General features: G+C 40.4%; 2 protein-coding genes across 3 annotated transcripts; one reads left to right on the top strand and one right to left on the bottom strand.

Moving 5' to 3' along the window:
* Positions 1-36265: 36265 nt before the first annotated feature.
* SHLD2 (shieldin complex subunit 2) lies at positions 36266-39182 on the bottom strand. The gene has a single exon (XM_053469115.1). The coding sequence runs from the start codon at positions 39166-39168 to the stop codon at positions 36907-36909; it is 2262 nt and encodes a 753-aa protein (XP_053325090.1). The 5' UTR covers positions 39169-39182; the 3' UTR covers positions 36266-36906.
* Positions 39183-39355: 173 nt separating this feature from the next.
* On the top strand, positions 39356-64694 carry IFT56 (intraflagellar transport 56). 2 transcript variants are annotated; one of them, XM_053469066.1, is made up of 19 exons: positions 39356-39542; positions 40307-40444; positions 40973-41065; positions 42083-42197; positions 43198-43247; positions 45499-45644; positions 45731-45902; positions 46312-46386; positions 46534-46636; positions 47564-47619; positions 49399-49452; positions 50254-50317; positions 51176-51264; positions 57722-57805; positions 58067-58136; positions 59119-59225; positions 61210-61343; positions 64351-64500; positions 64533-64694. In XM_053469066.1, exons 1-18 carry the CDS (start codon positions 39540-39542, stop codon positions 64460-64462), a joined length of 1665 nt encoding a protein of 554 aa, XP_053325041.1. In that variant the 5' UTR covers positions 39356-39539; the 3' UTR covers positions 64463-64500; positions 64533-64694. The 2 variants fall into 2 exon arrangements, with proteins under 2 accessions (XP_053325041.1, XP_053325040.1); XM_053469065.1 differs by having other exon boundaries at positions 39357-39542; positions 64351-64694.
* Positions 64695-72089: the final 7395 nt, after the last annotated feature.

Genomic DNA, 72089 nt, shown 5'->3' with positions numbered 1-72089 from the left:
CCTGATTTCAAGAATAAAGACTGTGTTCTCCTCCCTATTGCTTTAGAATGTAACAAGGTTAAGATTTCTACCGAGGTGATGCTGGATTCGGGAGCTGCTGGTTCATTTATTGATCTTACCTTCGCTCGCACTCACCAGATTCCTTTGTGCAAGATTTTTCCGCCTATTGCTATCACGGCCATTGATGGCCAACCTCTTCACCCGTCGTTCATCACTCAACAAACTACTCCGTTGCTGCTTTCGGTGGGATTACTGCATCAAGAAACCTTGAATTTTCATGTCATCTTGTCTCCTCGATGTCCAGTGATTTTGGGTCTTCTGTGGTTAAGGTCTCATAATCCCTCCATTAATTGGCAGTCTGGGGACATTATTGCTTGGGGTTCGTCTTGCTCTAATCACTGCCTCTCCTATGTGATAGCTCATACCAACTCCATCTCTGCAATTTCTACGTCTGCTTTACCTTGTGCTTATCAAGCATTTAAAGACTTTTTGACAAGAGACAAGCGGAGGTTCTTCCTCCTCACCGCCCGTATGACTGCCCTATAGACATTCTTCCGGGTACTATACCTCCTAGAGGACGCACATATCCTCTGTCATTACCAGAATCTAAAGCATTGGAAGAATATATTAAAGATAACCTCAGGAGGGGGTTCATTCAGAAATCCAACTCACCGGGGGGAGCAGGATTCTTCTTTATTGCAAAAAAAGATGGAGGCCTGATCCGTATTCGGTGAGTTGGATTTCTGAGTGGAGGCATTTATTATAGGGTGCCAGGAACCCCCTCACCATTTGGACCGACCATAAAAATTTAGAATATCTCAGCACAGCTAAAAGACTGAACCCTCGGCAAGCTAGATGATCTTTATTCCTCTCTAGATTCCAGTTCATAATATCTTACCGGCCGGGTTCCAAGAATATTAAAGCGGATGCTCTTTCTCGCCAGTTTATTAATGACTCTGATATTAAGCCTTCTCTGGAACCTATGATTGTGCCCTCTCAAATTGTGGCATCCGTTACCACTCAGCTATCCTCGCCTATGGTATCTCGAATTCTCAAAGCCCAAGAAAGAGCCCTTGTTCACAGTAAATGGCCTATGGACACTTTGTTTGTTCCCGTGTCTGAACGGGATAATGTTTTAATCTGGGCGCACGCATCTAAATCCTCTGGACATCCTTGCGCTCGTCGTACTCAGGAGTTAATAAGACGACGTTTTTGGTGGCCTACTTTGGTGGAGGATTGTAAGGATTTTGTTGCTTCGTGTATTCCCTGTGCCACTGCCAAGAGTCTTCATTCTAAACCTGCAGGTTTGCTTCAGCCTCTGCCAGTCCCTTCTCGCCCTTGGCCTAATCTAGCTATGGATTTCATTGTAGAACTCCCCGTGTCTGAAGGGAACACCGTGATTTTGGTTATTACCGATCGTTTCTCGAAAATGGCTCATTTCATTCCCCTTCTCAAGTTACCCTCGGCTCCTCAACTAGTTCCCATTTTCGTTAAAGAAATAATTCGGCTTCATGGTCTTCCGCAACAAATTGTCTCCGATAGGGGTGTTCAATTCACTGCTATGTTTTGGAAAACATTCTGTAAGTCCCTTAATATCTCTCTGGCTTTTTTCTCAGCATATCACCCGCAAACTAATGGGATTTCGGGAAGGACCAATCAATCTCTTGAACAATTCCTCCGAGTATTCATTAATGATCATCAAGATAACTGGACACACTCTCGAGAGAAATGCTAAGCAGTTTAAATAGTAATATCACCCTAGAGGAGATCCAGAACGGGATAAGAGAGCTAAAACAAAACAAATCTCCAGGGCCAGATGGGTTTGACGCAAGTTTCTATAAAATTTTCATAGAGGAAATTTCACCTTATTTACTAAGAGTATTTAACGAATGTATAGAAAGAGGAGCTCTTCCAGAAGAATTGCTACGAGGTAACATAATTCCAATCTTAAAAATAAATAAAAACCCGGAAGAGCTAACTAGCTACAGGCCCATATCACTCCTTAATTTGGATGCCAAGATTTACGCTGGAGTGCTTGCACAAAGTGCAGTCCTCCCACAACTGATACGTGTAGATCAAGTCGGTTTTATTAAGGGTCAGTCAGCGGCCAGTCACGTGAGGACCTTAGCGGGTGTATTTGAAGAAAATTTGATAACAACTACACCTCAACTGACCCTGTCGTTAGATGCTGAGAAAGCTTTCAACAGTTGGAGATTCATGGCCGAAGTACTTAAGGCCTTTGGATTCTATGGGAGAATTCACCAGGCAATAATGGCCCTATACAATAAACCTATGGGCAAAGTGGTAGGCCCGGGTATTAAATCTACATGGTTCTCTCTTACTAATGGCACGCGTCAGGGCTGCCCCCTCTCCCCACTCCTTTATGTTTTAACCTTGGAGCCACTGGCAAGGGATTTTAGAGCGGACCAAAACATTAAGGGCTGTGGAAAGGAGGGAACACAAAAAATAAAACTATATGCAGATGATATATTACTTACGGTTAGGGATCCAACAACGTCAGTTAAACATATCATGAAGTGGATAGATCAATATAGCAGCGTATCCAATTATAAGTTAAATATTGATAAATCGATTGCTCTAGCCTATAATCTTGATAGCATCCAAAAGCAACAGATTGAAACTTTGGGTTTTAAATGGGCTAAAGATTCCCTTACATATTTAGGAATAAGAATCAATAAAATCCAAAGTCCTGGATGGAGATTAACCTTCTCCCCCTAATTAAAGACATGAATGCCTCTTTTAAAAAGTGGAGAGGATTATTTATCTCATGGTGGGGGAGATTAAATGTGGTCAATTCATATGTTTTGCCTAAATATATATATATATTTAGGATGATCCCACATATGGTTCCTACAAGTTGGTTAGATTTAATCCAACAATATATCAATAAATTTATATGGGGATCAAAAAAACCCAGGCTAAAATTGCAAGTAATGGCAAAAAAGAAGAATAACGGAGGTCTAGGACTCCCTCTTGTGAGGGAATACGCATTAGCGGCTTTGTTTACATACGCCATTCAGACCCAAAATAATAAAGCGATACAGGAGTTATGGCATAGAGAGGAATTACCAAAGAAATATCCTTATAAAGAACTACAGCCTCTGTTCTGGATCTCCTCTAGGAAAGCCATAGAATATACTGAATTAGGAACCAGTTTAGCACTTCAACATCTCGTAAGAAATTGGCATTGGGTTAAAGCCAAACTTGGACTTGAAGATCTGTTAATAACTACCCTTCCTCTATCTATAATAGAACATATGAATGAAAACCTAAAGCTAGCTATGTGGAAACAAAAAGGCATAAAATTAATAAAAGATCTAATGGAGGGAGACACACTTAAGACCTTTAATCAACTACAATTGGAATTTAATCTTCCAATAGAGGAATGTTTTAGATATTTGAGGATCAAGAGCTATCTTTTAGATTCCCTATTCCGGAATACGAAAAAAAAACAGCACATAATTTGTTTAAACAAGTAGTAGAAGGAGAGGATAATAGAAAATTATTGACAAAAGCCTTAAAACTGATTAGATTAGGAGTGGAACAAAGCATTAAACATCACTTATAAAAATATACACTGTTTAAATTTGAACGAATTACAATTCAAAGTCATGAATAGGTGGTATTTAGTTCCCTCTGTCTTAGTAAAGATGTTTCCTAATAATCTCCCTAATTGCTGGCGCTGTGGTGCAGAAAGCGGGGATATGCTCCATATTTGGTGGAACTGCAACCCAATTCGTAAACTCTGGCAACAAGTTTCACATAGGTTAGTAGATAATTTTGGACAACAATGGAAATTAACGCCTGAGAGAGCCTTACTTCATCTAAATTTGCCGAATAATGAAAAAAACCCACAACATTCCTTCTCCATTTATTAACGGCAATTAAAATAGCGATCGCCAGAAACTGGAGATCTGCAGCTCCAATCTTGTGGGCTAAAATAAAATCACAGCTACTACATAAATGTCACATGGAAAAAGGAATATTAGCGCAAACTTCCTGGAACGTTAAAACCTATAATTTTTGGGAAGAGTGGATAAACTTTGTGGCTGATGGTAAATTGGACCCTGAAAACGAAAGTAATCTATTTAGATAATTCCCTAAAAATCACACACTCTGGGTATGGATAATAACTTAGTAAAGACAAATGGAATCAATTGTAAGTCATGTACATCTTTGTATTGTAATTTGTTATTGTTTTTAAATGTAGAAGAGACAAATGTTTATTTTTCTTGTATAGCACTATTGATATTGTGCTAAAGATGTAATTAATCAACTGCATATTTTTTCAATAATTAAAAAAAAAAAAAAAAAAAGATAACTGGACACAACTTTTGCCTTGGGCGGAATTTGCTAGAAATAATTCTTGTCATGAAGCCTCTAAATTGTCCCCATTCTTTTGTAATTATGGATATCATCCTACTATGTTGCCGCACTCCTTTACACCGACTCTAGTACCTGCAGTGGTTCATTACATCTCTCAATTACCTGCTCTTTGGGACTCTGTCCAGCAATCCTTATCCAGGGCGGCTAATATGTATAGGTGTCAAGCTAATCGACGTCGCAGGTCGATTAGCTTGTCAACTAGAAATTTTAAACTCAAAGTCCCTTCGATGAAACTTGCTCCTCGATATATCGGTCCGTTCCGTATTTCTCGTAAAATTAACCCAGTCACATATGAACTGCTCCTCCCTTCTTCTCTAAGAGTGCCTCAAACCTTTCATGTCTCCTTGCTTAAACCTCTCGTGTGTAATAAATTTACCAAATATACTCCGCGCCCCAAATCCATTTTTATTGACTCCCAAGAGGAATATGAAATCCAGTCCATCCTAGATTCCAAGAAATTACGTAATTCTGTTAATTATCTTGTTCATTGGAAGGGATATGGCCCTGAGGAACGATCTTGGATCCATTCTAGAGACCTTCATGCCCCCGCATTGCTTAGGAGATTCCATAAGAAATTTCCTCATAAACCTGTTTTTTTTCGGCCTACGGCCGGCCCTTGAGAGGGGGGTGCTGTCACAGTCCCAGGTCCCGGCCGGCACAGGCAAGTTAATGCCCGTACACGGCAAACTCCGGGATCCCGGGCTGCGTCCTCAGGTCCCGGCAGACACAGGCAGGCTGATGCCTGTGAACGCCGGGCTCCGGGCTCGCGGGTCACTGTCTCGGATCCCGGCAGACACAGGCAAGCCGATGCCTGTGAACGCCGGGCTCCGGGATCGCGTGTCACTGGCTCGGATCCCGGCAGACACAGGCAAGCTGATGTCTGTGAACGCCGGGCTCCGGAGTCGAGTGTCACAGACTCGGATCTCGGCAGACACAGGCAAGCTGATGCCTGTGATCCACCGAGCTTCAGGTCGTATAGGGCTTGCTCCGGGGGTCATTCTACCACGCTGCAGCAGCCTGCTGTGGAGACTTACCCGAACTCGGTCCCTTCCTCGCGGCAGGAGCGTTTCGTTGTCACTTGGAGGCGTTTTGTTGCAACTGGAGGAGTGGTTTGGACGGCCGGCTGGAGCTTCAGCGGTGACGTCATCTTGGGGCGGGGTTAGGTTCTGGCGCCAGATTTAACAGCTAGTTACCCTGTTGTGGTCTTTGCGCTCAGTTGTGTTTCAAGTTACTTCCAGTTATTTTTGACCCTTTGCTTGCCTGACCTCTTGTTGCCTGCCGATTTTGTACTGTTGCCTTGCTGATCCTATTGCTGAACCTTGATTGTCTGACTACCCTCTCTGGATCTCGACCACGGCTTGCCTGACTACCCTCTCTGGATCTCGACCACGGCTTGCCTGACTACCCTCTCTGGATCTCGACCACGGCTTGCCTGACTACCCTCTCTGGATCTCGACCACGACTTACCTGACTACCCTCTCTGGATCTCGACCACGGCTTGTATAGTTCCTGTGTCCGTGTCCTGACTCGGCTATCCTGTCTTTGCTTAGCCTTTCACCTTGTACTGCCAACTCCGTTCCTACTACCTATACCTACCTTATCTGGCCTCCTTGCTGTTGGGATCATCTAAATCCTGGGGTGCTGCTGCCAGGGGCTCCTCCTTTGGTTGTAGTATTCCAGGTGGAATAACTTCCGCGGTGAGTGCCAGTGTAAGGGAGGTCGTGACAGTAGATAGTGAGAAGGGGGGTAGGGAGAGGGTAGATAGTGAGAAGGGGGTAGGGAGAGGGTAGATAGTGTGGGAAGGGGTAGATTGGGGTGGGGTGGCCTTAACAGATTCTCGGACTGGGGCCCTGAGGCTTCTAGTTACGCCCCTGACTAACACTAAAGTACTCAGTGATTTACCTAATATGGTTTCTTCCAAAATGAAGAAATAAAAAATTACCCAACACAGAAAACTTAGCCCTACTGCTGCAGCTGCCCTCTTCCTCCATGGTTTGACTATTCTTGCTATTATTCACGCATGCACACAGGAGTCTGAAAGGACCCTAACCCACATTGTACACCAAGTTAGTGCTCGAGCTGACTGTCAGTAATTATATCCAGTCCATGTTTAGTGGAACATATTTCCTGCAAGGCATTTAGCTGGGGTTAGGGAAAGGAGCAAATGCATACATGGGGGGATTCTGTAGAACCCCTCCCCCCATACATTTGCAAAAGGGACAACATGAAAATCAAAGAGAACACACATCTATCGTATGCATTACAGTGAATATAATGACTGGAATGTCCCTTAACCCCTTCGTGACAAAGGCTGATTTTACTTTTTGTACCCTTCATGACAATGGCCGTTTAACATTTCTGCGCTGCTCGTGTTTAGCTGTAATTTTCTTCTTTCCCGTTTACTGAACCCACACACATCAGATATTGTTTTTTTCAGGACAAGAAGGGCTTTCTTTAGATGACATTGTTTTTATTGTATCGTATTATTTACTATTAAAAAAAGTATAAAATATGGTGAAACATTTAGAACAAAATGACTGTTTCTAACTTTTAGTTGAAAAATCTTTTACTCATCTATAAAAGGTAATAAAAAAACCTGCTAAATAGATTCTACTATTTGTCCTGAGTTTAGAAATACCCAATGTTTTTATGTTTTTTTGCTTTTTTCTACACATTATGGGGCAATAAGTACAGGTAGCGTTTTGCTATTTCAAAGCCATTTTTTCCAAATCTGGTAATTCTTCCCCCCATGTGCCATTTCGGGTATCTTTGAAGCCGGCCAATGCAATTTACCCCATCAAGTCATATATTTTTGAAAACTAGACAGCCCAGGATATTCAAGATGCTAGTATTTTAACCCTTTCCAAGCACTTATTCTACCATCAGCCTTTGTCAAACTTTATGGTAGTCATTTTTTTGCATTTGTTTTTTCACACACATTTTACTTCAGGTATGAATAAACAGGTTCTGGTATATGTCACTATCATAAAACACCCCAATATTTGTTCAGCAACATCTCCTGAGTACAGCAATACCTCACATGAATGATTTTGCCTGGCTGTTTGGGGGCAAAAGGGCCACATTTGGGGCATGCACATTTTTCAATGTTGAACTTTGGTATTTGGGGTTCCACTGCCCATTCCCTATTTGGTACATCTTTGAGCCGGGCCATTTCAGTGTGCCCAACAAAACCATATATTTTTGAAAACTACAGACCACAGGGTATTTTAAATGCTGGTATTTTAACTCTTTGCATGCACACATTTTACCACCAGCATTGTTTCAAAGTTTGCAGTAGTATTTTTGTGTGTGTATTTTTCCCACACACACCTACTTTATGTATGAATTTACAGCTCCTGGTATATGCCACTGTCACACGACACCCCAATATGTGTTCAGCAACATCTCCTGAGTACAGTGATGCATGGGTTTGTCATTTTTGGGGGGAACTAAAAGGCCACATTAACTAGATTAACTTACTTTATTTGTCCTATATGCGTTTTCCCATCTATCTATTTTTTTTTTTTTTTTTTTTCTCTTTTCCCCCTGCAATGGGCAATAATGTAGAACCTGATTGGTGTTGACCGTATTATAATATCGAGAGAGAATAAAAACTGGGATATGTTTGTGAACGCTCGCCCCAATGACCCAGGCAGCATTTTAAATAATGTACTGTATTATGTCTGTACTACTCAGGCATCAAGGATGAACCTATAAAGATGTAAACAGTTAACTTTATCATAAGAAATTACTGAGTAACTGTATGTAAGACGTCGAAGTAATACTGTATGCTTATTTGTGTTTTGTGTTTTGTCTTCCGTTTTCTATTTTGTATCTCTTATATCTTTTATTTGTTATAAATAAATAAAAAGAATTAAAAAAAAAAAAAAAAGGCCACATTTGGTACGTGTGCATTTTTCTAATTGGAAATTAGATGTGTGGCCATCCTTCCCCCCGTGTTAATTGGGACCTTGTTGAACCCGGCCAATTCAATTTACCCCATCAAATCATACATTTTTTAAAAGTAGACACCCCATAGGCATTTAATATGCCAGTATTTTAACTCTTTCCATGCGAGAATTGTTTTAAGCTAATATGCTAATTTTAGGACTTGCTCACAAAAATATATTTTTTATATGTATATATATTTATTTATTTTTGCCTTTTTTTTACATTTTTTTTTTACATTTTTTTTCAACTTGAAGGTTCCCCTGATAGTGACATCAGTGGGAAATTATTTTTCCCTGGTTTTTTACTATTTGTTTCTAATTATTATTAATTTTATTTTTAATTTATTTTTACTAATGACACTGTGATTAGAAAGCTGAGCTCCATTGACTTGCATGGTTGAATGCAGTACCTGTATTCAACCTGCAAGTGGAGCCAGAGTTCTCTAGAGGGTCTGGAGACGGTCTAGCGAACTTTTTAGTCTTTATTGTTTTTTTTTACAGGGCGGCCGCCATCTTGCTTGATGGCGAAGATCACCTGCAGCGGCGGCTGTGAACGCAGCTTCAGGGACGGGGGGAGGGTTCTTCGGTCTCCACATGAGTGTGGAGACCAGCCCCAACCCTCCCCTGCTGCCCAATCGCTCCATGAGAGCGACAGTGCAGCGTTAACCCCTTCAATGCCACAATTGTGTATGACACATTCGTGGCATTGCAGGGGTTAACATTTGTCCCCAAAAGCTTGTGGGGACTAAATATCAGTCAATGCTGTGCTCCAATGGAACATGAGCATTGAAAGAGTTAAAAAAAAAATCAAAATAATAATAATAAAAAAAAACAGCACTGACCTGGAAGTCCAGGGTGCTTCCAGGTCAAATGCTGTGAGTTTAGTAAGTGGGCTGATGATGATCAGATCACTCCTGAGTTTAATAAAAATCCTGGCTCCTAACTTTTTTAGCTGGCGCCTAGATTCACAACAAATTTGTCAAGCCCTGCACTAAATATCAAATTTGACATTACAAAAAAATTAAAGGCTGGGTGGTGGGACGGGGGCAGAATTAGATACACACCAAGCATATTTTGTATCACCTGAAAGTTATCCGACTAAAAGATTGTTAACATCTAACACTGAATTATATTTGGTTCTTTCCCTTATATTTTTCAACCATAGGTTTAACACAGTGTTAAACTTATTAGGGTGGTTGTGAGCATTGTAAAAGGCCTTTAATAGTCAACAAGTTCTAAGATTTCTTGTAATTTTGGAGGATGCATTGCCATTGTTCCTACATTTAAACATTGTCTCCAATCTTGTATTAAAAAAATAAATAACTAAGGTGATAGATGAGGGAAGGAGTCATGGAGGACATATTCATACCCCTAGAGGGTGGCTGGGGGCATAAGTACACAAGAGGGTGATTAGGACAATCTATACACAAAGGGGAGGGGGTAATACACATGGGTATGGGGGGCATTACAATTAACCAGTACAAAAGGGGGGGCAAAACACAAGGGTGGGGGGCTGGCTGGGGGCATCAAATAAATCAATAGACAGGGGTGTGTTGTGGCAAAATGCACAAAGGAGCCTGGCTGGGGGCACAGATACACAAAGGTGGCAAACACACAACAAGCAGCAATGTGGAAAGCATTTTTTTATGATCTTAGTAGCTTATCCCGTCCTGATGTGGCTGAGCCTGTCCTGGTGTGTGTGTTTGGGGGTCGGTGTGGCAGAACCTGTCCTGGTGTGTGTCTGGGTGTCAGTATGGCAGAGTCTGTCCTGGTGTGTTTGTCTGGGTGTCAGTGTTGCAGAGCTTGTCCTAGTGTGTGTGTTTGGGTGTCAGTGTGGCAGAGCCTGTCCTGGTGTGTTTGTCTGGGTGTCAGTGTGGCAGAGCCTGTCCTGGTGTGTGTTTGGGTGTCGGTGTGGCAGAGCCTGTCCTGGTGTGTATTTGGTTGTCTGTTTCCTGGCACTTTACTTACTGTAGGGATAAATAGAACTTTGTAATTTTTATTTATCCAGAGATAAAACGCCTTCCTGAATTTCTAGTCACTTCAAAGGACAAAATCAGTGTGAAGAAAAGTGAAGGTATCGTGTTATTTACTCTATTTCAATCTGAATATATTATGAAAAAGGAAACTTAAATTGGTTCTTCGGGGTTTGGGATAGACAATTGCTGATTTCATTATAGAGGGGGCTGTACACCACACATACAGGGGGGGGGCTATAGAGGGGACTACACACCACACATACGGGGGGAGGCAGCATTTCACACTTCGCCCCAGGCGCCTGATCTCATTATGACCTTTCTAGTAACCTCCCTTTTATTGGAGCTTTCAACCATTCAGGCTTACATCCACTTGAAGGTCTTTTTGGCAGGAGTAGAACCAGAGAGGAGCATTTTAAATAACCTGACTGGACTTCAGCAAGGCATTTGATACTGTCCTCCATATAACACTCATAAACAAATCACAGTCTGAGTTTGGATGTCAAAATATATGAATGGATTATACAACGGTTGAGTGATAGGAAACAAATGATTGTAGTAAAAGGTGTATATTTGGCAGAAAGTCTTGTCACTAGTAGAGTACCTCATGGGTCAGTAGTGAAACTTGTACTTTTTAATATTTTTATTAATGATATTACAGAATATCTTAATGGTAAGGTGTGTTTTGTTGCAGATGATACAAAGATCTGCAAGAGAGTAGACGAATACAGCATGGCAGCCACAGTTTAACATGGGTAAAATAATGTACTTGGGATGTAAAAATCCCAAAGCGGAATATAGCATTGGGTGCACTGTTCTGTCAGTCAGAGGGATTTAGGAATAAATATTTCCCATGAGCACCTGAAAAGGCAAGCCAAATTGGATTGGATAATACAATGAGAGACATTAGTGGCAGGAATGGGGATATGGTTATGCCACTTTACACATCTCTGGTCAGGTGTATAGGTCTGGAAACCCAAACTCCAGAAGGATATTGACATATTGGAGATAGTTCAAAGGAGGGCTACAAAAATTGTAAGTGGTTTACAGGTTAAAAATGATAGAGGAAGTTAAAGGATCTCAATATGTATAGCTTGGATGAAGGAAGCGAGAGTGAAGACGTAAAATACATTTTTAATTACTTAAAGGGATTTAACAAAGTACAAGACAGAAGCTTATTTGAAAGGAGGAGAAATGTTAGAACGAGAGGTCATAGTAAAAAATTATAAGAGTCTTAGATGTAAAGTAAGGGAGGGTGATTTATAAATGGAAAAGTCTCCCAGCAGATTACCCATCGTATACTCCTACCTTAACCAAGGAATAGAGTAGAACATGGGTGGGTAGTTTATTTTATATATTTTACAGGGAATATTTCACTAATTAACAACAACCCCTAAGACCTCCAATTAGTTTCAAATACAGTCGTTGGTTAGTATCTGGGCAGCTTTTTGGTGATGCCAAATAGGTATTGCCCAACAACAGATAATCATTTAACCAAACATCTCCCAGAAAAAAAATATTTGTGTACATGTGCATTTACAAATAACTGGAAATAAACCATACCTTCATTTTGTAATTCTCTAGTTACAACTTTTAATCCAAGTTCCACAGCTGGTTTGATAGCTTCAAGATTCCATTCTGTCATTGAATCATTCAACATTATCACATTTAGAGTGAAATTTCCATTTCTGCAGCTTGCATCTATTTGTGATGGCAGCAATAGCAAAAAGAGAACATGCAACAAATTTGGTGCCTGCATCATTTGCCATGACATGTCTCTTTCACAAAGGCTTTGTGTTATAGAAAAGATGCTCAAGCAATAATAGCAACTACTGAGGCTTTACTGATCACCTGTCATTTCCTTCACCTCCCACTTCAAAATTGTCTGGTCAACTATTAACATCTACAGATAACTCAAAGGTTGTCTCTGTTACCAACTGATTGTTTGCGCACAGAAAGGTCAGAGCTGTTAAGTCTGGTAAAAAAACAGCACATCATACAATAAAAGTGTCACATTTAATTACCGTGCCAAAGAGAGTTATGTAGGGTTATAAAGAAATGTGGATTTAAAAGATGATATATAATATACACATTTACATATGTAAAACTTCTAAAAAATATGTATATATATTACTAAACTTGTGTATATTACTAGACTGTGAATGTGTGAATGTGTGCAGTGTGTTTTTGTTCTTGAAATACTGTTCCTGACTTGAGTTTAAGTTACACTTTTACAGTACCAGCAAACCTCTTTTGATCCACATTATCCAATATTACACTGCAATAAAGCATACATTAAAGATTACATGTAATAAAGACACATACAATACAACATTGCACATATGTGGACATACTTAAAATACTCAGCTAGGAATGGAAATAGTTAAAGTCATTGCACCAAACTAGTAGTATATGACTGTTTATAAAACAGGCTTAGGTAGAAAATATGTCAAAAGCAAGCAATGGAGGTAATGACATCCAAGTAATGAATCCTCAAAGATAGCAGGGGTCCTCCAGCAAGATACCACAGGTATTGGTACTACTGGAAATACCATCAATGCAGTACCATATAACTCATGTTAATGTGGGTGTCTATGATTGAGTGTCCAGTTTGGATAATGTCAGTGTGTGCATGTTAGTGTGTCTGCGTATGTTAGTGTGTGCATGTTAGTGTGTCTGTTTGTTAGTGTGTGTGTGCATGTAAATGTGTGTGTTAGTGTGGGTGTCATATAATGGATGTGGGCATGGTTTTGGTGGGAGTCGTTTTGGTGAGGGGGCAGCATTTCATTCTTGGACCCAGCCAGCACAATTTCTTGTGCCATCCCTGCGTGCTACAATATTACCAATCTGTCTCGGTGTCAGCACTTATTATTAAGTATCCACCTATATGAAGACAAAACACCGAAGTGCATTAACCATAAAGGTTAATAAAGGCATAATAAAATGACTCCAATTCCAAAAATAATGCAAAGTAAACTGTGTGCAGGGTGTGCAACAAAAAAAACACAAACGCGCTATTCACCTGAATGCAGGTGTCATCCATTGTGAAGGTAGTTCACAAAATGCACATTAAATAGCTGCCCCTCCCGATGAAGCAACACACAACAAATGAACCCCTGCAGTATCAATATATGAGAGGAATGAACAAAAGGTTAGCAACTCAAAAATTACTATTTATTAAATAATTAAATATTCAAGTTCTTGATGATTCAGAAAACATTTGATTTTAAAGGAAACGTCAACCAGTAAATTAAGCTTGTATGTACCCAGAATAAATAAATGCACATTGATCATAATATTTATTTGAAACCCACAGATTCCACCGCTAACTACAAAATGTATATTTAGATACAGACAATGAATATTAAAAATTCAGTTAAGACTAGAATCTATGTACTAAGTTAAGTACTATAGGTTAAGACTAGACTTGTGCACTCATATTTGAGAGAATATGTTGCATTTGCGTTGTTCAAACCGAATACTGAATAAACTAATATGGCGGTGGGTAAACGTACACAAAGACGAAAAAGTACAACATAAATCCTTATCTCTGCGTGACCGTTTTGGTAAATATCCCCTAGCTTATCTCCCCGGTCCCTTCCCCTTATAGTCACTGCCTCTAGCCTACCTTAAGTCTTTGTAGCATAGCAGGGGTTAACGGGAACAGGAATCTGTAGGATCGCGCCAGGACTTAAAGCGACTCTACTGGTCACCGGCATGGTCCTCCTCTGGCATCAACCAATGAAGAGCAGCTGCTCTTCATTGGTTGATGCTAGAGGAGCCCCCTGGTGCAGAAGCTGCTGCTGTTACCACGTTAACCCCGTGTTAACCTCTGCTAGAAAACCGGCAGAAAACTAAGAGAAAAACATACATGAAGAACGTACACGAATATTCGCCCGAAACAAACACGGGAACAGGCAAATAAACATAGAATACGAAGGGTTTTCTTTTCCCCGAAGAACACAAAGACTTGTCTGGCGCCCAAGTCTTGTTCAGACACACTGCAAAATGTTTTAATTCTCTCCACTAGAATTAATCTGTAATTTCAGGACCCCCAGGTTGTTAGGCCCCCACCAGGGTTCTATGTGCTTCTGAGAAGTGGCATGGGACTTTTAATATCCTTTTTCAATATATCACCTCTATGAACAAGGATTAAATTCTTCAAATATCTGGCTGTCACATCCACATGATATTTTAAACATCGGATTTGAAGGGCTTAAGTAAAAATTTTAGAGTGAAAAATGATGTGTCCTATAATAATAATAATAATATAATAATAATATAATATAATAATATCCTAGGTCAATTACCTTTTTGCAGGCTTTAAATTAACGCACGGATAACAGAACCCCTTATTTTGTTCTTAGACTAACCAATTGGCTTCGCCACCATCTATCAAGAGATCCTTTAGATTACAGGCCCTATGTGCTATAAAAAGGGGGAAAGCCTCAAATTCTTCTGCTATAGCAGATTATCCATCAGGATGTGCCAATGTCTCCCCAGGGCTTATTTGAGATCTCACCACTGCTCGTTAAATTCAGTGATAAATCTGAATTTAAGAGATTAAGAGGTACAATCTTGTTCCTTTCTCTGGAAAAAAACAAAGTAGTTCAATCCACAGACCTGGCTCGTTGAAAAAAACTCTCCTTATACTTTTCCTAGAATGACTTTGTTATTCCAAAATCATCCGCCTGTCTAAGGAATAGTTGATCAGTGGAGCAATTTCTGCCCATACGCAGAAGCGGCCCTATTGGAATCCAATTAACTCAAGCATTTTTGCCTGCATGCAGCAGCAGAACTATCAAACATCCCATAATAGTGGTAAAATATTCTCCCCCCACCTACTAAAGTGAGGTGCAATTTTAGTCACTACCATAAACTCACGGAGGGGTCATTTTCTGGTGCCTTAGTGTGATCAAAGGTGGAGATTGCTTATAAGCTATTTTATGGTGAATCACAGAATAAACCCACTAGCAGTGCCACCACAACCACCACTGATGCTACCACAAACGCCACTGGTGCCACCACTACTGCAAGCACGGGAATGTTTCTAACTCCCCAGAGTTAAGATGGGCAGGTACTGTTAGATGATAACAGCAGATCTATGTTTGGACCACAAGAAAATGAGGAAGAAGAGAGAAAGTCAACCCTTGCCACGGAAGAGGCTCTTATTCTGTCTTGTGCACAAGTAGAAGAGGATATTGTTATCGTCAATGCCGATGATGATGATGACCCGGATTTCGATTATGAGACAGAGGAGGAGGAGTCAAGAGACAAATCTTTCAGTAATTCCTCTGTTCAATTTGTTGCTCCTTCCACTCTGCAGAAGTAGCAGCGTGGCTATGTCATTGGTTCCTCTGCATGCACTGGCACCACTACCATCATCAGGGAAAAATACACTAGTAACACTACTACCACACAGTGTAGTAAACTGTGGGATTATTTATTTCTGATTTGGGGGAAAATTAAGTCCTGTACCATAGGGCTGGATGTACTTTAAGGAATGAATTACTTAATGTGTACTATTGGTAAAATTGGTCCTGCACCAAGGGGCTTGGTGTCTGCCCTACTGCTGCTGCGTCTCACCATCCTTACTCTTGGGGATCAAATATTAAAATTTTTATCACCTGCCAGTGCCCTACTGCTGCTGCTCCTCTCTCACTGTCCTTACACTGGGGGAATCACTTTTTACATTTTTCAAATATTGGGGAAATGCAGCCCTGCAGTCCTGTACCGAGCTGGATGGATGTGTCTATTAGTGCCTGCCCATGCCCAGTGCTCTACTGCTGCTGCTCCTATTTCAACTTCCTTACTCTGATGCTTCATTGTTTTTAAAGAATTTCCATAATATTGGGGACATTTGTTACTGCACCAAGGGGCTGCATGTGCTTATTATCTGCCAGTGCTCATCCTGCTCCTCAACATCCTTCCTTACTCTGGGTAGGCCATTGGTCAATTCTTTTATTTTTTCAATTGTGTGAAAATTCAGTGCTGCACCAAGTAGCTGGATGTGTCTGTCTGCCAGTGCCTTGCACCTCAATGCCCTTACTTACTTTTGGAAATCAATTCTTATTTTTGTTTTATATTGGGGAGGGTTCAGTCATGTAGCTGGATATGTCTGTCTGCAAGTGCTTGACCTGCTTTGTGCCTCAATGCCTTACCTTACTTTGGGGATCAATTCTTATTTTTTCTAATATGATGGGTCAGTTTTGTGGCTGGATGTGTCTGTCTGCCAGTGCCTGGCCCATACCCTGCCCCTGCACCTCAATACCCTACCATGCTTTGGAGAATACATTCTTCTTTATTCTAATATAATAGAGGGGATTCATTCTTGTGGGTAGATGACATGTGCCTGCGATCAATTTTTAGTTCTAATATGTGCCTCAATGCCCTACCATATTCTAGGGAATCAATTCTTCTTTTTTCTAATATAGGGGAAGGAAATCAGTGTTGTGCCTGGATGGCATGTCTCTGTCACCGCTTCTCTCCCTCCCCATTTTCCCTTTAATTAGGGGGTGCTTACCGCGATGTCAGCGGGAACACCCTCTGAAGGGTAGTGTAAGGCACCTACCTTAATCAGCTCCCGGCCGTCCTCTTCTCTCCCCCGGCAGAAACGCCGGCACCGCAGACTGGAACATGAAGCAGCCGCTCGCGCACGCGGCCGCTTCATGAATATTTATGAAGCTGACCGCCGGCTGGATTCCGCTGCGTCGCTATGGCGACGCAGGACGCGATCACGTCCCAGACGTCGGGGAACACCCCCCCGGGCTATTTAAACCTCGAGCACAGTACACACAGTGCTCAGTTATACTGGTTCTGTCCGTATTACGTGAGCTCCCCCGTATCCTATATATATACATATATATTTACCTTGTTCCTGATCTCCCGGTATCCGACCCTGGTCTACTAAACGGCTTCCTGTGTTTCTCTGGTTTCCTGACCCCGGCTCTCCCTGCTACTACGTTTACCTCTGGCATCCTGACCTTGGCTATCCTACCCGACTACGTTTACCTCTGGCATCCTGACCTTGGCTATCCTACCCGACTACGTGTACCTCTGGCATCCCGACCTTGGCTATCCAACCCGACTACGTGTACCTCTGACCACTCGTGCTTACAGCCACACCACCAAGTGCCCTGTTACCCTCACCAGGCCCCTTGCGTGTGTTCTGTTCTGAGCAAGTGTGTTCCAGTCCTGCATATCGGATTCCTTCTGGTAAGACAAATCTTACAGAATAACTGAGCCCCGACATGGAATCCGCAGGAATTTCGGATGCTCTTGCAGCAATCGCTGGACAGATTACTGCACTTACTCGCTCCTTCCAGGACCTCCAAGCCAGCCATGCGCATATGCAGCATCAGCTTCATGAACTTCAAACTAACCCTCCTGGCCCTGGGGAACCATCTCCTGCTCCCGCTCCACTTCCACCAATGGAGGGGGCCTTTGCTGCTGCTGCTACTCCGGAACCCAAGGCTATTCTTCCCGAGCGCTTCTCAGGAGACAGAGCTAGTTATCGTACCTTCATGACATCCTGCCAAATCCTGTTCTCTCTCCAACCCAGAACCTACGCCTCCGATCATGTGAAGGTACGAACTGTGATTTCTTTACTATCAGGGGAACCACAGATCTGGGCTCACCATCTACTACGCACCAATAATCCAGTCCTGAACTCATGGGCCGAGTTCAGTCACGCTATGGACACTTTATTTGACGATCCTTTTCGCACTACCTCTGCTCATGCTGCCATACGTGCTTTACGTCAAGGGAAGAGGCCAGTAGAGGAATACGTGACGGAATTCCGAAGCTTGGCCATGGAAAGCAAGTGGAACGAACCAGCACTGTTAGATCAGTTCCGTCTGGGTTTGGCTGAGGGATTGAAGGATGAACTGGCTCGCGTGGGCATTCCTGATTCCTTAGAAGACCTCATACACCTGGTCATACAGCTTGACCGCAGATTTCGGGAACGACGCCTGGAACGCGCAGCTTCAGCCATTCCTACCCCGAGACGCCACTTCCCTCCTACGGTTCATACTGCTCCTACGGTTCCTACCGGTCCTCCTCTCCAGTTTCCAGCGATCATGCCCCCTCCAGAAGAACCTATGCAGATCGGAGTGGCACGTGGCCCACTATCAGAAGCCGAGAAGGCCCGTCGTCGGAGGAACAATCTGTGTCTATACTGTGGTGAACCAGGACATCTGATATCTACCTGTCCACGACGCCCTCCCAGGGGTAAGCCTGCACATGATAAAGTTTGCCTTAGTTCCTTCCCTAAGGGCGGTTCTCCTCACCTGTACATCTCCTTGTTTTTACAGTGGATCAATAATTCTACCACCGTTTCTGCTATCATTGATTCTGGAGCCAGCAGTTGCTTCATGGACCAGGACTTTGCCAAGCAACTGCATATACCAACTTTAATTAAACCGGCTCCTATACATATACAAGTGGTCGACGGGTCTCCCCTGTCTACTGGACCCGTTACACACGAAACATCACCACTTCATGCTCTATTGGGGAATAATCATACGGAATACTTGAACTTTGACCTTATTCTGTCACCCATGTTTCCAGTAATTCTTGGCCTACCCTGGCTAAAACTCCATAATCCTACAATTGATTGGTCCAAGGGGACCCTCTCCTTCCAATCCCTGTTTTGCCGCAATCAATGCCGGACAGACCACCCTACACTCCTATTGCTTCCTGATTGTTCGCCTCCTCCTCCTGATCCACGTATTCCTAAACAATATGCAGAGTTCCGTGATGTTTTTGACAAGAAGGGAGCTGATACACTTCCTCCCCAAAGGACTTATGACTGTCCCATTGATCTCCTCCCTGGCGCTCCCATCCCATTCGGCAGGATATTCCCATTATCAGAACCTGAATTACAGCACCTTAAAGACTATATCCAAGAAAATATAGCTAAAGGGTTCATCCGACCGTCCACTTCTCCAGCAGGCGCAGGAATCTTTTTTGTAGAAAAAAAAGATGGGAGTCTGCGACCATGTGTAGACTATCGGGAACTAAATAAGATCACCATTAAAAACAGATATCCGTTACCTCTCATTCCTGAACTCCTGGATCGACTCAAAACTGCGCGGATCTTTTCCAAGATTGATCTCCGAGGGGCTTATAATTTGGTCCGCATCCGTAAAGGAGACGAGTGGAAGACCGCCTTCCGAAGTCGATATGGACATTTCGAATATCTCGTCATGCCCTTTGGGCTCTGCAATGCCCCTGCTACCTTCCAACATTTTTTAAATGACGTCTTTCGGGATTATCTGGATGTTTTTATGGTGGTCTATCTGGACGATATTCTCATATTCTCGTCAAACCTGTCCGATCACCGCGACCAGGTCAAAATGGTTCTCGACCGTCTACGCACACATCACCTTTATGCGAAGCTGGAGAAATGCCAATTTGAAGCTGATCAGGTAGAATTCCTGGGATTCATCATTACACCTGGAAACCTACAGATGGATCCTAAAAAGGTGTCAGCTATCTTGGAGTGGCCAGTACCTTCTGATAAAAAAGGAGTTCAACGTTTTATTGGCTTTGCGAACTACTATCGCAAATTTATTAGAAACTTCTCTCATGTTATCGCACCCATCACCAAGTTGACTCGTCAATACTCCCGTTTTGCCTGGACACCGGAAGCGCAGAATGCGTTCGACGCTCTCAAACAACACTTCACCACTGCTCCCATCCTTATTCAACCCATGGTGGCGGAACCGTTCCATTTGGAGGTGGATGCTTCGGATCTTGCGGTAGGAGCAGTTCTGTCCCAACGACATGGGGAGAAACAAAATTTGCATCCTGTGGCCTACTACTCGCGTAAACTCACCCCGGCCGAGATGAACTATAGTGTGGGGGACAGAGAACTACTGGCCATCAAACAGGCTCTGGACACCTGGCGTCATCTGCTGGAAGGGACTCAACATCCAGTAACGGTATATACCGACCACCGGAACCTGGAGTATCTTCGCTCCGCACGGCGTCTATGCCCCAGGCAGGCTCGGTGGGCTCTCTTCTTCACAAGATTCAACCTACATATTACGTATCGCCCTGGATCCCGCAATACCAAAGCAGACGCCTTGTCTCGGTTACCTACTGTATCGAGTTGTCCCGAGACTCAACCGGATACTATTCTTCCTTCCAGTCTCTTCCTCACACATCAACCATCTCTCATGGACTTTATTCGCTCCTTATCCCGCAGAACCGTAGCTCCGAGAACTAATCCTCCTGTTCGTCGTACCCAAAACTTATTATACTACCGTGATAAGATATTTGTACCGACCCCGGCCCGTTTAAAGGTTCTACAAGCATGCCACGATTCTCTCCTCTCCGGACATGGGGGCATTAAAAAGACTACAGACCTCGTTCGACGTCAATTCTGGTGGCCTTCGCTAGACCAAGATGTGACCTCGTTTGTCCGTTCATGTACCACCTGCGCTCGTACCAAGACCCTACGTAGAAAACCAACGGGCCTTCTCCGCCCATTACCTATTCCTTCGGTTCCCTGGTCTAAAATCTCTATGGACTTTATTGTCGATTTACCACCTTCCAAGAAACACGACACAATTATGGTGGTGATCGATAGATTCACCAAAATGGCACATTTTATTCCCACAATTGGCATTCCTTCCGCTTCCACCACAGCCACCTTGTTCCTGGATACAGTGTTCCGGCTTCATGGATTACCACGAACTATCACTTCAGACCGTGGAGTACAATTCACATCTCGTTTCTGGAAGGTGTTCTGCTGCAAGCTGCACATTCGTCCCACTCTGTCCACGGCCTTTCATCCACAAACCAACGGTCAGACCGAGCGTCTCAATCAAATATTAGAGCATTACTTAAGATGTTACACCACGCACCTTCAGAATGATTGGCTCCAATTTCTCCCTTCCGCAGAATTCACCTACAACAATCAAACACAACGATCTATAAAGATGTCTCCATTCTTCGCAAACTATGGTTACCACCCTATTATGATTCCAGGTCTGCCAACCGAACCTACAATTTCCGGGACCTCGGATCGAGTCACCGTGCTAACAAGACAATTTCAAGTCCTGAAGCAAAACTTAATCAAGGCCAGAAAGGCCTACAAATTATATGCAGATCGCCATCGTTCCAGTCCCCCTACTTACCATTGTGGCGACAAAGTTTGGCTGTCCACCAGTCATTTGCGTTTACAGATCCCTTCCAAGAAACTGGGACCTAAGTTCATTGGCCCATACAGTATCACGAAAATCATCAACCCAGTGACAGTGCAATTGAAACTTCCCTCTACCTGTCGGATTCATCCGGTTTTCCACGTGTCGCTGGTCAAACCTTGGGTGGCCAATCCTTTTCCCGACCGGGTACCTCCTCCTCCTGCACCAGTGGTCATCGACGGGGTTGAAGAATACGTGGTACAAAAAGTGGTAGATTCCAGGATCCGTCGAGGGCACCTAGAATACCTTATACAATGGAAGGGATATAGCCCAGAAGAAAGGACCTGGGAACCGGCAAGTCAAGTTCATGCTCCATTATGTGTTCAGAAGTTTCATAAACTGCATCCTCTCAAGCCAGGTCATCCTCGCCCCCGGAGGTCGCGTCTTGCGGGGGGATCCTGTAAGGCACCTACCTTAATCAGCTCCCGGCCGTCCTCTTCTCTCCCCCGGCAGAAACGCCGGCACCGCAGACTGGAACATGAAGCAGCCGCTCGCGCACGCGGCCGCTTCATGAATATTTATGAAGCTGACCGCCGGCTGGATTCCGCTGCGTCGCTATGGCGACGCAGGACGCGATCACGTCCCGGACGTCGGGGAACGCCCCCCCGGGCTATTTAAACCTCGAGCACAGCACACACAGTGCTCAGTTATACTGGTTCTGTCCGTATTACGTGAGCTCCCCCGTATCCTATATATATACATATATATTTACCTTGTTCCTGATCTCCCGGTATCCGACCCTGGTCTACTAAACGGCTTCCTGTGTTTCTCTGGTTTCCTGACCCCGGCTCTCCCTGCTACTACGTTTACCTCTGGCATCCTGACCTTGGCTATCCTACCCGACTACGTTTACCTCTGGCATCCTGACCTTGGCTATCCTACCCGACTACGTGTACCTCTGGCATCCCGACCTTGGCTATCCAACCCGACTACGTGTACCTCTGACCACTCGTGCTTACAGCCACACCACCAAGTGCCCTGTTACCCTCACCAGGCCCCTTGCGTGTGTTCTGTTCTGAGCAAGTGTGTTCCAGTCCTGCATATCGGATTCCTTCTGGTAAGACAAATCTTACAGGTAGGCTCCAGGTAGCCGGAGCACAGAAGTATACAAGTATGTATATAGTGTAAACTCAACACAGCCTTTCTATAGCTGCTGACCTCAACTTTAGGGCATAGGGCAACTTTAGCCCCTTAACGACCAATGACCTGCCTGGCACGTCATGGTATTAAACAAGCTTCTACGATCACTTTCTTTGCTTAAACGGTGTTGCTGTAATGCCTCAAGACTCAGCATCACTGAGATCGCCTGGGTGTCAACATCCCATTTTAGAAGAGCTTAGGAGGCGATCAAAGATCTCCTCATAAGCTTCAATGGTGTCGCTAAAAAGGCCTCAATAGCGAGGTGTCTACCTTAAAAAAATGAATGGTTTGATGAGTGGCCGGGTTCAAAGATGTCCAAATAGGGCATAGGCACAGACTGACCAAAATGGAAAAAAAAGCGCACTTCCCAAATGTGGCCTTTTGGCCCCCAAACAACCAGACAAACTCATACATGGGTGGTATGGTTGTACTCAAGAGATGTTGCTAAACACATATTGGGGTGTTGTTTGACAGTGCATATACCAGAAGCTGTAAATTCACACCTGAAGTACAATGTGTGTGGAAAAAAACACAAAAAATACCACAACAAACTGTGGAATTTGTTAAAAACCCCTGGGACATCTATTTTTAAAAAAGTATATCATTTGATGGGGTAAATTGAACTGACAGGTTTAAAAGATATCCCATATAGGACATTGTGGCAGAAAGACCATATGTCAAAGTTCCAAGTAAAATTCTCAATTCCCAAATGTGTACTCTGGAGATATTGCTGAACATATATTAGGGTGTTGTTTGACAGTGGCGTATATCAGGAGCTATAAATTCATATCTGAAGTACAATTTGTGTGAAAAAAATGAAAAATAATTACTACCACAAAATGTGACAAAGGGTAGAAGTAGAATTACTGCATGGAATGGGTTAAATACCAGCATTGGAAATACTTTGGGGTGTCTAGAAATTGTTTTGAAATAGCAAAACGCTATTTGTACTTCCCCTATAATTTGCACAAAAAAACTTTTTCTAAACTCAGGACAAATAGTAGAATCTATTTAGCAGGTTTTTAGCTTCTGTAGATAAGTATAAGATTTTTCAAATAAAAGTAAAAAAGGGTGCTATTAAAAAGAATAAATCCCTTCTTGTCATAAAAAAACTAATATATAACTTGTGTGGGTACACTAAATAGGGGAGGAGACAATTTTGGTCACCAAAAATAAAAAAACAGCCTTGTCCTTAAGGGGTTACAATTCTGAACCTCCTTGTGCCACTGACATTACTTACAACTAGGATCCCAAAGCCAAACTCAAAACTATTCAACGAAAAGATGTATTTTTCCTGTCTGAGTAAAATTGAAGCCATTCCTTAAGCCTGTTTATAACCAATGGTGTTTGTGCCTTTTTAAGCTGGCTCTGAAGAGAACTCTTAACCTGAGTCTTATCCATTTTTTTCAGGCCAGTCTGAACTGACACAGCCCCCTAGAACTACTGCATCTGTATCTGAATCTACCCTGATTATAAGATGACTTGTATTTATTTCCTTTTATTTGCCAACCTGTCCCCCAGCTATGCACATCTGCCCCTAGATATGTCTTATACCCCCCTATATTCCACTGTGCCCAAACTCACCCCTTTGAGTTAGCTAGCCATTATTTACCTGTTTGCTTTTGTAATACAGATCACCAGTGCTTCATGAAACCGTCTGTACTAAATCAAGGACAAGTGGCTAAGAACCACCATGATGATACCTTCAAGAATTTGCTCTTCTTTGAGTTACCGTGGGGATCACTTTGCAGAGGGTAAGGGGATTGTAGTATCCAGGGCCACAACACTGTCCTTTTTCCTGTTCCCCTCTTCCTCTTTAAATAAACCAATCCCGTTCCCGGGATCAAAAAATACCCTTATTATAACCCCACCCTAAAACATGACTTTTATTAATATGTTTATTAAAAGGTATAACCAAAAAAAAGATTTTTAAAAACACCAGTGTCACCAGTCCTACTATAAAAGGTATACGTCGCAGTAACATAAGCTGTGTAACACTAATATTAGGTCGTACATACTGTTGATGGCTGCAGTCCTAACAACAGAAATAATTCAATTATGACCAGTGACAGAGGCTAATTAAAAACTCAGATAAGTAGCCCCCCTGACATGTTTCGCTCCTCAGAGCTTCATCAGAGGTCTGGGCTAATGGCTTCCAAAATGGAGACTGTTTGGCCTTATATCTCCTTTGTTAGTGACATCACGGATTCGGGGAAGGAACAATCATATCCAATGGTTACCGATGTATTAGATGTGTTGCCAGATCCAGCCAATTGCTTTAAAGGTGACTAAGCATGACATCACCCACATAGTCCAATAGAATTCCATATACATGATGGGCAGTGGTTCTCTCCAATTCCCAAAGGTGAGCAGTCAAAGAAATTATTGTTAATTATTATTATTATTATTGTTAATTATTCTCACCAATCATAGATGTTCCTTTCCACTCAGAACCACTCCTATTACTAGATCTCCTATCCATTGTAATTCTTATTATTCACATTACACCCGGTTCACCAATGCAAATTGCTGTGCAGTACAGTGGCTCAGTGGCCTACACCGTTGCCCTGCAGCCTGGGGTCTAGGGTTCAAATCCCACCAAGGACACCAAAAACCATCAAGGCACCACATCCAAAAAAACACCAGTGCAAATTTACATCATTTTGGCATATTTACCGTACATAGTTATACGCTTCACAATTGAATAATTCCCTTCCCAAATATCCCTATCACAATGTAAGTCTCCATAATGTGGTCATACCTCCATATAAAATAAGTAAATCATTATCAGATAATCAATATTACAAATCAGAGTCCTATTATTTAGAATCTACAAATAGGCTGAGAAGGAGAAACCTTCATTTAAACCTAGAGGACTCAAACTTTTGAGTCTGTAGATCCACTTGGCTTCCTCTTTTAATAGTAATCGATCCAGATTCCCATTTCGTGGACCAAGTTTAAGTTGAGAGATACCCGAAAACCTCAGAGACTCTAGATCTCCACCATGGAAAAAATTAACATGACGGGCCAAAGATGTTTCTTCTTTCCTCCTAATCGTGCCCAGATGTTGGGATATACGTCTATGGAACTCCTGGATGGTTTTCCCTATGTACAATTTATCACAGCTACATTTAGAAGCATATACAATTCCCTTACTTTTACAATTTATGAATTGTCTGACTTCATAATTCCTGCCATCCACGGGATTCCGAAATGTTTTTACAGTAGGTAGATATTTGCAAAAGCTACAGTTCCCACATGAATGTGAACCAACCAGTTGGGATTTCAACCACGTTACCTTTCTCTTTTTTATCAGTCATAAAATGACTATGTACAAGCATGTCTTTAAGGTTAGGGCCACGTGTATATGTAATCATTGGTCTATTTCCGATTACATCTTTTAGGTCTCTTCCTCTTTGTACCTTAAAGTCACGAAAAGCCTTTAAGGCTGAGGACTCATGGGGTATGTTTGAGTTTGGGAGGGGGCACTTGTGGATTCCTGGGGAGACTCCTTACCTGCCTGGTCCCCTCTGATGTCTAAATAACCCTGTGCTCATTGGGGGGCACAGGGTGACTGGGAAACCCCGTCTCGTTTGCCGGAACCAGACTCTCATGAACTAGCCAGCTATGGGGGCTCTACAAGCCAGCGCTTGATGCGCTGGACCGGGAGCTAGCCGCAAATTCATGGAACTGTACGGCAGCTAGGAACCCACGTGATGCCCGCCGACAATTGGAAATTTAGAAAACCAGCAATTACACATTTCTTTTTTTTACTAAACAGTTTGTTTTCTAGAATTAAAGTATAGACTAAGGCTTCCAGGGAATACATTAACCCCTTCAATCCCCTATGGACGCACCGGGACGTCCAAAAAACGCCTCTTAAGAAGCCCCTATGGAAGTACCGGTACGTCCAGCCCTTCTTACAGCGTCAGGGACACATCCCTGCCGCTGCACGGGAGATCAGGCTGTCATTGTGACATCACTGGCATGTTCAGGAGGTCCCTAAGAGGACCTCTAACCATTTCTGTGTAAAAAATAAATATATAAAAAATATATATACATATATATAAATAAGATAATTATCATTAAAAATTTAAAAAAAACCTTACATCACATTGCCCTAGCAGAACATCTAGCCAGTATAACCCTCCTGCCCCCGTTCACAACCCCCAAACCCGTTAAGCCATAGGCATAAAAATGATACCAAAAATGTACACCTTATAGTATGCTCCCTGGTGCTGGGAAAGTATGGAAAATCTATATAAAATTAGGTATTTCTGAAATCAGGACACCTGAATTGATAAACTTGGAGGGGATTTTCCATCACTTTACCTAATTTTGTGAGGATTCAGAGGGCAAATTTAAAAAATATTATTTTTTTTTTCTAATTTTCGCTAGTTTTTACTAAATTTCTCATTCTAAATTTTCAGCTAACCATCCAACTATGGTATCAAGAGAAAGCTCTATCTCTCCTTGAAAAAAAACAATATATAGTTCACATGGGTACACTGTTCACAGGAAAGGAGAATAATCGCTAAACCGACATACCGCAAAAATGGCAAAATTGCTCTGGGACTTGAGGTACCAAAAACCCCTGGGATTGAAGGGGTTAATTTTGTTTCATTTGTTTTTGATTCCCCGACCAATACAAGTAGGAAATTCTGTTTTATTTGCAAACAGGGAAAAGAAAAAATGTCGGTGCGCTAAGCTAGTCACAGGCTCAAATACTACAAATGTGTAATACAAGGCCTACCAAACAGGTGTAAGCATGCTGCAAGAAACAGTGTATTGGCTGTACAATAATATATAATTCTGTACAATAATGTATAATTCTGTTTTATTTGCCTAAGTTGTCCCACCTAGAAAAATACAATTTGAATTGTATTTTTTTGTATACAGTTGAATACAATGCAATAATTGAACTTTGAACTTGTGTTCAAATAGTTTTGTTTTTTTAAAGCAAGGTTGCTCTGTAAACTTCCTCATTAATATGATAAAAAAACTTCCTCTTTAGCCCTATCACTGTGAGAACACTGTAAAAGAAAGTAAGATGATGAGCTTTAGAACAGCTTCCTCTTCACAACTTTATGGACATATTTAAAAAATGTGTCATGATGACCCTTAGTATGTGATGTTATGTGTATGGATGGGAAAATTATACCATTTATTATACCTTTTATTTTTAAAGATTTATAACATTTTTCCTGTACATAAAGGTTATAAACATAAATATCCCAACAGGTTATTCTGCATACATTCACTGTGACATTTTTTAGTTTAAATGTTAGTATCTACCTCAGTGCATAACATCATTCACCTACATCTGCCATAGACACCGAATCAAAATGCACATTAAATTATTCTTTAGATACTGTTACTTACCCGTCCTCTGTTCCCATGTTGCCGCAACAGCCGCAGCGAAGGAGAGGGAGACCCCCCTCCAACACACGGTCACTTCCACAGCAGCCACCACGCAGGAGAGGGAGACCCCCCTCCAACGCACGGCCACCTCCACAACAGCCGCCACACAGGAGAGGGAGACCCCCCTTCAACACACGGCCACCTCCACAGCAGCCGCCACCCAGAAGAGGGAGACCCCCCTCCAACGCACGGCCACCACCGCAGCAGCCGCTACGAGGAAGAGGGAGACCCCCCTCCACCGGACAGCCGCTACTGCTGCCGTCCTCGGAAGTGTCGCGCAGGAGAGGCAGACCTCCGGGTACACGGCGTCCTGCGCCTGCGCCAGCACTCGCGCACCCTCTAGTGGCGAACTGCAGGGCTATATGAAGGGAGGTTACGCCACACTCATGATGGCCGTGAGTCCCGGACACCGGAAGTGACATCATGACGTTTTGGCGGGAGATTCGAACTTCCCCTGCGGTTCACTATTTACACCTGCTCAGTTCAGTTATGCCTTGCCTTCTGATGGTTGTCTACCATAAAGCTAGCTCCCAGATAGCGGTTTGATTACTCTTTCCCGTGTTTGATCCTGGCTCGTATGACTTTGTTGTTTTCCTGAATCCTGACCTCGGCTACGTTATACGACTATCCTGCTCTCCGGAATCCTGACCTCGGCTACGTTACATGAGTATCCTGCTCTCTGGAATCCTGACCTCGGCTTGTATGAATTGTTCTGTCCTGGAGTCCTACCTGACCACGGTGTCTCCTATTACTTGTACGTGACAGATACAGGACCATTATTTTTATCTTGTTTACTATAAAAAATATATATATATTTTTTTAAATAGGGACTTTTTCTCGCTTTCATTTGAAAAATCTTTTACTTATCTGCAAAACCTAATGAAAAAACCTGCTAAATAGATTCTACTGTTCATCCAATGTTTTAATGTTTTTTTGCTTTTTCTGCAAGTTATAGGGCAACAAGAACAAGTACCGTTTTGTTATTTCAAAACTTTTTTTTCTCCAAAACTAGGCACCCCATTTAAAATGCTAATATTTTAACTCTTTCCATGAGACAATTTTTGTGAAGATATAGCGCTAATTTTAGGACTTGCTCATAAAAACTTTTTTGTATATACCGAATTGGTTCCATTATAGGCCGCACCCTTAAAGTTTGGTGCTATTTTAGAGAAAAAATTATTTTTAAAGAAAAAATACAGTATTTTATCTAATGAACAGGAATACATGTGTTGTAACATTTTTGGTATCTATTATGCAGTTAGTCAGCATAGGTTATATACAAATAGAAATTTGGAAAACCAATAGCCATTTTAAGGTCCCCCCTTAATTCATAATTCACCTTACGTATTGATGTGCCCCTCTGCCCCCCAGATATGCCACTCTGCTCCCCAAACATGCCACTCTGCCCCCCAGATATGAAGTGCGGCAGCAGCGGGGGTTGTCTGCATCGTGCAGGCGTCCACCGGCTGACAGAGTGGAGGATACAGGTCCCCTGTAGCGCTGCAGGGGATCCTCATCTCTGGCAGCCGATGAACGTCTGCGCTCAGACAACCTCGCTGCTGGGATTTTTGGATCCTAACCCTGCTGCTTGCCCGCAGCAGTGCTACACAAAGAAGAAAATGAAAAAAACACCTGCCTGGTGCCCAGAACTGCATGTCCCAGGCATCGGGCAATACGAATTGCGCATCCCTTTGCTAAACCCCGATTATTGGCCGCACCTTAAAGTGTTATAGTATAGTATACATATATACTGTGTATAGTAGAAGTATTATTAAACACTCATCTACAGACACCAGACAAGCCAGAATGCTTGTTTTTTTCCCTCAGAAATCTCATGGTGCTGCCACAAGGGATTCTGGGTAGGCGCATGCAAATAAGGTTAATAATTATCACCTTTGCCTCTATATCCATTTTATACATTTAGGGATGATGCAATAGAGCAGCAGAAAGGGCTAGCAGAACGCTTGGTTTTATAGGGAGAGGTATTAGCAGTAGCGGTAGAGGGAAGTCCTTGTGCCGTTGTACAGAGCACTGGTGAGACCTCAATTGGAGTATTGTGTAAACGGTACTGGAGACTCCAAAAGGATATAAGTACGTTGGAGAAAGTTCAAAGAAGGACTTCTAACATGGTTCATGGATAGCAGGATAAAACTTACCAGGAAAGGATAAAAGATCTTAACATATATAGCCTGGAAGAAAGACGTGACAGGGGCATATGATTTAAATACTTAAAGGGAATCAACATGATAAAGGAAGAGAGTTTATTAAAAAGGGGAAATACTACCACAACAAGAGGACATAGTCTCAAGCTAGAGGGGGCAAAGGTTTAAAAGAAACACCAAGAAATATTATGGTACTTTACTGAGGGTAGTGGATGCATGGAATAGCCTTCAGCAGAAGTGGTAGATGTTAATACAAGCATGGGATAGGCATAAGGCTTAGCTAGATATAAAATATGACCAGGGACTAAGGAATATGTTCAGAGGTTGGGTAGACTGGGTGGGTCGAATATTTTTTATCTGCAGTCACTTTCTATGTTTCAATAGCTTAAAGGTGTATTTAGTGTGTGTATGGGTACTCTTTCAATTTTGTGAGATGTAGAGTCACTACTATCTCACCATTTTAATATTAAGCCTTTTTAATCAACAATTATTTTTTTGTACCAAAGTTCTGTCCTGTGTTCCTGTCCATTTGTAACAGATACCACAGATTAAATTATTACACTCTGAAAGGGGGGATATATTATTTCATACATGTCTGTTTTTATTAACATATTGCACTATGGTATTGTGCAATATTGGGTAATATATGACCCATCACTGTTGGAGTTTCGAATATATAAAATTCAATTAGCGCTGTATCTTCCCCAAAAAATCCTGGCATGGAAAGAGTTAAAATACTAGCATCTGAAATACCGATGGGGTATCTAGTTTAAAAAAAAATTAGGGTTTCATGGGGTAAATTGAATTGGCCTGGTCCAAAGATGTCCCAAATAGGACATGAGCGCAAAATAACTAGATGTCAAAATGAAAGGCGAAAAAAAATGCACACCTCCCAAATGTGGCCTTTTAGCCCCCAAAAGACCTGATAAACCTATGCATAGAAGAATCCCCTGACGATACGCAGCCAATGTTGTGTTCAAATTTTTTATAGACAGCTGTGTGATTTATGAAGGTGAGGAAGTTTTGTCAATGGAAGGCATCCTGCTCCTAGAGGCACCCGGGTGTGTTGAACTGAGCTTATAGCTGCAGCATAGGGAAACCAGGATACAGTTACTTGTAGTTAGCGCTGCTGTTTTTTGGGATAATCTTGATTTTGTGCTCGCTTTTTGGGGACCCCCTGTAGTTATATAGAGATGAAATATCTTAGATTAGCAGTGACTAAAAGTTGTTTTAATTTATAAACCAGATTCTATTTTTCCAGTGTTCTGTCCCATGAGTTAGGGTTTCAGTACTTCTCTAATTATGAGAAAGGCTCAGAAAGTAAACAATCTTTGTTCAAGTGTGGTATCAACATACTCAGGAGATGTTGCTGAACACATACTGGGGTGTTGTTTGGCTATGACATATACCATACCACACATATTCACAGCTAATATACAATATGTGTTATTAAAAAACCCCACAAATAAATTACCATCTCAAATGCTCAAATGATTTACTATGTGGCACAAAGGTTCATTATGTTTAAGAAACTTAATCATGAGTTCTGAAGGACTATATTGATGAAAACGTCAAATGAATTACCTAAACCTCCATTTGCCAATGTGGGCATCACCAAGATAGTGGTCTGTATTCCTGTATAAACTACAGAGAAATGAATGCCTTCAAAATACCGTTATTTTACCATACCTCAGAATAGCAGAGGTGTATTAAGGTGGTGCTTAAGAATAGATCAGCTCTAGACTAGTTATTTCTAATATCCGAACATAATGTTAAATGTAGGGAGCTTGTTTAAACATGCCACCTCGGTATTGGTTATAAAGGTAGGATACTTTGACACTTAGAACGCCCACAACATGAGAGGCATGGTTAACAAAAAAGGAATAAATAATATCTATGTATCTTGTGTGGCTGGCACTCTTGGATCCGATTACTAAAATTCTTTTTTTATAGGTATTGTATTGCAGGACTCGGAAGTGTCGCGCAGGAGAGGCAGACCTCCGGGTACACGGCGTCCTGCGCCTGCGCCAGCACTCGCGCACCCTCTAGTGGCGAACTGCAGGGCTATATGAAGGGAGGTTACGCCACACTCATGATGGCCGTGAGTCCCGGACACCGGAAGTGACATCATGACGTTTTGGCGGGAGATTCGAACTTCCCCTGCGGTTCACTATTTACACCTGCTCAGTTCAGTTATGCCTTGCCTTCTGATGGTTGTCTACCATATAGCTAGCTCCCAGATAGCGGTTTGATTACTCTTTCCCGTGTTTGATCCTGGCTCGTATGACTTTGTTGTTTTCCTGAATCCTGACCTCGGCTACGTTATACGACTATCCTGCTCTCCGGAATCCTGACCTCGGCTACGTTACATGAGTATCCTGCTCTCTGGAATCCTGACCTCGGCTTGTATGAATTGTTCTGTCCTGGAGTCCTACCTGACCACGGTGTCTCCTATTACTTGTACGTGACAGATACAGGACCATTATTTTTATCTTGTTTACTATAAAAAATATATATATATTTTTTTAAATAGGGACTTTTTCTCGCTTTCATTTGAAAAATCTTTTACTTATCTGCAAAACCTAATGAAAAAACCTGCTAAATAGATTCTACTGTTCATCCAATGTTTTAATGTTTTTTTGCTTTTTCTGCAAGTTATAGGGCAACAAGAACAAGTACCGTTTTGTTATTTCAAAACTTTTTTTCTCCAAAACTAGGCACCCCATTTAAAATGCTAATATTTTAACTCTTTCCATGAGACAATTTTTGTGAAGATATAGCGCTAATTTTAGGACTTGCTCATAAAAACTTTTTTGTATATACCGAATTGGCTCCATTATAGGCCGCACCCTTAAAGTTTGGTGCTATTTTAGAGAAAAAATTATTTTTAAAGAAAAAATACAGTATTTTATCTAATGAACAGGAATACATGTGTTGTAACATTTTTGGTATCTATTATGCAGTTAGTCAGCATAGGTTATATACAAATAGAAATTTGGAAAACCAATAGCCATTTTAAGGTCCCCCCTTAATTCATAATTCACCTTACGTATTGATGTGCCCCTCTGCCCCCCAGATATGCCACTTTGCTCCCCAGATATGTCACTCTGCTCCCCAAACATGCCACTCTGCCCCCCAGATATGAAGTGCGGCAGCAGCGGGGGTTGTCTGCATCGTGCAGGCGTCCACCGGCTGACAGAGTGGAGGATACAGGTCCCCTGTAGCGCTGCAGGGGATCCTCATCTCTGGCAGCCGATGAACGTCTGCGCTCAGACAACCTCGCTGCTGGGATTTTTGGATCCTAACCCTGCTGCTTGCCCGCAGCAGTGCTACACGAAGAAGAAAATTAAAAAAACACCTGCCTGGTGCCCAGAACTGCATGTCCCAGGCATCGGGCAATACGAATTGCGCATCCCTTTGCTAAACCCCGATTATTGGCCGCACCTTAAAGTGTTATAGTATAGTATACATATATACTGTGTATAGTAGAAGTATTATTAAACACTCATCTACAGACACCAGACAAGCCAGAATGCTTGTTTTTTTCCCTCAGAAATCTCATGGTGCTGCCACAAGGGATTCTGGGTAGGCGCATGCAAATAAGGTTAATAATTATCACCTTTGCCTCTATATCCATTTTATACATTTAGGGATGATGCAATAGAGCAGCAGAAAGGGCTAGCAGAACGCTTGGTTTTATAGGGAGAGGTATTAGCAGTAGCGGTAGAGGGAAGTCCTTGTGCCGTTGTACAGAGCACTGGTGAGACCTCAATTGGAGTATTGTGTAAACGGTACTGGAGACTCCAAAAGGATATAAGTACGTTGGAGAAAGTTCAAAGAAGGACTTCTAACATGGTTCATGGATAGCAGGATAAAACTTACCAGGAAAGGATAAAAGATCTTAACATATATAGCCTGGAAGAAAGACGTGACAGGGGCATATGATTTAAATACTTAAAGGGAATCAACATGATAAAGGAAGAGAGTTTATTAAAAAGGGGAAATACTACCACAACAAGAGGACATAGTCTCAAGCTAGAGGGGGCAAAGGTTTAAAAGAAACACCAAGAAATATTATGGTACTTTACTGAGGGTAGTGGATGCATGGAATAGCCTTCAGCAGAAGTGGTAGATGTTAATACAAGCATGGGATAGGCATAAGGCTTAGCTAGATATAAAATATGACCAGGGACTAAGGAATATGTTCAGAGGTTGGGTAGACTGGGTGGGTCGAATATTTTTTATCTGCAGTCACTTTCTATGTTTCAATAGCTTAAAGGTGTATTTAGTGTGTGTATGGGTACTCTTTCAATTTTGTGAGATGTAGAGTCACTACTATCTCACCATTTTAATATTAAGCCTTTTTAATCAACAATTATTTTTTTGTACCAAAGTTCTGTCCTGTGTTCCTGTCCATTTGTAACAGATACCACAGATTAAATTATTACACTCTGAAAGGGGGGATATATTATTTCATACGTCTGTTTTTATTAACATATTGCACTATGGTATTGTGCAATATTGGGTAATATATGACCCATCACTGTTGGAGTTTCGAATATATAAAATTCAATTAGCGCTGTATCTTCCCCAAAAAATCCTGGCATGGAAAGAGTTAAAATACTAGCATCTGAAATACCGATGGGGTATCTAGTTTAAAAAAAAATTAGGGTTTCATGGGGTAAATTGAATTGGCCTGGTCCAAAGATGTCCCAAATAGGACATGAGCGCAAAATAACTAGATGTCAAAATGAAAGGCGAAAAAAAATGCACACCTCCCAAATGTGGCCTTTTAGCCCCCAAAAGACCTGATAAACCTATGCATAGAAGAATCCCCTGACGATACGCAGCCAATGTTGTGTTCAAATTTTTTATAGACAGCTGTGTGATTTATGAAGGTGAGGAAGTTTTGTCAATGGAAGGCATCCTGCTCCTAGAGGCATCCGGGTGTGTTGAACTGAGCTTATAGCTGCAGCATAGGGAAACCAGGATACAGTTACTTGTAGTTAGCGCTGCTGTTTTTTGGGATAATCTTGATTTTGTGCTCGCTTTTTGGGGACCCCCTGTAGTTATATAGAGATGAAATATCTTAGATTAGCAGTGACTAAAAGTTGTTTTAATTTATAAACCAGATTCTATTTTTCCAGTGTTCTGTCCCATGAGTTAGGGTTTCAGTACTTCTCTAATTATGAGAAAGGCTCAGAAAGTAAACAATCTTTGTTCAAGTGTGGTATCAACATACTCAGGAGATGTTGCTGAACACATACTGGGGTGTTGTTTGGCTATGACATATACCATACCACACATATTCACAGCTAATATACAATATGTGTTATTAAAAAACCCCACAAATAAATTACCATCTCAAATGCTCAAATGATTTACTATGTGGCACAAAGGTTCATTATGTTTAAGAAACTTAATCATGAGTTCTGAAGGACTATATTGATGAAAACGTCAAATGAATTACCTAAACCTCCATTTGCCAATGTGGGCATCACCAAGATAGTGGTCTGTATTCCTGTATAAACTACAGAGAAATGAATGCCTTCAAAATACCGTTATTTTACCATACCTCAGAATAGCAGAGGTGTATTAAGGTGGTGCTTAAGAATAGATCAGCTCTAGACTAGTTATTTCTAATATCCGAACATAATGTTAAATGTAGGGAGCTTGTTTAAACATGCCACCTCGGTATTGGTTATAAAGGTAGGATACTTTGACACTTAGAACGCCCACAACATGAGAGGCATGGTTAACAAAAAAGGAATAAATAATATCTATGTATCTTGTGTGGCTGGCACTCTTGGATCCGATTACTAAAATTCTTTTTTTATAGGTATTGTATTGCAGGTATGGATCAATAATGCAGCAGATCAATGGCACTTGCCTGCTGGCCCAACCCCTGTCTTGCAATGTTTGATAGCTTACATAAAGACTTTCAACTTCTCCACATTGTGGAAAATATAGTGTTGCTGACCTGGCCAGCGACTAAACTTCTATTCTAGTTGAATACTAGCAATGCTCATGCGCAGCAAGTAGTTTCGGATCCCTGTTTATATGTGAAGATTGGATTTTGTAACAAAATAAATGCTACCACACACCAAATAAATCATTCAACAGCCATATATGCATTTATAAAAAATATATTTACTTTTTCTTTTTAAATTACAAGAATTGGTACCTCAGCTTGTTTGAACAATTAGCCAGATGGTTGATGAGTCATAGAACCAGTTGTGGATGCACCAGAGGCAGAAAGGGGTCTCATTTGTTGTAATATGTATTTTATATCCACATTTTGTGCTTATAGCTATTACTTAACGTAGCGCCATTATATTTCACAACACTGTACAATGGGTAAACAAGACATAGTTATAGTAAGTAGCACATAAACCATATTCCTGCATATTTTAGCATCACAATACAATTAAGCTTTCCTGGCACAAAAAATATGGCCACATTTTACTAGATGAAATAATTCTTCCTGGGAAAGGTTTAAACATACAACAGTAAGCTTCATTTAGTTACCAAGTAAAGTTCTTGAGGAACAGCCCCTAGTTACATAAACTAGTAACGTATTCTGTAAGGCGATAGAAATGCTAGTTTGAAATATGGATTTATTTTGGATGTGGCATCTATTGATTTAAAGATTGAGATGGAACTCCAATAGATTAAACTCCTGTTGTAATGGGATGCTGTTTTCATCAAGGACAAAGTTGCTTCTTATTTTAAAAATAAAAGATTCACCAGTTTCTGCTAATAGAGAGTAGCACAGATCTGATACAACCATTCCATATGTCACATTGTTACTGCATAAAACAACTTTATCTAGTAAATTAGGAGAAATATTAAGAAAAATTATCTGAAGAATGTCTGGGGGCACATTAATACTGACTCCAATTTCCCCATGTGTAATGGTTATTTGTGCTGGCCTATAAAACAGTTTAACTTGGTTGAATGGGAGACAGAATAAGCACTGCAGGTAAATGTCGTTTGCATCAGCTTTTAGTTCTCTTTGGCATTTTGCACATCCCGTGTATGTGATATCTGGCAAAGATACGAGTATATCTGTAAGACATGTTTTGTGATCCATCGTGATATGCTGATGTAATGAAGTAAGAAATTTTAACTCTTTAATTCTTGCATTCACAAGAACCTCACCTGAGTATCTTTCCTCTAAAACAACATCAAGATCCATTTGCTTTACTTTCAGTATCTCATTTTGGAAATACAACTTTTTAAAATCAGTAGACCTTCTGTCATCATCAAACAAACATTCACATGATGACCATGGTGTAGTGTGCAACTCTATGTCTCCAGAAACTGAGTTCTTGTGAGTCAACAGATATCTAAATTCCCAAACGTGGTGTTTTTTTAGTCTGATTTGATCACACCAAGATACGCTAGCTCCCCACAGAACCAAAGTGCCATTATGCCCCTTGGCTTCTTCTACAGTCAACACAATTTTATTTTGCTTTTGTCCTTTGTAGTTGTACATGCACTCTATTAACACTGAAATACTTTGAACCTTCAGAATTGAATGCACTAATGTGTCTGCTCGAAGATGTGCTAGTCTTACATATGGTATTTGGTCCAGTTTTTGTGGCTGCCGTGGAGGAATATCTCTTAGATACTGATGTTTGGAAGATACATGTTCCAATAGCTCTCGAAGAGCTGTACACTCTACATTTGGATGATCCTTGCACAGTACAGAAGAGCTCCCAAGATTCAACAAATGGCTCTTGGCAGTGGACTGAAGCAAGGTCCCTTCATTCCATTTGTCTTCACAAACTGTTAAGTATGTAAGCATCACTATATCCCCAGGAAACAATGCCACAGTCCAAAATGCAGCCGACCTCCACATAACTACTTTACATTCTATATCTGATTGATCCAAGACAACAATCGTCGCCAATGGAACTGATGAGCCAGCATCTGGTCCACTTCGTACAGTAACTTCCTTTAGATGACTAGGGTGCAACACAGTAGCTAAAATATTATATGTTTTTGTTTTATCTGTACAGTACTTAAGAAGAACCAAAGAACTACACCATTTAAGGACAATTTGCCCTATCTCTTCACACATATTTGTTTCTGTGTTTAACAGCGAGCTTGATGGCTTATGTTTCTTAACTCTCTGCTGCGGTAGTGATCTGGAGGAAGAAGTAAATTCTTTTAAAACTCTTGGCCGTTTAGATGCACAATTCGTACAATTGTGATTAATATGTTTGCATCCTTCAAGATGCCTGTTAGGTAATCCTTCTAAGCCTCTGCTTTTTTCCAGAGGGTCTGTGATTTGGTTGACTGCTTGGGTTTGGTTGATGTGAATTTTATCAGATTTTGAAATACCTTCTAGAGAACCATCAGCACATTCAGGTAACCTCAACTGAAACACACAGTTACTTATTTCTGTTTGAACAGGGGGTCCAGTTTGCCCATAAAACCCACCAGGACCATGCAGGGCAACCTGGCTAGATGTGAATACATTAAGAAATTCGGTGTTAGCTGTCAATGAGCTGCTTCTTTCAGATTTGTTCTCTGAAGGTTGCTGTGGCTTTGCAGGAAAAGATGGATCCAGGCAATCGTGAAGAATTCCACTTAAGTATCCCACACGTTCTTGAAAATTCGGATTTATCTGACAATCCACTGTGCTGGACACAAAATTGGAAACGCTGGTGAATTTCGGATATTTTCTCTCTAGTATACAGTCAATGTCGGATTGATTGTGCTTGGTATTTGAATTCTGATGATAGCTATTGTGCAAAGATAAAACTTTGTCTTTATAAACACAACGCGTCTCTTTCCAAATATGTTTAGCACTTACTGATTGATATTCTTCCATCCCATCAGACAAAAATACTTTGGGGGCTCCAACAAAAATATGAACAGTCGCTCGCTTGGGCATTCTTTGCAATATTTCTGAAATCAGTTATACATGACTATGTTATATATGCCTTATATCACTCAACGGTATTACCGTGCTTCTCACTAATACCGTGCTGACTACCGCATTGCCTCAACTTCCGGGTATAAGCTACAGACGAATTGCGTTCCAGGTCTCAATTTAAAACCCATGAAGAGATATGGTTACGTCTCAGCCGTACTTAGTCACATGGTTACGCAAACAGCACATGCGTATTAGAATTGGGAAAGCTCGTTGTCAGGGTAACCGAGTCCGTTGGATGTTAGCAGGCGATGTTGTTGTAAAGGGTGACAACACCGCATTGACGAATATATATATTTTCCATTTGTTTAGTGGCACGTCACCGGAGGAAGATGGTGAGTACATGTATATACTGTTGTGATGAGAGTACAGCCGTTTTATTACGCGTACGCGTGTATTCTTATGTTGAAGTTTACGTTAATAAGTCGTGAATACCTAGTAGCCGGTGCCTTAGATTAGATCTAATATTAATTTGTCATACATGCACTAAGGGTATGCACACAAAGGCTTTATGGGTCAAGCCGGGTATCCAGTCTCTGGCAATAATATCCTTTTCAACAAGTACATTTCTTAGCTAAGTTGTGTAGAAAAGTAGAACAATACTGGGGATCTAGATATTTAACTCAAGCACAATGTTTTTCAGCCCATAAGTTAAATTCTAGTATAGTCTAGTTTATTTGTGGGTGATTTATGTCGCTCGCTATAGCAGTTAAATGTTTTTATGAGGTACTATTCATATTGTGTTGCATGGTATATAGAACAGCTGCTCATCTTTTCTAGGTTATGTTTTTTTCGACAGGCTGATGCCACGAGAAAGAAGAATCTCAATCTAGTCAATTCCTAGAAAACAATGTAGTAAAATGCAAAAATGGACGCAGACGTTAATACAGCTTTGCAAAAGTTATTAGAAAACATTTCAATAGTAGTATACATACTGTTTATTTACCTGTTATTTGTTTTTAAGAATTTCCCTATTGTTGAATAAAACGTACAAATATTTGTTAGTAATGCCTCATGGCATGTTACATATATTACGAGTTCAATTTCCTTTCCACAATATTGCATTTATTGCATGGGTCTAAATATGATGTCTTTTCAGATGCTTTCACGGGCCAAGCCTGCTGTAGGCAGTGAGCTACAGCAGGTGGATAAAAGAAAGAAAAAAGGAAAGAAAGTACCCAAATTGGATGAACTATTGGCACTGCGAGACTTTACTGGAGCAATAACGTTGCTTGAGGTACACCACATTAATCTGGTACAATTAGTTGGGTAACATGAACAGTAGTCCAGTTTCCAAACAATGATTGCGACATTGATCTTAGTGGGTTAGTGAGTACGGCTCTTTAGATATCCACACATCCAAAATCCAATTCTCTGCGCAAAATCTAAAGTGACTTTGCTTCATTGCTTTCTAAATATCATAGACAGGTATGTAAAAATGTTGTAGACAACTGCTTGACAAGTCTGTATAGAAATTAAGTCGTATACTTAACATTTTAGCAGCCAATTTAATCTTACTTGGAACAAGAGATATAAATTAGCACAAGTCTAAAAGCAGCAGAATTTCCATTAGATGTATAATAGATATATTTGGGATGAAAACATAAAATTTAGCTTGATTAAATTGCACAATTATCAAGTGTTTCGCAGAATTTTATGCCTGTAAAATTTGACTTACTGCTAGGAAGGATATAGAAAAAAATAAATAAATGACATGAATTGTCTCCAACATTGGATTAAATAGCCATTTTGGGTTTCTTCACAGTTTAAGCGCCAAGTTGGGGAGAATGAAGAAGATTCGGACATGTGGATTGGATACTGCTCGTTTCATCTTGGAGACTACAAAAAATCTTTAGAGGTAAAACATTATTTAACTAGTTTTATATTTTGCAGTTGTCCTGAAATAATCTGAGGTATTTACAGGCGTTAATCGACATTTTAAACAAATTGATTAAATCAATTTTTATTTTTCCTTCTCCCTCTGCAGTTAGTCTTATATCATATCATGAAGCATACAGTTGTAAATTTTAATCCCTAGAAGCACAACTTGGATGAAATCAAACCTCTCAGTTGTGCTCCTGCTGAAATCAGTGGCGACATAAAAATGCCACGTTTAGGCCTATGAAGGCAACATAAGAAGAGGGGTGGCAGGTTGCCTGCAGACATCACGCACAAGGAGGCAATGTTCTGTTTTCTTTTCTATTACTTGCAATAAGCAAAGCTCCAGGATATAATGTCATAACATGGTGACGCACACTGGAAAGTGGCTAGGGGAGCATTTAACAGAGCTCTATATTTTTTTTACCACCTTGTATGAATGCCACCAATTCAGCAAAACGCATCCAAGGGATTGGGAGGCATGACACGTGTATACAGAGGATTCTGAGAAATCCTATGCATTTACATCAAAAAAGTTAATTCCAAGGTAACACTCAGCTGTCATATGCATTAAAGCACATATGAGGGTTGGAATATATCTTTATAGGGGAACACTCACCAAAAATTGTATTACACGTATCACATTAAAATGAGTTTTAATCAATATTATGGAGGGGGGGGGGTTATTTTCCCAAACAGTTCTGGGTTTTACATAATAATGTTTTCAGACAGCTGCATATGAGCTATTTGTATGTGTTTTGGTTCCTTATCATACCGTCTGGTAAACTGACAAGTGAAAATATATTTCATGAAACTATTTCAATGGTCAAGCATGACTTCATTAGCGCTTCTGTAAATGGTGTGGTGTGTGAACTGGCACCCAGTTACAAGTCTGCCTTATTTACTTAGATTTATTTACATTTTTTTCCATCTTGCCAAATCCAGTTTTACAATTTTTAATCATCCAGCAACAAAAAATTAAATATTATCATTTTAGGTTTTTCAGACTGCAAGCCAAAAGGAAAGTAGTAACCCTGATGTCTGGGTAAATCTGGCTTGTACCTACTTCTTTTTGGGAATGTATAAGGAGGCAGAAGAGGCTGCTAACAAAGGTATGCATATGTGCTGATTTGTACCTTTTAGTTATTACATGTTTATGTAATACCTTGTTTTGTAACTTTTTTTTAAAATATTAGAGACTGTTGGTTGAATTAATGGTCGAATTCTCCTCAGAAAAAGTTTTTTCCTTTATTTAGATTATGCGCATAATCGAGACAAGGCACACAACACACAAAAGTCGAAGCGTTGTCTAATTACATATTTGGATTACATGGTTTATATAACTTCTTATACTTCTTATCTGCTTCTAATAGCCTCTTAGTAGATATGTTGGCGCAACTCGTGATATATCATAGACTAGACATTTTCTATTGTCTTTGTCAGCAATAATAATTATGATAACATAAGCATTTTTCTAACAGAGACCATTTTACTTCTGTAGACTATGTGGATGAGTGGCTAGTGGTCCTGTGTGCCATATTCTAAAAAGGCATGTAGTTTTACAAGTAGGTGACAGGTATCTGATATGTAACTGATATGCCGATATACGTACGTTTTGTAAAGTTACAATAGAGATACTAACTAATCTAATATCATGGCATGCACACAAATAATGAAGTGTGTTTATAATGAAGAGATCCCCTAAACATTCTGCTCTTTTAAAGCATTTTTACACAAGCACTTCTGTCTTAAACAAAGTGACTGCAAAATACTCCTGGTAGGAAGCTTTTGTTTTTTTGTCTCTGAAATAATCATCTTTATTAATGGAGTAGATGACCTAATCAGATCTATTGAAGAGAATGGTCTAATCCGCATTTAGTTAGTATTTTAAATCTTAAGTCATTTAATACACAATAAAACTAAAATAAACAAAATTGAATGATTTTAATTCCTCTAACAAGAGTATTCAATCTAACAATATAATAAACCCCAGGAATGAGAAAATAAGTAACTGTTAACCAGGGAAATCTGTCACTTTCATCTGTAAGGTTTGTGCATTTCTACTTTTTTAACAGTTTATTCTAATTTACTGTTTGTGAACTTATTTTATAGCTCCCAAAAGTCGTTTGCAGAATCGATTGCTTTTTCATTTGGCTCATAAGGTACGTAAACAATGTTTTAAAATGTACTTTATATAAAAAATGCTATCCCATTATAAGTGTGTGCGGTTTATGGCTGTAGTAAACAGTTATTGTATCATATATCTATAATCCTCTGTGACATAGTTATGAGGAACATAGTTATGAGGAACATAGTTGAGGAACAGCAGATATAACTACCTCTAACGATGAAAAAGATTCCACTTGTAAAATGTTCCAAATGTTTCATCCCGAGTATTGGTTGATACTTTCCTGGCAACTAAATGACAATAAACCCTTTGTAAAACTTAACTTTTATTGAAGGTTAACTAAAATGGAAAAGTATTCTATCTATACATGCTGGTATATGTATGATATGTATATATACTGTTAAACATTATACATGTAATTACAGTGCCCTCCACTAATGTTGGCACCCTTGGTAAACATATGCAATGAATGCTGGGAAATTGTCTTAATTGTTTAATCCTTTTTTTCGTCAAAAAATACACAAAAATACTTTGCTCTCATGGATATCAAACAATTGCAAACATAACGCAGGTTTGTAAAAAATGTTAAATACATGTGTGGGACAACTATGAATTCATATGAGAAAAATATATTTGAAGTATATTCCCATTTATAGTTTACATTTTCTTAGTACGCCTCGGTGACTAGGAACAGGAAATTGTTCAGCCATGACTTATTGTTTCACATGGGTATAAATATTAGGTAACACTTAGGCCAAACCTCCTTTTGTCATTCATCACAATGGGTAAAACCATGGAATATAACTGTGATGTGTGGGAAAAGATTGTTGAAGTGCCCAAAATGGTAAGCCGCTATAAGAAAATAGCAAAATCATTGAAAATGCCCATTTCCACCATCAGCGTACTAATTAAGAAGTTCCAAACAACTGGAAATGTTATGAATCAACACACAGAGAGCTAGCCATGTGGAAAACTACTTCATGCTGACAGTTAAATATGGTGGTGGATCTTTCATTTTTGGGGCTGTTTTTCTGCCAGAGGACCTGGACTTTTCAATATCAGCAGATATTAAATGAACACCTGACTGCCACTGTCAGAAAGCTTAACATGGGCCATGGACATTTTCTAGCACGACAATGATCCAAAACATACATCAACATCAATACAAAAATTGTTTACTAACCACAAAATCAAGGTCCTACCATGGCCATCCCAGAAAACCTGTGGAGTGGACTGAAGAGGAGAGTTTAGCAGCGTTGTCATTGAAATTTGAAAGATTAATTTTGTGTGGAGGAATGATCTCAGATCTCTTGCATACTTCCATGTATACTCCAACCTCATCTGGCATTTTATGAGAAGACTCAGAGCTGTTTTCTTGGCAAAGGGAGTTAGCACAAAGTATTGACTAAAAGGGTGCAAAATTTCACTCAAGTGAATCCCATATATATATATAAATTGTAGCTGCTGCTTTAAGTCCATAACTCATATTTGCAGGGCAGTAATAGATATTAAATATTTACAGTTTCCACATTATTGGAGGCTTGTGACATTTGGATATTGTTCACCTGCAACAAATTTTGGAAGTAAATCATAGGCTGTGTCACTGCTAGCAGCAAGTCATTCATGCAAGCTACAGGTTTATGTTTTATTTTACCAGTCTGGAGGTCATGGATAAACCTATTAATCTTAAAAAAGATCAATCTAGAAAAGTATGTTAATAGTTAGTTAATTCAAATTTATCACAGTTTTATCAGAAGGGTAAACTTTTGAAGAACCTTTCCCTCAAATGCAACAAAATAAATGAAGAAACCATCAACACAAAAGATCACCTCTAATCCCCCTACATGAATTGGACAGGGAGAGCAACCGCCCAATCAGATTTTGCACCTTAGCACCGATAGCAAATGGAAAAGTTAAGTAACTGGCATTATTTGTGCCATTCGGATGTAGACACAGTGCAGCTTTCATAAAGGTCTTCATGTAATATAGTTTGAATGCCATGTCATAAACATTTTATTTATCATTGTAAAAAGATATTCCACACTCCATTTTGTGTCAATTTTTCGGAGGGTGGGGGGTGGCTTTGGGAAAAAACGGAAAAATGGGGGAGGCAGTTTTTCCCCAATTTTTCCGTTTTTTCCAAAGCCATTTTTTTCCAGAACAAATGGAGTGTGGAACGTCTTCTTTTACAATGATAAATATGTTAATTTTTCCCATTTCTAGTTTTAATACAATAAGTGAACTAGATACATGATACTAACACCACCCTTTCCTTAAATTAATAGTTCAATGATGAGAAGAAACTCATGGTCTTTCACCAAAACCTGCAAGATATTATTGAAGATCAGTTAAGCCTTGCATCCATCCACTATATGAGATCACACTATCAAGAGGCCATAGATATCTACAAGAGGATACTGTTGGAAAACAGGTATTCATGTTTAGGACAGCCATCCATCTGTTTATTTGTTGTACTCTCTTTTGGTTATATCAATGATTACCTTCTCTTTTGTGCAGGGAGTTCTTGGCTCTAAATGTCTATGTGGCACTGTGCTATTATAAACTTGATTACTATGATGTATCCCAGGAGGTTCTTGCTGTGTATTTGCAGCAAGTTCCTGACAGTGCCATTGCTCTGAATCTCAAGGCATGCAATCATTTCCGGCTTTATGATGGGAAGGCAGCTGAGGTAAGGACACAGCTGAATTTAACACTGATTCTTATTCAATGCTTGCTAGCTTATCCTTCACATCCTCTTAACTTTCTTAAATGTCACATCACTGCATTGTGTGAGAAAATGTATTGTGAAACTGAAATATGCATTTTGTTAACTTGGTGCATTAAGAAATAAGTGTCTTTTCAGTGGCTATAGAGGCATTTGCTCTGAAAAAATATGGTGTGTGTGTATATATATATATATATTATATATATATATATATAATATATATATATTGCTATTTTGAGTATAGTATCCCTTTAATAATGTTGCTTTAATGAAACGGCAACTCCTTTGTAAACCTCTGCTTTAGTTATTAAATCTATTGGTCAACAAAGTAGACTTTTTTAAAGGATACTAAGTCTTCCATTTTGTGTTACAGGCAGAGCTGAAAAGTTTGATGGACAGTGCTTCATCTTCGTTTGACTTTGCCAAAGAACTCATAAAACACAACCTTGTAAGTTTTCAGTCTGTGCCCTTTAATTGTATTGTTTTTCTGCGAGTCTTTACAGTAGCTAATAGTCTAATCTAGTGTCTGTACATGTCTGTATTATCTAATATAACTTGTAGTCCTTATTGTATGCCTTCTCTTGTGTATTATCAGGTTGTGTTTAGAGCTGGAGAGGGGGCCCTACAGGTCCTACCACCATTAGTTGATGTTATTCCTGAAGCGCGTCTAAACTTGGTGATATATTACCTAAGACAAGGTAACGCTCTTAAATCATTTCTGTCCCAAATTCCATCTTTTAAAATGCAGTACACTCCCGTAGGAGTGATCAAAAGTCTTGTGGGGGCAGCAGCAGAGCCCCATACAAAACGGCTATTAACCCCTAAAATGCCACAGCATTTAAGGGGCTAACGCTGCACTATCGCTCTTATGGAGCGATCAGGCAGCAGGGGAATGTTGTGGCAGGTCCCCACACAAACAACCCCCTTCCCTGAATCTGCCTCTGGCAGCTGAAAACGCGATCGTCTGTTTACCTACAGAATCCCTCAGTGGGAGTGATCGAAGGCTCGGGGGGGGGGGGTTCAGGGTTTTAAAAGCCTGTGGGAGACCTTTTTGGGACATCTTTGTCCCTATGTACATAAAAGCTTGCTGTGAAGTTTTGCAAGTTTCAAAACCAAATTCTACAGCTTGAATCAGCCACATCCATGGTGCAGAGGGAACGTAAAAGGAAACGCTTTATTCACTTCACTGCTGAACGGGCATACTGCCTTTGAAGGGAGAAAACAAAAATGTACTAGTTTCATATACTAGTTTCCAGAAATATTATAATGCTTCTACACGAAATGCTCTAGTTGGGATACCATTGCATAAATTGCATTATGGCTTTACACTCCCTTAATACCCGAGAATACATGTGCAGTATGTCTGACAGTGCTGCCTGCCAGGCAGAGGGTATCAGCTGCCAGTCAGTTAACAATTGTTTATTTAGGAGAACACTGTTTGCCTCACAGAGACCTACAAAACATATTTGGGAATTACTACCCCTTTGAATTATCTCACAATACTACCTTGTTTTTTGCATCCTCAAATAAAACAGAAATTACAGTAAGTGGCCTCACACTGGATTTTTTTTATTTTATGGATAGAGCACTTCATTTGATATTAATACTCTAATTATTAATCATAGATGATGTACAAGAAGCTTTCAACTTGATCAAAGACCTGGAACCCTCGACTCCTCAGGTAGATACTTTATAGCATACAAACTGAACTGTTTACAAAATCAACACAGTTCATTTTAAAGTACCATTTTTAAAACATTTGTAACTAGGAAAGCGCTTTTATGGAAATCAGTGGAAGGGATTGCCACACTTGCTCATAGAATGCCTCCAGTGTTTGCTAGGCCAGCACTGAGGCTGACTGGCGAGAAGTATATGACGTACAAGGAGATGTGTTCAGCTGAACACATCTTCGGCACGCAAAATAGCTGAGTGGGGCAAATCCTGAAGGGGTAACTCTACAGAATCCCAACATGCATTTACAAGAGGAACACCACGTAAATGTAAAAGGACCTCTCAGCTATCATATGCATTAAAATGGCTGGAGTGTGCATTAAGAATATATTTATACATCAATGGCATTCCACTAGGGTTTATTTTAACATTGTCTCATATGATGTACAACATGATATTTGTTCTGCTGAGTGCATGAAGAAATAAAAGTCCACAGAAATTGTAAGCACTTGTTGACACTGGTGCTAGTTAAATAATTGTCTGTAAAGATACTGTCAATGAACATGAATGCCATATTACTGTATTTGTTTGATTATAAGACAAGGTTTTGTTCAGAAAAACATCCCTCGTCTTATATGCGAGGTCATCTTATAATCAGACCTCAAATAGAGGTCTGACTACAAGACTAAGATCCAGATCCCCTCCTCTCTGACAGCCGGTGAACATATGCACGATGTGTGCAGACAGCCGTCCCTACTGCCGGGCTTCTATGACGGAGTGCCGGCGTGACATGACCTTCCGGTGCTCCACCATAGAAGCCCCGGTGGAAGTACCGGCCAGCAGCAACGGAGGTTGTCTACACGCATGATGCAGACGTTCACCAGCTGCCAGAGAGGAGGATCCCCCGCAGCTTTGCAAGAGACCTGGATCCTCCTCTCTGGCAGCCGGTGAAGTGTGCACCATACATGCAGACAACCTCCGCTGCTACCCAACACTTCCGCTGGGGCTTCTATGACGGAGCACCGGCGTGACCTTCCGGTGCTCCGTCATAGAAGCCACGGCGGAAGTCCTGGGAAGCAGCGGAGGTTGTCTGCACCCATGGCGCAGACGTCCACCAGCTGCCTCCGCTTGACACCAGGGAGTCTAGAGCACGGGGGACAAGTCTAAGGATGCAGTAAGTCTAGGGGGTATAAGGCATATCAGGGGGGCATATTGGCAAATAGGGTGGAATAAGGAATATCTCGGGGGCAGAGTGGTAAATAGGGGGGTATAAGCCATATCAGGGGGGTATATAAGGCACATATGGGGGGCAGAGTATCAAGCTGTGGGGCAGATGTGCATAACTGGGTGGGGGGCAGGTTGGCAAATAAAAGGAAATAAAAACAAAAAATACTTTTTCTATTACATAAGAAAAAATTGTTTAAATGTGAATTCATATTTACTTATAAAACTTTTTTCCTATAGGGTAGTCTTATATTCAGGCTTTCTTTTTTTTCTAAATTAATATTCAAACTTTGGGGGGGGGCATCTTATAATCAGGGTTGTCTTATAATCTTAAATACGGTATAAACAGAACACATAATGCACATTATACATACATGTTTATGATACCTTAGCTGTGTGGTTTGTGTGTAAATAAGGTGGAGTTGCGCACTATTCCTGCATCCTCAGTGGACTGATGAATCAGCCATTTTTTTTAATCACAGTTTTGTAAATATAATATAAGAAATGTACTGTTGTGCTCGGGAACATGAGAATAAGTGCAATATTTTTTTCTGCTATCCAATAGGAATACATTCTTAAAGGTGTTGTAAATGCAGCTTTGGGTCATGAACTAGGCTCGGTAAGTTACCTGATGCAGTTTCTTTATTATAACAGTGCACTTAGCTCCTGCCTTTCAGGTTGTTTGTTTATTGTGTGATATCTGATGGTATAATTGACACATTGGGCATATGATATGTCAATTTTAAATTGCAACAGTGACTACACTTCACTAAATAGTGTGTATGTGTGTATATATATATATATAATGTGTGTGTTTTGTGGGAGCAGCCATCTTTATATACCTAGTCCTTAAAGTATATAAAAGTACTACATTTTACTGTTCCATGTATACATGTATATATTAGAACACTGTTTAGTTTATATTATGACAGACAGTATTTGCAGGATGTTATGGGTATTTTTAAAATAGAACTGTAAGATAAAAAATATCTTGATTGTATGTTCATTTGAGCAAGATCTTTCTCACCTCTTGTTTGTGTAAGTCCAAATTGTAACCCATTAAGCAACACTGCTGAATGAACATAAATCTTTTTTGTTAATTATTTCCTTCTCCCAAAAATTGGGCATTTTGGAAACATAAACGTTTGTCATTTTATATTGAATGGAGAGCACTAGATGGCATTTCTGTGCCATACCTATGCTACACTGTCTTTCTTCTAACCTTTTAATCCTGGGTCTATTTTTCTAAGATTATCATTATATTTCAACCATCCTTGTCTCCAAGCATGTTTTCCTTTTTTTTTTTTTAATCTGGTTTTTATCTTAGTTGAGCCATCAGTGTGGTATGCCTCAATGTATTTTTAGATATATATTTTTGTATATGGTCATTAATTTAATTTGGTGTCTACTTTAATTGTAGCGGGACCATCTAAAAATTGCCCAACAGTTCTTCCAGCTTGTTGGTGGCTCAGCCAGTGAATGTGGTAAGTGAACATATTATTTCTCTTAGAATGTTCTAATTTTACAATTCAGAGAGTTAACATTTTAACTGTTGTTTTTTGTGAGTTCCCTTGGTTTGTGCTTTTAAGAGAGGCTTGGCTGCCTTTACAGTGGTTTGCATGTCCTAGCTTTAATATCTAATAATTTAAAGTTTGGAACCTATATCAACAAAATATGGTTATGGTATCAAAATACTCAAAGATGTAGTAATTGTTATTTTTCTTTACTACATTGAGTTAAGAAATGCTGTTTTTCTCCAAATAAATTTTTTAGTAAATCCCTGTGGCAAGATCATTGTCATACAATAGCAGAAGGGGTATTTTGAATGAACGCCTGAATTTCGGTGCTATAAAAAGAAATATGCCAAATTATTAATTCTAAACCCCATGCATGTAACTCTGCACATGGTCGTGCTGGAACATGAAAGGACCTTCCCTAAACTGGTGCAACAAAGTTGAAAGCATACAATTGTCTAAAATCTTTTTATGCTGTAGCATTTACATTATCCTTTGCTGGAACCAAGGAGCCTAAAACCCTGAAAAATAGCCCCAGACCATTAACCCTCCTCCACCAATCTCTACCATAGGCGCTATGCATTCTGGTAGGTAGCGTTCTCCTGGCATCTGCCAAACCCAGATCTACATCCAGTGTTTGTCTAAGGAGATGAAATTCCTGTGTGCCTGATTTTATACTCCTGCTAGCAATAGGTGTGGCTGAAACACTCAAACTCAATAAATAGGAAGAGAGTCCACATATGTTTATAAATATATGTGTCTGTATAATTGATTATATAGTGCATATACTGCAGGAATATACAATATGATTATTTTCTTGATATACAGATACTATACCTGGAAGGCAATGTATGGCTTCATGTTTCTTTCTTCTACGTCAGTTTGAAGATGTTCTGATCTACCTTAACTCTATTAAGGTCAGTGTAACAAAATGTGGTTGTAAAGTATGATATGTTTAGGCACTTCACCAGCATTTATTTTTGTGACTTAATTTAATGTATTTAATTTTTGTGTTTTTGCTTTGTCTTTATTCAACTGTGAATTCTCACACCTTATGGACAAAAGTATTGGGAGACATGACCATTACACATTACAGGGTGTGTGTGTGTGTGTGTGTGTGTGTGTGTGTGTGTGTGTGTGTGTGTGTGTGTGTAGAAAGCACCTTTAAATCCCGGGATATATAACCTTCACCCGTCTGGCTTTCCTTTAACTACTACAGATTCCTCGTCGTATGAAACTCCACTTACACCAGTGGCTTAAAACAATGGGTTTATTAAAATAACAAATACATATATATGAGTATACAGAGAAGCGTCTGAAATACAAGGCTCTATGACTCTAACTATACTATGCTAGTGACTCTATGTGTGCATGTAAGGATGGGGTGTCCCTGTCACCTTGATGTTATCCTTCCTTCTTTCTTTCTGGTTCTCTCCCTTCCTTCTTTCTGGTTCTCTCCTTTTATAGCCACCATGCCCAAACAGTCCCAGCCAATCATCTTCTTAGTTTGTGTCCACTCATCCTTAGGAAGGCACAATCTTGTACCTGCACCAGCTGCCTGTAGAGACCGCTCTTGTCCATGAAGTTAAATTGCCCCCACAGTGAAGTTGATGGTCCTCAGGGCAAATTCAGGGTGGGTCTCTGGAATGTTGATATTGTCTCCTTTTGTTGTAGGACAAACACATGCTTGTCTCCAGCCCAGATACTATCCCCTGCAGTCCTTTTGTTGTAGGAGATTGTAGATTGTATCTCCTGTTTATTGTTCCCACCTGGTAGAGAGATAGCTCTTTGATGTATTGTGAGTTCCTGGACATTTGGGTTTCACCACTAGTGTAATTCCTTGAAACTGGCTTACTCAAGAGGAATCCCATTGTGTTGGGAGCCAGCTGTTGTCCATGGAGATTAATAGTTGACTTATATTTATTACAGTGTGTGTGTATATATTATATAAATATATATTGTGATCCTGCACCCACACAGGATACCAAACAGCACGGTCCTCTAGGGTATTAATGCCACATCTCAGTTAGGTAATCAACCACGATTTATTTGTAGTCCACGTATGCAGATATATACAGAATTACATAGTACACAAATTCCCTACAAACAAAAGCCTAGCTCGTCTGAGCGCTTACTAACATACCATATTTGCTCGATTATAAGACAAGGTTTTTTTCAGAGCAAATGCTCTGAAAAACACCCCTCGTCTTATAATCAGGGTCGTCTTATAATCAGACCTCAAAGTCTGACTATGGGACGACTAAGATCCAGATCCCCCGGAGCTGCAGGGGATCTGGATCCTCTTGTCTCAACCCCCCCGCCCCACTTACCAGTACTTCAGAGTCCCCGGTGTGCAGCGATTCGCGTAGACAACTTCCGCTGCAGCAGGAAGGAGGCGTGGCTAGCAGCGGGGGTTGTCTTCGTGCATCGCGCAGACCTTCCCCGCCTGTCAAAGATCAGAGTTCCCCGCACCGGTGCGGCACTGACAGCCGGGGAAGGTCTGCGCGATGCACGCAGACAACCCCCGCTGCTAGCCACGCCTCCTTCCGGCTGCAGCGCAAGTCTACACGCTGCCCCAGCTACATGACAGGAGACTCATAAGTACCGGTAAGTGGGGGGGGGGTGTTAAATGGGGGGCATAAGGCATTTCTGGAGGCAGAATGCTCTGTGAAATGCCTTTTAACCCCCTTAATGCCACTCTGCATCCAGAAATGCCTTTTTAACCCTCTAACGCCACTCTGCCTCCTGAAATGCCTTAAACCAGAGTGGCATATAGGGTTAAAAGGCATATCATGGGGCACAGTGGCATATAGGGTTAAAAGGCATATCATGGGGCACAGTGGCATTTAGAGGGTTAAAAGGCATATCATGGGGCACAGTGGCATATAGGGGGTATAAGGCATTTCTGGGGCAGATGTGCATAACTTGGGGCAGGTTGGAGCTTTTAAAAAAATTAAAAAAAATAGTTTAGATGAATTAACATTTACTGGTAAAACGTTTTTCCTATAGGGTCGTCTTATATTCAGGCTTTTTCTTTTTTTCCTAAATTAATATTAAGATTTGGGGGGTCGTCTTATAATCGAGCAAATACGGTATAACTCCCTCACTACTCAGGGTCTAAAACTAAACAAAACGTAATCCCACCAACCTTTTTGATGGTCTCTTTTGTGCATAGCAAGCCCTGCTGCTTCCAAACAAACTCTCTCTCCTCTCCCTCTGTCCAACAGGTCAGGTCATATTGCAGTCAGTGCAGCTAATTACTTGCAGCTGACCAGTGCATTGGAGTCAGCTTAAACTCCTGGCCTGGATCCTGTGTCATTCCAGGTGCATGTAAACTGCGGGGTGGAGCACCAGCCTGCCCTATATGTCATATAAAACCCTGCAAAATCGAGGGGGGATGTATACACCCCGCACCTTGTTACATAATATTATATATATATATATATTATGTATTTTGTTTTAATAAACCATTCTTTAGTAAGGAAAAAAAATCTACCAAAGTGGAAAAAAATTAAGAAGAAAAAAAGCCAAATGTTTCATGGTTTCACCAATACAAACTATACATAGCCAGTGCAAACGTAGAACAAAATATTTATGAATTTGGCTATGATTTTAGAAACACCTCATATGCCTTGTATTTTGACATATTTTAGTACAGAAATATGAATGATGTTCATGGCTAATCATCCAAATGCGTTTCCAAACTAGATTTTTTTTAAAAAGATGTGACACAGTGGAAGTTGGGCCCCAGTGGCGACTAGAAAAATGCTGAGTCACAAAACAAGGCTCCTGGGAAATCAGGTATAAAAATTCTTCCTGTTCCAGGCCCTGGGTTTAGCATTCCAAAGTTAATCTTGCAGGGTGGAAACAGTTGAGAAGACCAGTCATTCTCCTCCACAAGGTCTCTACCTCTGTCCTGGTGCCTGCATTTCATGCTGAGCGCCAGAATATGACGTCCTATTTCGCAGTTCAGCAGTGAAGTAGCGGGCACTAGTGAGCGGCTTTTAAATGCTGTCTTTTTTTTTTTTTATTATGTGGAGGAGAGAGAGGGGCGCCGAACGCTTGCTAGGCGCCCCTCTCTCTCCTCTATATGCTGCCACTCTACCCCCCCCGAGATATGCTGCCACTCTGTCCCCCCCAGAGATATGCTGCCACTCTGTCCCCCCCAGAGATATGCTGCCACTCTGTCCCCAAGATGTCCCCCCACCACCACCAGACTTACCGGTGCAGACTCTTGCGGGGCCTGCGGGGGACATCTACACATAAAACGTATTCAACTTCCGGTGCTGGCACTTCCCCCGTGGGGACTTTAAGTGAGGGAAAAAAGTGCGGCCTATATTCGAGCCAATACGGTATAGAGATATATATATATATATATATATATAGCAGGGGCTAATAAATGGGTTTTAGATATTTCGACAGGGGCGCGATTTCAGTGCTTGCCATAGGCGCTATTTTCAGTAGATACGCCTCTGGATGCAGGGGAGATAAGACTTAGCTTTTCAGTCCCTAAGAAAGCAGATATGACTCATCTTCCAAAGGATGAACTGCTTTATGTGAGTTTAAGTGGGTTTGAGGGTTTAAGGGGACTGAAGACACAAACATTAACCCCTTAAATGCTATAACTGTGTCATAGACACAGTCTAGACATTCAAGGGGTTAACATTGCATGATTGTTCTCAGGTCAGGGTTGGTCAGATTTGTTGGGACCAAAGAAACCGAGGACTTTGTCCCTAAAACTGCCTGTGGCAGCTAAAAATTTGATCACCGCTAAACCAAAGAAACAATCAAAGGCTTAGAGGGACTCTTTCTCACAGTTGCTGTTCTGCCCTGACTTCAGCAGACAATAGCAATCTCCACAGTTGTGACGATGTGGGAACATTTTTTACCCATGGCATACCAGGCACGCCACTGATCCGCTAGGGACATTTTCTAATGATGGTATGTCATTCGTCACAAAAGGGTTAAATGTACATGTACTGAAATCTTTCTGGGATTATATATTTTGTGTGTCATTTTTTGGTAGAATTTTAAAATGGTCAGTTGGCAAAATAAAATAGCTTGTTCCCAAATTGACTTTGGGTAGAACAGGGACTAGTGGAGTATATCCTCAGCTCACAACCGAAAGCAGGACATTTACACTGAAAAGGCATTTATAGCTGTCTCTCTCCACCTGGATATACCCCTCAAACTCTGAACTGGAGACCTAGATCTTCTGACCTCCCTTTGGGGATCAGGGCCATTGGGGCAATTTTTATCCTTTAATTTATCTCCTTTATCCTTATTTAGCTAGTGTTATTCTTTCCAGGAAGATGGTGCTGTCCCCATTGAAGATGCTGGCCTCTGTACTTTCCCTTCTTGCTAACTTTGAGTCCTAGCAGATGAAAAGCTCTGCTACCTCTGTTAGGTCAGCTCTGTTGATGTTTTGGTAGCATGCATGAAAATGATTGTTGAGACAGCTTCCACATAGATGTGTTACAGGGCAAGTGCAAGAAGTATGTTTCCTGCTTACCACTTCCTGGTTTTAGTAGAGGCAGCTCATAAAGAAGATTGCGTACGGTAAATTGTATTAAGGTTCATGCACAATTGGCTCCAACTTGCATTAAAAAATAAAAATACGATTTTGGTAACAGAACTGGTCCTTTAATTTAATGTATAATCATTGACCTTTGATGAATGGCTATACCACCTCCTTTCCATAGGCTTTATACCATGAAGAATTCCAAATGTATTTCAAAACCCTTCCCCAGTAAAAGGACACACTGTTTGAGGAGTGAAACTATTTTGTAGCAATGCCACGTGTAGTCTACCTGCCTTCTCCCCCTCACTTCCAAATGTTTTACTTGACATTCTTTGTTCAACATATTATATAGGGCTTTAAGAACAAACTGTTTATCTCACCTGGTACCTTGTCTCTTAAATGGATGATAGCATCGTTTTCATGGGACTCTTTTTACAGAATTTTTGGGGAAGTGGCAACAACAAAATTGACATAAACACATATGTGTGTGGGAACAAATACACAATAAGTTCTAACCCTAAAAAGTGCTCAGGCAAAAATACTATAATAGACTATAGAAAATAAAAAAGTGAACATATTAAATGTGAAAAGCGGACATATTGCATAACCTATTGGCAGATAATATAAGGGAAACAATACTGAGAAAATCCCATTGTAAGGTCTTGCGAGGTATTGAACTCAGAACCTGGTGGTTACCAGGTCCCTAACCATTGACCAGGAGTCCCTATTCTAAATTGTAAGATCATCTGCCCTGGCTCTCCAGGACACTTCTGGACGCACCTCAGCAGCTGTTCCAAGTTATTCACCTGTCTTGGATACTAATAAGCAGCACTATATTAACAGCCCTTTTCCACAGCTCAGTGCTGCAACAATAATTTAGCCTGTTCTGCTGGTATCCTGCTTGTGGCTTGTTATTTATTTTGTTGCTGTGCCTGTGGCCCTGACCTTGGCTTGTTTCTCATTTTGCTTTGGTGCCTGTGACCCTGACCTCAGCTTTTTTCTTGTGCTGCCATTTGCTTATATCGTATCTGACCTGGATTGCGCATCATGTCGCCTTCCAAAACTAGAAAGGCATCTGCACATGGCTAATCAAAGCTAGGGACTCGACACCTGAAATCGACAGGTCACCCTGCTCAGAACCCTTCATCAGATTCCAAACCTGCATCTAGACTGTCTCTGGACAAACCTCTTTGTGTCTGACAGCCATTAAAAGGAATAATGATTCCAGATCATATGTAACTAACATGGGAAACTAGAGACAAGTCCAACAATTAAAAAAAAAATGTAATATACTTAATTAAAAAAAATTATTTTTGTTTTGCCTATGTATGTTACACGTAAGACACAGTATTGTATATACTATATTTACAGTATTGTAATAAATATAATTTTTCATTTTATATTGCATCTGGGTTACTAATGAGTTAAAGCTTTGACATTGTAGGACAAATTCACAACACCTACCACTACATTTATACATGCTCCTACAAGAAAGCCACATAAATCTATTTTGTTTTAACAGTTTAAAGCACATTTAATGCCAGATCCATATAATGTATTATACAAAAGGTCCAGAGTAAGAATCAATTGATGTGTTCAAATCTGAGTAATTTGTCACTGTAGGAAAAGGTAGTACATTTAAGGTTCACTTGATTAGTAGTCATATAATTGACAAAACAAACTATAGATTCACCATTACCATTCCAAATTATATTGTACTGTATGTATAGTAAACTGCATTTCATTGAATGCATGCTAATTTATTTAATTTCAAAAAGTAACACTTGAACATGCTATTTTAAATAAATTACCAAATTGTTGAATAATTTATTAATGAGTCTATTCTTATTTAGAGTTACTTCTACAATGATGACACGTTTAACTTTAACTATGCTCAAGCCAAAGCAGCAACTGGAAACTATAAGGAGGCAGAGGAGGTGAGTCTGGTTGTATTATATAGTGAAATAAAAAATGAATTTGTTACAGAGTGACCAGAAGGGTGATTTTGATTTTTTTTTAACATTGGGATAAATAAGTGACTGTCATTTTGGAAGGCTAAGTTTAGTGTTCAAGAATGTATTGTGTTATGTATCTGCTAGTGTTGTATGTTATATTATCTGAAAACATATACGGCCATAAAATTGTATGAACTTGATCTGTTTGACCATTTTTGCTTAACTTATTTATTTATTTTTTAGGCATTTCTGTTAATTCAAAATGAGAAGATAAAAAATGACTATGTTTACCTTAGCTGGCTTGCCCGTTGTTGTAAGTAGTACTATTGACTTACATAAAACCTTTTCATAATAAGATTTATTATAGCATATTAATTAATACTACGCATCGGTTGGATTCCTATGACTGTTGTTGGGCTGTGTCCTCTATCTCTCCTTAAGTCTCTGCCTGTGAATGTTGAAAAACAATTTACTACTTTTTTCACAGTATTTTGCGGGTACATATGGGAAAACTACCAGCTACCTTCTACTAGTTGTTCACCTTCCGCACATTCATGTCTTTTTATACAATAAGTCTCTGTTAAGCTCTAGCTTGAAGTAAATGAGTGAGATAAGTGTTCTTTGAAAATGTGCCATAATGAACCACTCTGGTCACATTCTGGAATTTAAGTCTGCATAAAAATATGCATTCCAATGTTTATACATCTCACATTGTGTGCCTTTCTATATACAGAATCAAATTGATTAAGATAAAGTAAATTAGCACTGTTTTAAGATAACTAAGAGTAGATAAGTAATAACATTTGTCGCAGCACATAGTAGTTATGCAAATCATGTTTACTAATTGTAAACATTGTAAAACCCAGAGGCTCTTTATTTTTGTTGAAATGTAGTAAAACATTTGAAACTGTCGTTATGCAGTTTAAAAGCAAAATTAACAATTTACATTTTTTTTGTATGTAGCTTGCGGGAGTCATCATAGTTTCCGAGATGTGTACATACTGTATAGCAGGAATATCCTTCTCTTGATACAGTTGCTATCATGGTTGCATATTGAGATATATATATATATTATGTGTAATGTATTTGGAGCATATTTGCTTTATTCCATTGTTTTTCAATGCCCTTGCAAACCCCTGTGTACATTGGTGAACCAGAGAAACTGCAGGCATAATGATGCTTCATTGTATTCATTTGTAAACAGCTAGAATATCCCTTAAAGCAATTAACTCAGCTATATGTATTTATGAGCGCAGCAACTAATTCCGTTTTTCTTAAATAATATATATTTCAAGATATAATGAACAAGAATCCAAGGATGGCTTGGGAGTTATATTTAAAGATGGAAACATCCGGGGAGTCATTTAGTCTTCTACAGCTGATAGCCAACGATTGCTATAAAGTAAGTATTGGTTAGATAAACTTAAATTGGGCCCAACAGACAAGTAACTCAGAATGTTTTCACTTACTGCTACCTTGATAGTTCCCAGGTACATCAGGGAAATGTAAGAAAATAAAAATATAGGAAACACAATTAAACTTCGTGTTTCAATATATTATACGTAAGTGAATGTTTTTGATAAGCCATGAAATATTGATTTGGTACTGTGTAAATGTTCTATTAAAAAGTCGACACACACACTATATTGGGACACCTGACCAACAGGGACTTTGATGGTATTGCATTCTAAATACATAGACATTAATATGTGGTTGGTACACCCGTTGCAGCTATAACAGCTTCTACTCTTCTGGGAAGGTTGGGGCACAGTCGTGGCAGAATAAAAAAGCACATTTCCCAAACTGTTCCCCCAAAGTTGGAAGTATGAGGGTTGTCCAAAAAGAACACCTTTGGAATGAACTGGAACGAAGATTGCAAACCAGGCCATCTCATCCAACATCAGTGCCTGACCTCACATATGCTCTACTGGATAAGTGGGCAAAAAGTCCCATAGGAACATTTCAAAATCGTGTGGAAAGCCTTCCCAGAAGAGGGGAAGCTGTTATAGCTGCAGTAGCTGTACTTAGAGTGCGATGTCATAAAAGTCCCTGTTGGTATAATGGTCAGCTGTCCCAATACTTTTGTCCATATAGTGTGTGTGTATATGTATGTGTGTGTGTGTATAAATATATATATATATATATATATATATATATAAATATATATATATATATATATATATATATATATATATCCAAAGAATGGAAGGCACGCTCTAATCCATATTTTCATAATCGATTAGTTGACCAATTATTTTTTCGATTAATCGGATAAAAAAATAAATGTAAATTGTTCATTTATATAAAATAATTTAATAAACAAACAGGATGTTGAAAACAAACAGCAGAATAAAAAAAAACTTTTTTTCCAACCTACCCCCTCCAGTTATGCACATTTGAGCCCAGGCTTGCCACACTGCTTCCCAGATATTCCACATGCCTCCCAGGTATGCCACTCCGCTCTCCCCACACATGCCTTATACCCCCTGATATGCCACTGTGACCCCTGATATACCTTATACCACAGTATGCCTTATACCCCCAGATATGCCATAGTGCCCTCATAGATTCACAGACTCGTTCACAGACTCATATACAGCACACTGACACAATACTTTATAAATAAACACAGGATTAATCTTCACTGCCCCCAGGATTTAGATTCTCTTTGGTTTGCACCCCTTTACCTCTAATTGCACCTACAGTTAATCTTATTGAATTAAATTAACTCTCAGTCCTCAGCATTAAATTAACCCTAAACACCCCATTAACCATAACTGCCCCTAAATTAACCATAAACACCCCATTAACCATAACTGGCCCTAAATTTACCCTAAGCATCCCATTAACCATAACCGCCCCTAAATAAACCCCCACCTCCCCTAACTTTCAGCATCCCAAATATTAATTTTATACTTACTGTTAGATGAGTTGCTGAGCAGTGTGGATGCTATAAGGAAAGGGGCGGGGCCAATCATCAGTGAGACTGCAGGGAGGGACTGGGAAGCAAAAGGGGGCGGGGTCAATCGTCAGTGTGATATCAATAGTAACTGCTGTAAGTGACATTGAATGAACTGGATTATAATCGATAAAATCAATCGTTGGCAATGATTTTCCTTATTGATTATCTATTTTATCAATTAGTTGTTGCAAAAAATGTTTATTAATTTAGGTTATATGATATGACCTAAATTAATAAACATTTTTGTACTTTAATATGAAGTCCTGCGAGTGCTCCTACTTTCTTCATGGATGTTATATATATATATATATATATATATATATATATATATATATATATATATATATATATATATAATCTTATATGTAACCACATTATGGTTTGTATAATACAATTGTTGTTTTAATAATCTGTCTTTAAATAGATGGGTCAGTTCTATTACTCTGCCAAGGCCTTTGATGTGCTAGAGAGACTAGATCCCAGTCCCGAGTACTGGGAAGGAAAGAGAGGAGCTTGTGTTGGGATTTTTCAAATGATTTTGGCAGGTCGTGAACCCAAGTAAGTACCTTAACTGAGTTACGATAAAATACATCTTGTTTTGGATGCTGTCACATAAAATATACCACCAAGGTTTTTACTGTTCTAAATTTGCACCTTTTTGAAAACATATGTATTGTGTATGTTCTATACATCAACCCTGCTAACATGCCTAATCAAGGCTAAGCTTTGTTTTGCAGGAATATTAGGAGTAAGTTTAAATTTTAACCCCTTAAGGACTAATGCTGTTTTTGCACTTAATTACTTTTTAAGCACTATATTTGCTCAATTATAAGGCAGGTTTTTTTTAAGAACAAACGCTCTGAAAAATATAAGACTAAGATCCAGATTCCCTGCAGCGCTGCAGGGTACCTGGATCCACTCTCTGGCAGCCAGTGAACATCTGTGCCATACATGCAGACAACCTCCGCTGCTACCCAACACTTCCGCAGGGGCTCCTATGACGGAGTGTGACGTGACCTTTCCGGTGCTCAGTCATAGAATCCCTGGCGGAAGTCCTACCCAACACTTCCGCAGGGGCTCCTATGACGGAGTGTGACGTGACCTTTCCGGTGCTCAGGCATAGAATCCCTGGCCGAAGTCCCCTGCCCCCATTTAACACCAGGGAGTCTGGAGCACGGGGACAAGTGTAGGGATGCAGTAAGTCTAGGGTGTCAGAGTGGCATATCAGGGTGGCAGAGTTTCATATCAGGGAGGCAGAGTGGCATATAGGGGGTATAAGGCATATCAGGGGGGCAGAGTGGCATATAGGGGGTATAATGTATAATGCATATCTGGGGGGTAGAGTAGCAAGCCGTGGGGCAGATGTCCATAACTGTGGGGCAGGCTGGCAAATAAAAAGGAAATAAAAACAAAAATGCATTTTCTCAATCATAGTTTTTATTAAATTTTGGGGGGGTTGTTTATTAATCAGGGTCGTCTTATAATCGAGCAAATACGGTATATATACAGTCCCTAACTTACAGTGCTTTCTACTAATATTGGCCCCCTTGGTAAATATGAGCAAAGAATGCTATGAAAAATTGTTTTACTTTTTGATCTTTTTCCTTAAAAAAAATACTCTGTTCTCATGGATATGAAAGAGGGGTTCGAAACACTTCTCATGTCCTGCAATCGAAAATTCAGAGCTCTCTGCTTTATTTTCATTTATTTGGAATATGGGACCTATTGTGTCTCAAAATGAGACATGGGCCCAGAAAGGTGGTCTGTCAAAATTCCATTTTTAAAAACTGAAATGTACATGTTTTGATCCCACAATGTCAGAGAAACATGATGTACCTATGTCTGTGGGGTATTATTGAATACAAATAAGTTGTTTCAGTAATTTGTTGTACTCTTAGAAAGAAACGTACTGAAATACAGTCTTGTATATAATTTGTTTGTTAAAATAGGAAAAGAAGATTCTACTGCAATTTTTTGGCACAGATTGGCACTGAAAGTTAAATAAAGTCGACGTTGAGGCATTCAGCAACACCATGATCGGTATCAGGGGCCATGTCTGGCCCCTCTTCCGGGGCGTCAACGGCGGACGCCCGTTTTAAAAGAGTTTAGGAGGCGATCAACAATCGCCTCCTAAACTTTAATGGTGTCATTGAAATGCCTTGTTCACGAGGCATTCAGGGACACCGAACTCCCATTTTTATGAGCAAGTCCTAAAATTAGCGCTTTAGCTTAAAAATATTCTTGCATGGAAAGAGTTAAAATACTGGCATGTTAAATGTCCTTGGAGTGTTTACTTTAAAAAAATGTATGATTTGATGGGGTAAATTGAATTGGCCAGGTTCAACAATGACCCAATTAACACAGGGTGAAGGATGACTACACGTCTAATTTCCAATTAGAAAAATGCACCTATCCCAAATGTGGCCTTTTAGCCCCCCAAAAACCCGACAACTCATGCATGTGGGGTATCACTGTACTCAGAAGATGTTGCTAAACACATATTGGGGGTTGTGTGACAGCGACACATACCAGGAGCTGTAAATTCATACCTAAATTATGTATGTGGGGAAAAATACACACAAAAAAATTCATCAAACTTTTTTTGAAATAGCAAAACGCTACCTGTACTTATTGCCCCATAACGTGCAGAAAAAAGCATAAAAACATTGGGTATTTCTAAACTCAGGACAAATAGTAGAATCTATTTAGCAGTTTTTTTCATTCGTTTTTGCAGATGAGTAAAAGTTTTTTGTTTAAAAAGTGAGAAAAGGTAATTTTTTAACAAAAAATTCTCATATTTTTATAGTAAATTAGATGATATGATAAAATTAATGGTATCTAAAGAAAGCCCTTTTTGTCCTGAAAAAAACAATATATAATATGTGTGGGAGCACAAAATGAGAGAAGAAAATCACAGCTAAACAGCGACATTGAAAAATGCTAAAAGAGCCATTGTCCCGCAATATACTACAAGTAATAACCCCTATTGTTCTTAAGGGGTTAAATGCAGTGTGCTGCCTGTGACCATGACACATTGTTTACAAGGTCACATATGTAACATATGTGCACTTGAACAATTAGTGCATGTTGCTTAACTGTACACAGGGAGCTGAATTGCTGACAATGTTGTAACATCTCGTTTACCTGCAATAATCTGGAAAATAGACATTGAATCAAGTCCATGATTTCTGTTCTGTTCCCTGAGAGCTTGAGATGGTTACGGATGGTAATTTGTGCATGTTAAAGTTCTGCTGTTTACCTTATGTAACGGACAACTGCAACATATGTAAATGGAAAAAACATCCACTATTGTTGAGGTTATGGCCATTATTTAGCCAGTGCTTAATACAATTATTTAAAAAAAAAATTCATTTTTGTCACTGGCTACTGTGAAGTAAATAAAGGAGATTTGGGATTTTTACAAAATTTCTCTGTACACAAAACACCCCCGCAACATAATGACTTTAGGTTAAATGCAATCCAATGACAAAAAAAATATACTGCAACACTTGCACACAATCTGTGTCAGATTTCATGAATTTGTTATTTTCATTTTGTTTTCCAGAGAAACTTTAAGGGAGGTGCTCCATTTGCTACGGAGTACAGGCAGTACACAAGTAGAGTATATTATCCGGATCCTAAAGAAATGGGGCAAAGATAATCGTGTTCCAGTCTGAATAACCATCAGCTGCTGTTCATAAGCATTTGTTCTATGGATGTTAACTTTTGCACTTTTTAAAAAAAATGTGTATATATTTTCTAGAAAAACCATGACATTAAGTAATGTCCAATAGTAATTGTCATATTTTGTACACCTTAAACTAATATAGGACCATAAGATAAATTATTCCAAGTGTAGTCTGTTATTGCAGGTTCAGACAATGAAATAAAATATAAAATGTTTCTAAATCTATGTCTAAAGATGTAATATGACTTTAAGGGGGCTTAGCCTTTTATGTGTTTGTTTTTAAAGGTCTGCAATTGTTGATTATGCATTCTTTTCACAAGAAACAAATTTCTACCTCACACTTTATGGAAGTTGACAGTTACGTTAGCTATTAATATTTTAATGGTGACTATAAAACAGATTAATTAAATAGTTGTATAATGAAACATGTCTCATTTCTGTTCAGGTGAGTAGATTCATTTTCATGAAAACATGTCTTTTATTATTTTTTCCAATCTTGACATTGCCAGACACAATATCACAGAACAATTTCAGGTTCTAATGAGGGTTCACAGGAATCCCATTTCAAGATAAACTAATAGCTAAAAAGGTACATAGCTGACTAAAAGGGTACACAGGTGACTTCTGGAATGAATTATCATTCCGCAAGGAAACACAAAGAAAACAAATCAATTTTAACTTTTTGTGACTCACAATATAGATACCATCTATACCACAAATCCAAACCTCTATACTTGGATAAGCATTGAAACATCACTCCACTCTCTAGAGTACATCACCCCTGCCCCCATGAAGCACCTTGTCCATCCAGTGTCTGGGTAGGGCAATGAGATTCATTCCCTGGAGTACTTGGTTACAAAACCAGGAAGTGTGCTGAAATGTGTTATTGATCAATTACTTGATATCAGGGTCTGAGCTATTGACGTATCACTGCCACTTTTTAAGAAATAACTTGCAGATCACACTGCAGATCACAGCATATAAAATGTTCCAGGATAAAATCTCTTGTATACAAGAGAGGGTTACTTCTCACAATGGTGGGTAACTTCACATATGTAAATTTATAATTTGTTGTAATCTAATCAATCATGTGCCAAATTAGGGACACTACATTATAATCCCAGAGGTCCATCAAATTGATAACCAATCTATGCTTGGTTTGTTGTAATGTAGTTAAATAATTTTCTACCACATAAAGGATCTAAAATGGAATTTAATTAGTTTATCATATGATGGTTTAAGCACCAGAGATAAATTCAGGAGGAAACATTTTTTGCAAAGCAATGTTAAATGCAGGGAGTTATGTGATTTTAATTTGGCCCCTACTTTCTAGATTATTGGGGAAATATTTAACCCCTTGATGACGGTCCGGGCACATAACGTAAAAACAGACGGTTTACGACAACTGACGTGCCAGGACCGTCATGACTTAAAATGGGTGAAGAAAGCGATCTACTTTCATTCGCTTTCTGCACCCAAACGGTGTTACTGTAATGCCTCGGCGTCAAGGCATTCAGCAACACCAAGATCGGCATCAGGGGCCATATCTGCCCCCCTCCCCGGGCGTCAACGTCCGCCATACACTGCATGGCGGCGGACACCTGTTCAATGGCGTGGACACCGAACACCCACCCCAGGATACGCTGTGACCACTATGGAGAGCGGTCACAACTGCCACTCACAAGATGGCGGTGCATCCTTTAAAAAAAAAATAAAGGAGTTGAAAAGAGTTCTCAAGGGGGTCTCTCCAGACCCTCCTGAGAAATCTGGCTCCCCTTGCAGATTGAATACAGGTACTGCATTTAGCCTCCAAACAACCCGACAAACCCATGCATGTGGGATATCACTGTAGTCAGGAGATGTTGCTGAACATATATTGAGGTGTTGTGTGAAAGTGAGATATACCAGGAGCTGTATATTCGTACCTATAGTGTGTGGGAAAAATAATGCAAATTTGACAAAGGCTGGTGGTAAAATGTGTGCATGCAAAAGTAATCGGGAGATGTTGCTGAACATATATTTGGGTGTTGTGTGACAGTGACATATACCAAGACCTGTTAATTCATACATGAAGTAAAATGTGTGTGAAAACAAATGACTACCACAAAGTTTGACAAAGACTGGTTGTAGAATTAGTGCATGGAAAGAATTAAAATACTAGCATTTGAAATACCCTGGGGTGCCTAGTCTTCAAAAAGCGCTAACATAGTACGATAACATAGTACGATAACACACACATATACGCTAACACCATACACTCATGCACAGGCATGCTAACCCCATACACCAATATACATGCTGTAACACTACATTTATTATTATTTATTGTTTTATATAGCGCTGTACAATGGCTAGACAATGGCTAGGCATAACAAGTAGTATGTAATATAACAAATTGACTTACAGAGACAACAGGTGAGGAGGACCCTGCTCAAAACGAGCTTACAATCTCATGCTAGTGCCATACAATAGCACACACAACACCATACACGCACACTAAAACCACTGTCAATCAACATACACTCACCGACTCAATATATACATGTAGTGTTATAGTGTTAGTGTATGTGGATGTACACTTTACAAACATACTGCCTAATACAACACCACAGTACACATACACACACTATTCCCCCTTTTACCTTGCTGAGTCGTGTCTCCCATGCAGCTTTGCACTTTCTGTGCAAGCTGCAGTACCACTGCCTTTCTTCTCAGTGGCATAACAAAAATGCCTGGGCTCCCCTGCAAGATGTATGGTTGAGACCAGGGCCGGCCAAAGACATTGTGTTGCCTGGGGCGAAGTGTGAAATGCTGCCCCTCCCCCAATTAACCCAACTCGATAAAATAGTATAATAATAAAATATTATTTTCATAGAGTGAGAGCTCACCCACGGAGATCACGGATCAAATATCTGTCACAGTGTCACTGCTGCCCGCCGCTGTAATTGGTGTCAGCTCCAGGATTCACTCTGAGTGAGTGCTGACGCGACACATGATATCACCACGCTCTCCAGGAAACTCATGCTGCCACGCAAGAGCTGACCTCCAATCACGGAGGAGAAGACGCTCTGCGCAGCATGCATTAGGTCCGCAGGCAAGCTAATAATCCATTTCTCGGGGCCAGGGGCGTACCTAGAGTATTTGGCACCTGGGGTGGATTCTGTATGTGGCACCCACACACACTTTAAAACTGCATTATATACGGAGGCAGACATTGACAGGGGTACAGCTTAACACCTATCACTATATAACTGCTATCATTATATACTGAGGCAAAAATTGACAGTTGTACAGTATAACTGTTATTCTATACCGAGGCAAACATTGGCGGTAGTACTGCATAACTGCTATCGTTATATACTGAGGCAAACATTGACAGTAGTATAGGATAACTGTTATCATTATATACTGAGGAAAACATTGACGGTGGTACAGCATAACTGTTATCGTTATATACTGAGGCATGCACTGACAGTGGTACAGCATAACAACTATCACTCTATACTGAGGCACACACTGACGGTGGTATAGCATACAAAATTAATAAAAGGAATGGAAATGGGCTACAAAATTAATAAAAGGAATGGAGCACTATAGTTATGAAGAAAGGTTAACTAATTTAAATCTGTTTAGTTTAGAAAAACGTCGCCTCAGAGGGGATATGATAACATTATATAAATATATTTGGGGCCAATACAAACCATTGTGTGGAAATCTGTTCATAAACAGGACTATGCATAGGACACGTGGTCATGCGTTCAGACTGGAAGAAAGGAGATTTAGACTAAAGCAGAGGAAAGGGTTTTTTACAGTAAGGACAATAAGGATGTGGAATTCTCTGCCTGCAGAGGTAGTTTTATCGGAGTCTGTACAGACGTTTAAACTGCAACTGGATGGATACCTGGAAAAACATAATATTCAGGGATATAATCTGTAATTATGGGGAAACTGCTTATTGATCCAAGGAGAAATCTGACTGCCATTTTGGGGTCAAGAAGGAATTTTTTCCCTGGTTAGTGCAAAATTGGAAAGAGCGAAACCGGGGTTTTTTTTGTCTCCTTTTGGATCAACAGCAACAAATTAACAGATATAGGAAAGGCTGATGGACGCATGTCTTTTTTCAGCCTATATTACTATGTAACTATGTAACTATAATACTATATAATACTATAATACCTATCACTATATACTGAGGCAAATATTGACAGGGGTACAGCATAACACCTACCACTATATACTAAGGCACACATTGACGGTGGTACAGCATAACACCTATCACTATATACTGAGGCACGCACTGACGGTGGTACAGCATAACACCTATCACTATATACTGAGGCAAACATTGACGGTAGTACAGCATAACACCTATCACTATATACTGAGGCATATACCAATGTATAAATAGCAGAACAGCACTCCAATATTTCTGGTTCTTGAACTGAGCTCCACCAGCACCCCAAAATATCACAAATAAAGTCGCTCAGCACTCCAGTAGTTCAGTGAAGTATATTTAATTCAGCAACACGGGCAACATTTCGTCCTTACGGTCTTTATCGAGCCATGGCAAACATGTGAATGTAGTGAGTTTATATAGCAAAAAACAGGTTACTCACAACAGTCATTAACCATGTGTGCAATTTAAAGTGACAATGCAAACATCAGATTAAAACAGGTGATTCCATACACATGGGAAGATATTTATTTATAACAAAGTAATACAATTGCAGCAGTATTATTTTATGATATATAAAAAAACAATATATATTTTAGATATTGTAGGAGATGTTTGTTGGCATGCACTTTATTTTTTAGGTAAACTCTGTATCATTTGTTACTTTGCACAATAAGAATCACTCATATTGGACACAATATATATATTGTTTCTTTATATATATATTATAAAATAATACTGCTGCAATTGTATCACTTTGTTACTGTTATATATGAATATCTTCCCATCACCTGTTCCCTCTAGAAGCCCCACAGTAGAAGCCACAAAGGTTCATTTGTCTCCTTCTAGCCTTTTCATGTGTCTAACAGTAGACCACAAGTAGCTCCTAATTGCTTAGTGTTAGAACCCACGGCGGGATTCTCGCCACAACCACTCACCCGCTCCAGGAGGAAGGTCCCGCGCCGCATCTGTTCTGTCTTCCTCCACCGGCTACATGGTCTCCTCTAGGCGTGTGCACGCGGCCTCACTAAACTTTATGTGTTCCCCGCCACAATCGGCGGGGAACACGCGCGAGTGACGTGGTGGTCACTAGTGGGAAGTTTAAAAACAGAGTTATTGTGCCGTTTAGAACCATTGCCTTGTATTCCTTGCTACCCTTTATCGTGTACCCGACCCCGGCTTTCCGTGACGTGTCCTCTCCGTGTACCAGACCCCGGTTATCTTGACATGTCCCCTCCGTGTACCAGACACCGGCTATCTTGGCGTGTCCTCTCCGTGTACCAGACCCCGGCTATCTTGGTGTGTCCTCTCCGTGTACCAGACCCCGGCTATCCTTGACGTGTCCTCTCCGTGTACCAGACCCTGGCTATCTTGGCGTGTCCTCTCTGTGTACCAGACACCAGCTATCTTGGTGTGTCCTCTCCGTGTACCAGACCCCGGCTAGCTTACCGTGTTCCTTACGTGTCCCTATCCTCGGCGGTGTGCTACTGCTGTTGCCTGCTTTTTGGGTTTCCACCTGTGATTTCTGGCGCCGTATCCGCCGCCTCACACTTAGCCACAGTTGGTCTGGGTGTGAAGGTTGAACGAAGTGCAAAGTTGGTGGCATTGGTACTTTTAAGTCTCGGTCACCAGGTGTATCAAGTCTTTCAGAAAGGTAGGTATGCTTAGCTGAGCCATATCATCCGTGAGCATGTCAGACAGGCCCAAATGACAATGATCACACAAAGCAGGTTACTTCCCTTTTGTTGCCACTGCTGCTCTCTGAAAGTCTGTGATATATTCCTCAACACGACGGTGGCCTTGTCTGATGGACTGTTAGTGTGCAGCAGATGGTATGCTCAGGACATAGGTGCACCTGACAACAAGGAAATAGCCATAAAAACTTTTACACAGTCTGCGGCATATGTTCTGGGTTCCAAAGCAAATAACAGTTCACAGGGGGTAATAAAGTAATGATATTGACTCCAGTCACCGGGTATAGTAGCTGCACCATCAACCTAGGGCACCATGACAGGTAAGGGTAGTGGTTGAAGGACTGATGGAGTCCATGGAGCTGGGCTTGCAAAGCTGCTTGATCGTCTTTGTTAGGCAGATGGGCCCAATGGTTCTTATCTGCCATCACTTTCTATGTTTCTTTGCCTTGTATGCCTTGCATGGACTGTGATAATAAGTTGTTGGGTAAAGTAGTGAAAGCATCAACCTGCATCCCTGCTAGCTCAATTATGGCTTTACTATATTTTCAGGGTTGAAGTAGGAACATAGAACAGGAGGGCTATTTCTTGCCTGGCATTAGCAGAGAGCCTGAAACACAAGGGTGCAAAATAAGGGTTGAGCAATACACATAATCAGGAAAAGCCAAGGCAGGTAGCATTTAATTGAAAAAGAGAATGTCAAGCAGAGGTCAAAGGCTAAGGCAAACAGGATAATCCAAGAGATCAATCCAAAGGAGACACTGTAGCACAGCAAGGAGGATAGATCTGGAGACTGAAGTCCAAAGACGCACAGGGACCAAAGCTCTGGACCACTGGCCAATAAGGAAGAGGTCTGTGGGTTTTTTTTTTTTTTTTTTACAGTGCTACAGGTATACACTTCTCGTCTATCTTGAAGCCCTTATTAGATTAGATGACAGAGGGATATGTTTCCAAAATACATACACTCTGCTAGTTTGAGTACATGCCATTGGATCTCCTTCTGCTCCACAGGTACAAACAGCCACCCCCAGCACTTGACTTGAAAAAGAGGAGGTCTGTAACTTTACTCTGCAGCTTTGGCTTACTCATTGATCACAGCGTACACAACAGAGCTGTCCAGTGGAGGCAGGCAGAGGGGGCACCTGACCATGCCAAGTAAAGGCTAGTGGGGCCTGACAGGTCTGTTCTCCATTATTTCAACATATCCTGGGTATCCCGTGGTTATGCCTCCATAACCCACGATGAACTGGTTGTTAGACTTGTGCATTCGTCTTCGGGCGAACATGAAAACGAACACGAAGAGTGTTCTTTGCAAAGACACGCCGAAGAGAAGACAGCGGCTGTAAAACTTGGCGAAGACGAAGACACACACCACGAAGATCTTCATGATCATCTTCGTCTTCGTCTACCAGTCCCCCCCCCCTTCTAACTTACCTTGGCATCGCGGCAGTTCACGGAAGTCGAAATCCGCAGGTTCGCCATCACGGGTTACAGGGGAGTGCGAATGAGCCTATTGGTCGCCTACAGGGACCTCCTCTGGCATCAACCAATTGGTTGATGCCAGAGGAAGACCCTGCAGGTGACCAATAGGCTCACTCGCACGGCCTTTGTAACCCCTGACAGCGAACCTATGGATTTCCGCTCCCGTTAACCCCTTGCTGCGTCAGATAACGGGAGCGGAAATCCGTAGGTTAAAGGGCCATGCAAGCTACCAACAGGCTCACTCGCACGGCCCCTTAACCCCTTAAGGT

Source organism: Spea bombifrons, chromosome 6, assembly GCF_027358695.1.
Source record: "Spea bombifrons isolate aSpeBom1 chromosome 6, aSpeBom1.2.pri, whole genome shotgun sequence".
NCBI classification, from domain to species: Eukaryota; Metazoa; Chordata; class Amphibia; order Anura; family Pelobatidae; genus Spea; species Spea bombifrons.
The sequence above is the reverse complement of the archived record's forward strand: the minus strand, read 5'-3'. Positions and strand labels throughout refer to the sequence as shown.

Bases quoted from the DNA above. Each gene is read 5' to 3' on its own strand.
- SHLD2 (XM_053469115.1), bottom strand. From the start codon at position 39,168: ATGCCCAAGCGAGCGACTGTTCATATTTTTGTTGGAGCCCCCAAAGTA.
- IFT56 (XM_053469066.1), top strand. The intron at 46,637-47,563 runs GTAACGCTCTTA...TATTAATCATAG, and splicing joins GATATATTACCTAAGACAAG to ATGATGTACAAGAAGCTTTC. The intron at 49,453-50,253 runs GTAAGTTACCTG...CTTTAATTGTAG, and splicing joins TGGGTCATGAACTAGGCTCG to CGGGACCATCTAAAAATTGC.